The sequence below is a fragment of the Pinus tabuliformis genome, chromosome J, assembly GCF_031772625.1.
Source record: "Pinus tabuliformis cultivar Carrire ecotype Pingquan chromosome J, CPIR1, whole genome shotgun sequence".
Lineage (NCBI taxonomy): Eukaryota > Viridiplantae > Streptophyta > Pinopsida > Pinales > Pinaceae > Pinus > Pinus tabuliformis.
In genome coordinates this window covers 1,053,697,701-1,053,769,789 of record NC_142295.1, presented here as the reverse complement: position 1 = coordinate 1,053,769,789, position 72,089 = coordinate 1,053,697,701, and the positions used below count along the sequence as shown (strand labels likewise).

The window sequence follows — 72,089 nt, the reverse complement described above, 5'->3', positions numbered from 1 at the left end:
CTATTATATTCCATGGCAACATCGTACACAGAGACATCTCTTGCTCATATCTCCATTGGCACTGCCCAACAAAACAGAGGAGAATGAGAATATTAAAACAGAAGATATAGCTTTTAGACAATGATTTTGAAGCTCTTCCAACTTTGGAACCAAATGAACGCAGATTTCCTTTGGACCTCATGTGGAAGAGCAATATTAGTAGTTGAAGATATGGAGCTCGAATGTAAGGACACAGTTACTTATCATAAAATTATGCAGTTGAAGGAGCTCTGTATTGGCGTGCTAGTTTTTCTAAGGTTATGGTGTTCATGCATGTGCTGTTATACTAATTGTGAAATTGGGGAATTTAGTTGTTTCATACATTGTTTTTATGATCTTTGCAAAACCAAATCCAGTGGAGAAATCAAACAATGTGCGAAGATACAATTTGTTGTATTTATCATAAGCCTCAATGTTCAATTCAAACTCTGGTGTGATATGAAAACCTTAAACCATATCACATTGTTATCTGAAACTCTATTTTCAGCTAGTATGGTAATATTGACTAACCCTGCCTATGTCACAAATCATATAAAAATGGATTTCAGTTAGCTCCGTGGTCCTTGGAAAATAATAATATATACAACTTTCATCCATCATGGCCTCTCAACAGTCCAATTACTTAGCTAATTGCAGACCTATCTTGAAGCATTATATATGATGCCACTTTTGTTACAAGGATGCAAAAATTAGATTTTAGAATGGGAATTGTGCTTCAGCGTTATTTTCATTCAAGCAGCATTTGTGCCAGTTATGTCTTTTGGAAAATTATGGTTACTCTAAATGGTAATGCTCTGTGAAGTAGCATGTGCTAGCATTTTTATTTTTATGATGAAAGCTGCATATTATGTTAGTTTAAACAAGCATAATCTGATTTTCATGCTACACTACAATTTTTTTTATAGGCATTGAATTGTTTTTCTGCAGAGTATCCAGAACTCTGAATGCCCTAAAGAATTGGAGCCAGCAGATAGGAGGGTTCCAGTATGTCAATCTAATCAGGAGGGATGAAGACTGTCCTTGATGTTTTCATTCCATTGCCCAATTCATGGCGTGCTAATTTTCTAATGTTATGGTGTTCATGCATGTGCTGTTATACTAATTGTGAAATGGGGGAATTTAGTTGTTTCATACATTGTTTTTATGACATTTAAACTTAATAAAGATCAAATCACTATCCTATATATATTGTCTGTGTGTCAAATGTTAGTGGCTTTGCAGCGGTTGAATTTTTTTTCTATTTGCTTAGGTGGTCCAATGCATGTTCTGAATGTAGGGAAGTCTGAAATTCTGTTCACTATCATTCAATCCGCTTAGGAAGTTCCGCTGTTGGAGAGTTTGATTGGGCTGCATTGAATTAAGCAATGCTGAAACATTATTGTTGATGTTGTAGCTGTAGTTGTTCTGCATGTTGTTGAATCTCTTTGCAAGTTTTGTTTCATCATGCCCATATGCTAAGGAGAGGGTCCTCTTGAGAGAATTGAATTTGTTGTCATTCTCCACTGCTAATTCTTCTTGTTTTGGGACAAATTCATATCGGTAATCGCTATTGTTGTCATTGTTATTGCTGAAATTGTTGTGAGAGAGGTTGGAGCACTGGACTTGAGGTAGTCTGCTACTGTTTCCATTGCCATCCATGGCTTCATCGTTTAAAAAACCATCTATGAAAAGATCGTCACTCTCCAACAACCAACTGAAAGAGGCAATTTTGGGCAGTTGCAGTTTGTTTTGCTGATCAATATCAAGCAAAGAAGCCATCACTTCATCTGCACTTGGTGATTCATCTCGTTCTACCCCTTGTACTCTCTGAGAATGACCATTTTTCTTGTAAATTCGGCACAACACCCAATCATCACGCTGGAGAACAGAAGTACCATCAAAATCAACAATACCAATTTTGGTTGAATGAATCAATTCCTATTCATAAAAAATCAAAACACAAGAACTGTGAAAGGAAAATCATTCATATTGATCAATATTCAAGAAGACATCACTTTGTAGGGTGTGTTATTTGTATTTACACATTTGATTTTTTTATTCAATCAACTATGCTATTCTCTGTGCTTTCACTAGGTTCCTTCATCACCACCATCATTGGGAAATTTGTTTCCCTCTTGAAGTATGAAACGAGTGGCAATTCCCAATTGATCTCAGACTACCACCACAAAAAAGCTAGCAATCCTGATATACAAATCGAGCTAGCGATCCTATCAAGCAATCCATGTAGTTCTCAATCTATAGCTTTGGTAACCCAAAACTCAAATCCTTTATATTTAATATTTTAGAGAAATTTTCACATTAATATGTCTGGATCTCATTCTAAGATCTTTACATATCTGATACAGAGGTAATCCAGATTTTTCATACTACGACAAGTAATATTAGCAAGTCTTGGAGTCTGTTATGTAATGTCTCCTCCTTATTTGATAGAGTTGAAGCTATATGAGCATCGACTGCACTGAAGTGATCATCCAATAGATAAATGTCAGCATCGTTATATACTGCTCTACGCAACTGAATCCTCTGTTTTTGTCCTCCACTCATATTCAATCTCTCTCCCCAATCTCCGTCATATCTCCATGAGCAAAACCCTCTATATCCTTGTCTAATACACAAGCTTTTATCGCCTTCTTGTATTGAATTTTGTCTATTGGTTTCCCATAGAGTATGTTATCTCTGACAGTACCACTCTGAATCCAAGCTGTTTGTGCCACGTAGGAAACATTGCCATATACTTCAACCTGCACGTAGTCCAATCAAAAAGTTTATGGAAGAATTTATGTACATAGAAAGCAAAAAAAGCTGCATCTACAATCTTGTTGAACTATGAAATGGTTACTTTTGCTCAAGAAGAGTAGTTAATGTTCAACTTACATCTCCTGAAATTTTTGGGATTTCTCCAAGAATTGTATATAGTGGAGCAAATTTCCTTGATCCCAGCTGAGTATGGCTTGATGAATTTCAATGGTATACTGGGATCTGGCAAGTGCTTTCCTCACAACAGAATCTGGTATCAATGCATCATATTGTAAGAACTTCTCCAAACAATCTAAGGAGACTTTAACCTGAATTAATATAGCTAAAACTTCAGGTAGCATTCTCACTGGATCTTGTATCACACAGAATGTTGCAAGCACTGTAAATATGGTTGTGGAAGTTAACGGTGGATCCCCTATGATAGCACACCCGGCAAAAAATATAGATGCAATAATGATGGGTGACATCGAGGAGATTATGGTACCATATGTTCTATTAAACTGTGTTGAAGACAACCATTTGAACTCCACAGCACAGAGATTTTCTATCAGCGCTTTAAATTTTTCTTCCCATGCTTGTAGTTTGATTATTTTCATACTATTAAGAATTTCAGATGTTTTTCTTCCCATACTTGTAGTTTGATTATTTTCATACTATTAAGAATTTCAGATGTTATTCTGAGTCTTTCATCCGGTGCAGTCATGAACACAGCTTGGCACTTCTGGAGGGTTTTGGCCTTGGAAATTTGAGTTGTAACTTAAATTTGTAACATTATTCAATCATCATTCTACATCATTTTACAATTTAATTAATTTAAATTTGATATTTCAACTAGTACTTAATGTGTAATTAATTAAGACCTTTGATTCTTGCAAAAACTTTTACATATGTGTTGATACGATGTCTAAAGATATCTGCTTTTAATGATAGTTATTGGTGCTATATGAGAATCACTAGAAATTTATGTGGATCATTCAAAATTTGGAGTCATTTATAAATTCCTGTGAGTTAACAGACTTCATGTTGAGATAAATTTTAGGTTACATGGTTACACATTTTCTGTTAGTTAATGAAGCTTTCTATAAAGCCTAGTTATCTGACATGAAGATTACTGATGCTAAAGTGGGATAATCAACTATAAAAGGGGTTCTTAGGCATTAGTGTAGAGGGCTTTTCAGAGCCATATTATTGCAGGTATGTCAACAAAAAAAAATTGAAGCATCAACCATACTTCCCTTGGAGTTGACCTGAGTTGGCATCCCTATGTTCTCATGAAGCTTTCAGTTTTGTGTGCTGTGTATTTTGAGTATCCAGTTGCTGTTGCCAGTAACTACTGCAGACTTGATTATGCAATTAGTCCTCTAGAATCAGTTATCAAATGTATTGCTGAATATTGCTGGAATTTCTACTGTTATTACTGCATTGTTGGTGTTGGTGCTGAGTTTATTTCTCATGTTTTTTCTGTTGTTTACTATTGTTAGCACCCTATTAGCTTCAGATTATAGATAATAGTATCCAGGTAATAGTTTTAAAATGCGAGTCTCTTATGGTTTTTGAAATAAAAACATATCTCGATTTAGGTTCATAACAGGGATGAATACCAACTATGACTTCATTCTAAGTTACTCATGGGAGGATAATTGGAGGACATAAATTACACTATCAAGGGCTCACTTGAATACGACAAGGGACACCATGGAACAAATGAACGAAGCCCTGTGTATAATGATTATAGCAATTGACAGAAGGATACAGGCAAGCGAGAGTAGTGGTGAAGGTCAGCAAAGATCCCAAGACTACAAAAGGGGGGTCAGCAAAGACCCCAAGACTACAAAAAGGGGGTTGAATCCCAAGACTACAAAAGGGCGCGGGGAAGGGGGCAATCCCCTTTGCAGGGAACATTAATGGGAGAATGGAAAATCATGGGAATCATGACAATCAAGTTAAAACAGAAAGAAACCGTATCAATTAGTGGCATCTTAAGTGTTCCCAATCCCAAGTTTGATAGGGTCAAAAGAGAGACTAAATCAAGGGGCTTCAATAGGAAAATTGTAAAGTTTCTTTCATTTAATCATACGAAGGATTACCAGGAAATCCAATTTTCCACCCCACACCTCGAAGGATCTGCATTTGAAGAAATGCAGATGGAATGAAAGGGTGACTACTAGGGCTAAATTTGTGACTGCTTTTTATCACAACTTTGATGCTTACACCCTAGATGATTGCTTCTTAACCCTCAAAATAAGAATAAGAGAGGCCGCATGAAAGAGTTCCGCCAAGGCACCCCACTTGTAGAGATTATTTCTCCTCTGCAAGTAGTTTCCATGTATATGGATGGGCTGAATAGTCCATCTAGGGATATGCCAAAGCAGTCAAAGCCCTTGAAGCCTACTTGAAGACATGTATATTTAGAGATTGCCAGAAGCTGCTTTACAACAAAAGATTATTTATTATAAAAAAACAGCGAGGGCTAATACTATGGGAATTGAAAATCCCCTGTAATAACCATTGTCAGACAACCTAATTAAAATTATTTTTCCTGTTTACTGAAGCCTTAGCCTACAAACTATGTGCTTCCACCTGCAACTTCGAAAAATTATATCAGTATCAAAAAATAATAGCACTGAATGATATCCAATAAAAAGAGTTACAATCCATATTAGAAACCATAAATCCATGCTTAATGCTGTGATTGCATTGATAGCAACACAAGCAATTTGATAAATACAAGCACTGCACTTTGATTTTGGCAGTCGATAATAATATTACATCTTTACATTAATTTTGGTTTGAACCTGTGAAGCTCAAGGCCCAAATATAACTCCATGCTTATTGGGTTTTCATTTTCTTGACATGGCTTAGAACCTCCGCCCTGGCCACTTACAAGAATGTTTATTTGCTACAGATTTGAGTAATAGACAAAACTGACCCACCAATGGTGAAGACAATGTCGAATACGATGAGTAAGACATCAGCAAGGATCGATAGCAGAGATAATTCATGCCAACAAGCATGCAAATGAAACAGAGCAGGAAATAGAAACCCTAAAATACAACCAACACTGCTCCCAATCAGAGATAAAAAAATCTGCAAATGAAGGGACCAGAATTGACACTATTGTTATTGAGAAAATTGCAAGAGATCTGATCATGAAGGAAAACTCCCCTCTGCTAAACCTCCCTTCTAGGACTTCATAAACAGGATTCATCATCAGTGGAAATGTGAAGAAAAGGTTCAGACATAGGGAAATCTGAACAAAATCTTTGATCCAGCTTTTCCCCAAGTTCAGAGTCACCATATCTCTGGTTGCACTTCCAAAAGCAATATACCCGAATGCTCCGAAACCCCCATAAATGAGAGCAATGAAGAGAAATCCAACGGCCAAAACTCCACCAAATCTATGTTTTTTCTCCATAGCTAATTCCAGGGGCAAAATCACGCTTACCCTTCAAATGCATAGATTGCTCCACCCACTCCATAAGGAATAGCACAGAAACCAGTGAAAGCCTGAAAATCTGGACCCACAGTACTCAATATGGACAACACATCTTGCACCACAACAGTTAGCATTGCAGAAATGTCAACGATATCTGCAAAAATACTAAAAGGGGCCAGATGGGTAAGGGTTCGAATCCCACTCATGATGAGCCCAGTGGAAAAATGGCCCATATGAAGCCTACCTTCCTGGTAACATCAAACGAGGTAGACAAATAGACTCCATGAGGATTCAACGAGGATTCTTGGGATTTGGGATTGGGTTGTGGTTTGGATCCTGCAAACATGTAAGACAGAGTATTCCATATGAATATGAGATAACCCACACAAACTCCTGCCATACAAAGGACCACCATAAAATCCACCATGGCTTTCCCTGTACTTCCATAAACAGCAAAGCCCAGATCTCCTAGCTATCTATTTTCTGAAATCCTTGCCTTTTGAGGGCCCTCTTAGACCACACCAACAGTATCATGCCATAATAGGCAATGCATGCCACCAGCGCCAATATAATAAGGCCTGAGAGCCATCCAGTCTTCATGAAAGTGTAGGGCAATCCAAGCACTCCTCCTATAATCGATACCATTTTCGACTGTAAATATGTTGGGATTAATGGAGGCTACGAGGAATCAGAGTATCTTCCATGAATTCAAGAAACGGTGTTAACCCCGCACCCACCCTTACCTGAACGATTCTTTCCTTCCAGCGAGGGAAACACAGAGCATCACAAGGACCAGAGCTTCACCTACAACAGATGAGAAAATAACTAAGAGAAAAGGGCATTCCCCTGAAATTTCCTTTAATTTGAGTAACATTTAGAAACTTTTCGAGAGTAGTTTAGCAATGCTAACTCTCGTGTGCTGGGGGGCACTAGAAGCCCAGTAATCTTCAGATATGCAACACCCAAATATGCGCCTCAATTTCAACACAAACACGGGAAAAACAGGCACTACCTGCAATGGCAAAATCTCATAGAACTTACGCGTGAGAACCGGAGGAGAGAGACTAAATCAAGGGGCTTCAACAGGAAAATTGTCAAGTTTCTTTCATTTAATCATACGAAGGATTATCAGAAAATCCAATTTTCCACCCCACACCTGGAAGGATCTGCATTTGAAGAAACACAAATGGAATGAAAGGGTGACTACTAGGGCTGAATTTGTGACTGCTTTTTATCACAACTTTGATGCTTACACCCTAGATCACTGCTTCTTAACCCTCAAAATAAGAATCAGAGAGGCCGCATGAAAGAGTTCCGCCAAGGCACCCCACTTGTAGAGATTATTTCTCCTCTGCAAGTAGTTTCCATGTATATGGATGGGCTGAATAGTCCATCCAGGGATATGTCAAAGCAGTCAAAGCCTTAAAGCCTACTTGAAGACATGTATATTTAGAGATTGCCAGATGATGCTTTACAACAAAAGATTATTTATTAAAAAAAACAGCGAGGGCTAATACTATGGGAATTGAAAATCCCCTGTAATAACCACTGTCGGACAACCTAATTAAAATTATTTTTCTTGTTTACTGAAGCCTTAGCCTACAAACTATGTGCTTCTACCTGCAACTTCAAAAATATCAATATCAGAAAATGATAGCACTGAATGATATCCAATAAAAAGAGTTACAATCCATATTAGAAACCATAAATCCATGCTTAATGCTATGATTGCATTGATAGCAACACAACCAATTTGATAAATACAAGCACTGCACTTTGATTTTGGCAGTCTATAATAATATTACATATTTACATTAATTTTGGTTTGAACCTGTGAAGCTCAAGGCCCAAATAACCCTTATAGGATAACTAGCTCCAAGAAAACAGAGAAATGAAGGAATTAGAAAACCTTGGAAAACAACGAAGAGCGGACAGTCACCAGAGGGAGTACTGATAAATCAAACAACAAAGAACTATGCAATGCGCAGACAAACTCAAATATGGGGGAGAGCCCAACAAATTAGTTAAAAATCAGTAGAAGTCTCTACGCATTGAATCTTGGAACTAGAAAGGAAGGAACGGAAATCAGTAAAAGTCTCTTGGCATTGAATCTTGGAACTAGAAAGGAAGGAACGGGGACCGTTACAGTCTTGGTATACGCAGAAAGGATAGTTAGACTATCGTGGGGCAAACACGTTACCAGGTCTAACTGACCTGTGAACTTTTCTGAAACAATGAGGCATGCACAAGAGCCGGAATGCCAGACAGTTCCTTGGAATCATTTTCTTTAAACAAGTAATAAGGTTCTGCTGAACTCATGGATACAGAAACCAAGCATAAGAAATAATCTGATTTGGAGTAGATAACAAGGCAATCAAGAAAGGGGTGGCTCGGACCTAGGGTAAGGGTTCGAGCTATTTTCGAAGCCAGTAGTCCCTGCGGGCAGAGGGCTCAACAGCAGAACCCTGCAGCCATAACCAACCATGTAAAAGAAGAAAACCCTCCTGGCGGTGGAACCCTGGAGGTTGGGAGTGGATCATAAGCTCCCGAAAGAAACTTGGAAATTGAGGAGGCCAGGCTATAATGACACTGGGTAGCAGACCCCGCAATTACAAAGGAAAAGAACATACATTAGGTAATGTTAAACGTATGTAACTGGTAAACAAGCTGCAATTATTAAACGGAGATCAGGTTGGCCGAGACCACATATCCAAATCGAAGACTTATAACTCTTTATAATGCAAACAACTTCTGGAAAATTTGTAAACGATATAACATACGGCGAAAACATGAGTAAGCAAGGAATTGAGTATACATCACATTATTTTCTGAAGATATAATCGAAGACGCAAACCTCGAACTGGGTATACATATTTAGCAAAGATTCAAAAACAAATTTAAGCAAATGGTGCCGTCGACTGTTGGCCATGGTAGCCATATCAAACCGCAGAATAATTAACCGGCACAGCTCTATAAACCCTCATCGTCACCAAAGAGAATAACATGAAACTACATAATCTCAGAGCAGAATAAGCTCTGGGTAATATCTGAAATGATAATCACATCGTCATAGCAAAATTTATTTACATTTGGGAAAAAACCCATTAAAAGCTCTAACCCTCTTCTAAATTGAGCTTTTTGGCTACGAAACAGGCATCCCATAGATGCATAGAGCCATAGACATGCTTTAAGTTTCCCCTCCAACCAGGGCAAGTTCTTACCCATAACTGGAAACTCCGCCACTGTAGACACGTCGCGCTACCAAGCAGGTTGAGCCAGCTCCGGGTCCCAACATCCTGCGATGCATTTCAAATACAGGAAAACTGATTAGGGTATCTGATAGGGCTTGAACACCTACAGTCACGAAGAAATAAGAGCAGAGAACCAGCTGAAAGATAAAACCAAATCTTTTTACCTGTAAACATTTCTGATCCACCGCCAGACCATCAAACAAGACCCAAACAGAGTTACCGACCACTGAAACAACACTGCGGAAAATGGACGCATCAGAGCAACCTTCGCGGGTGGAATGCAAAACAAATGAAGTCATTCTCTCCATAGTTGGAGATGAGGAAACTCTGGCAAAAGCTCCACCGTTGGGTTGCATTGGAGCCACACTTTAAGTTTCCCCTCAAACCAGGGCAAGTTCTTACCCGTAAGGAAACTCCGCCACTGTAGACACGTCGCCCTACCAAGTAGGTTGAGCCAACTCCGGGTCCCAATGTCCTGCGTTGCATTTCAAATACAAGAAAACTGATTAGGGTATCTGATAGGGCTTGAACGCCTACAGTCACGAAGAACAAGGAAATAAGAGCGGAGAACCAGCTGAAAGATAAGACCAAAGCTTTTTACCTGTAAACATTTCTGATCCACCGCCAGACCATCAAACATAGTTACCGACCACCGAAACAGCACTGCGGAAAATGGCCGCATCAGAGCAACCTTCGCGGGTGGAATGCAAAACAAATGAAGTCATTCTCTCCACAGTTGGAGATGAGGAAACTCTGGCAAAAGCTCCACCGTTGGATCGCATTGGAGCCACGCTTTAAGTTTCCCCTCAAACCAGGGCAAGTTCTTACTTGTAAGGAAACACTGCCACTGTAGACACGTCGCCCTACCAAGCAGGTTGAGCCAGCTCCGGGTCCCAACGTCCTGCGTTGCATTTCAAATACAGGAAAACTGATTAGGGCTCTGGAATCTGAACCACCTTCTCAGGTTAGATAACAACTACAACTCTGATTTATGTGACCAGCATAAACAAAAATTCCTGAAAAACTTGCAATAATCAGAATATTTGACGGTCTACAGAAGATCTGGATAAAATGATTATCAAAGTAAAGTAATGACCTTGACAGTGGAGGATCTGAATCTGGCATCTTCGTTTGTCCTCTGTCTGTAAGGGGATTTTCCTTCATAAAACGCGGGAAATTTCTTCTGATCGATGCAGGATTTCTCTTCCAATGGAGGAAATCTGAAGCCCGAAAGATCCATTGAAAACTTTGCCTGCAAAACCCTCACTTGAGATAAAAGCTCATCAAGCTCCAAGCTCCTCGAATCGGATGCCCAGAGACGCTGCATGCTCAGGGAGATTTGAGGAAGCGAGAAAAACTGTGCGGCGATTTGAAGTAGCGAGAAAAACTATGCGGAAAGAATATAAGAAACTAACCTAAACTACATCCAACGCTCTGGAACGTTTCAATCGTCTAACATCTGATCGGATGGCTCAAACAAGTACACGGTGGCAATTGGGGGAGTTGATTTTAGAGGGAAATGCCTTACGGCGTAATTAATGAATTTGATTAAAAGGACAAAAAATGCATAACTACTTTGGAAATAAATCTCAACTTTTGAATTGTGTATACTACTAAGAATATTCTGGAATATTCTATGGAAGCTAAATCCATACCATCTACCTAATAATTATTGATAATTAAATTAATATTGTGAAATCCCTACTCCAAAATAGACATGCCTATAGGAATAATTATCAATAATTATTAAGTGGATGGTGTGTATGTATATATATATATATATATATATATATATATATATATTGTAAACTTGGTAGGACTCTTCTTTTCGTGTTTTACATGTCCATTATTCACCGTGCTATGGGGGGAGAGTAGCACAAGATTTGAATCCAAGACTTCTTGTTCGGTGAGACTTCATTTCCATGGCCACTACCATGCCACTTGAGCTACCGAAAGCGGACTAGTGGACAATATATATTTAACCTCAATTGAATATTTTAGAATTTTCATGGTAGTATAGACAAATCTAAGGTTGATATTTATTAAATTGATTAATTTAAAAACAATGACATCTGAACAAGTGTCGTATGAAGTGAGTTATAGTTTTTTTGGAATTTAGTATTGATAACCCATAGTGTTGGAACAAAGTCTATTTACATATTAGGAATCTCCTTCGCAAAGTAGAGGTAAATATCCATGATTAAGAATCTTCTTCCAAGTTTTTTTTAATGTATATATGTTTAACTTATATATTAATTATTTTCATAATTAATGATAATAATAATAATTTAAAATAGAGTTATAATTTAATCAGTTTTTATGGTTTTTTAAAATTTTAGTAAACCCATTGATTTGCTTGTTGACCACGACTATTTTAGCATTGTTTAACCTTCAAAAATAAATATATATTTTTCAATATTACTAAAAAAAAAATTTACAAACATTTTGATTGGACCATATCTTGGTGGTCTTATTGCATCCTTTGCATAAGATAATTCCATGTGGACCATATATTTTATGCCATAATTGATGGATATGGCCGTTGCAATATTCATGCAATTTTTTTAGCTATTTGTGTAGTGGTTCATTATTATTAATCCTTAAAATAAGTAAATAATATATTTAACATCAATTACTTCCCACCATAGTTTAAACAAGTTATTGTATAAAAAATTGGATAGGAATAAGATGCAAATATAATTATTTACTAGGGGTTACTTCTCTCTATTATTTTTGTTTTCTTCAACACTTATGTAGGAGTAAAACTATACATGTGTAGACTTACTAGTGGTTACTACCCACCAAAATTTATGCATCTACATGTGTTTGAGCATGTAATCAATATATTCACTTCAAATCTCAATTTAATAGTTCCTCCCAAAGACTATAGGATTCCATTTGGGTATTAACCACTATAAGTTTAGCTAACATTGACCAATGTAAGTTATAATTTTTTTATATAATTTCCGGATAAGATAATTTTTAACTTTAGTGACAAGGACTAAGTTGCCTACGACACTTGTTATAGATTGATGCTTATTAACATTTACTAGTCATTTAATCTATATAGATAAAGATAGTATATAACAATATCATTGAAATTTATACACATTTAAACTAAAATATTTTAAATGAAATTAAAATTAAAATCAAATTATTAAATAATAACAATGTAGATATTCCATAATACTCCAAGTTGAGTAGTTAAATTCTTTGGAAATTAAGTACACATGAATAATTTTTCTTTACAAATTTAAATAAACATTATCACAACATCTACAAAAGGAATGGAGTAACACAAGTTTTGAATTACCATAACTCATTGAAGCATATTCTACTCAATAAAGATAAACCCAGTCTTAATACTATAATTACACGGAATTTAAAACAATCAAAACCAAGGCTTTTCATTAGAAAATTCAACTATAAAAAAATAAGTTATCATAAAACTATAAGAGGAGAGAGAAAAATAAAACCCACAAAAGACGACGGTAAGCTCCATACAACTATGGGCTTGATCCCTCACAAAAAGCGACGCTAAGCTCCATACAACTATGGGCTTGATCCCTTACTTGTCAAGGACACAAATCCCTTTCATGCTTTCCAAACCCTAAGGGGTCATATTATCAACTCCAACTCACAACGCCATCCTAAACCCCAAATCCAAAGCAACAATTTGTAAAGGCTCCAGAAAAAACTTAGGCTTTAACATGGATAGAATCAATGACTACCCATATTGCACACGATAAGAAAATAGATGGTGATGTAAACATACCAATCCAAAGCAACAATTTGTAAAGGCTCCACAAAAACTTAGTCTTTAACATTGATAGAATCAAAAGCTACCCATATTATACATGATAAAGCAAATAGATGGTGATGTAAACCAACCAAATGATGTAAAAAAACCCCAAAGACAAAATTCTAAATGAAAATGCATACCTTGTTAGGTGTCTAAAGAAATGCGTACCTTGTTATGTGTCTAAGGTGTGTTTAAATCTAATAATAAAAACCAACCAACATATGAGAACCTCACATAATCATTTAAAAAGTTAAACCGCGCAAATCTCCAGTATACTAAGAATGTCGAATGAAATCTAACATCATAAAAAAGATGACAACATCACTTTCAGGAACAACCAACTTATCGCAAACTACAGCTACACCACTGGGAAGTTTTGTAAGTTATCAGACACCACAGTGGCAAAGTCTGCTTCTCAATCTGTTCGTGCCCACCCCTATATACGGCAGGCCACCACCGGAAAGAAGAACAGGTGGGTCACCCACGGAAAGTATGGAATCTCAGCCTCCAGAAGTGTAACAGAGACTCACCTTGAAGACGAGGGAGTCGAGCAGCGTCTTAAAGTGGAGCACGCACGTCATCTTTATCATCAATTGTGACTTGGATGTACAGGGTACTACGTAAGGAGAAGAATGTGAACAGTGGGCTCAACGTCTGATTTTTTTCGGTGCGACTTACGTCCTGCCAAAATTAAGTATTATTGGAGTGGGACATCCGAAAGGTTGTATTTTAACTCTTTTTACATTTTGAAATTTTTTGAGAATATATTATCCACTGGATAATTTTGTCCGAAATTTGATAAAAATCCGTTTGAATCACACATCACTAACGCATTTCATACGTCACAATTATAGGTTAGAATCGCCAGCATCTTTCCTGATCATTAGGCCTTGAGTTTATTTTGGATAAACTGTTTTGCATTTTTCTAAAGATATGGAATCTTCAGTGTATGACGGTTTATAATTATGTTCTTTAAAGAAAAAAATATTAAGATGGTGAGGAATATTGGATTACGAAGAGTGAATCAAACAAGGCTCCATGATGAGTTACAAAGAGGACACAACTGATGTTCTACCCTATAGAATATGCGGATATGTGAGATGAAGTGTTTAATGACTTATTCATTGAATGTTTCTCTCCACATACACGATAGACTATTGGGTGCGAGCCAAATTTTGGCATTCAGAGGCTTTCCCTAAACTTTTGGTGTTCATTATACCTATGATGTGATGGCCCAAATTTTGATGTTCGGTTGTGAAAATCAAAATTTGGTGTTTAGGAGAAAGTTCAGAATTTTATTTGATAGGAAATTTGAGGTTTATATAGAACCAAATTTGGGGCTTCTTCCACATGTCTAAATTTTACTATCTAGCAATTTGGAACTATTATGAAATTTTTGGTTTAGGTGAGTCAAATTTTGGAGTTTAGGGAGGTAGAGTTTTTGAGTTTATTGTAGCGAAAATTTTAGAGTTTAGGAAGGATTAATATTTGGATTTCAACAAAAAAAATGGAGTTCTATTGTAAATTTTGGTTTCAACACAAATTTGTTATTTTAGCTAGGAATGGTCTTTGTTGTATGGTTCGTCATAGATTGTCATTAATTTAGGCCAGTGGACTATGATTGTAATATTTTTCATTATTATACATCTTTTTGGTATTAGTCTAATGAGACACAAACATAATATTGTGTTTTATTTTAATGTATTTAGATGATCTAAGATGATTGCAATTGTATATGTGATGTTTTGGTTAAGTAATAAAGTAATTGTTTACAAGAATTTGACTAAAAGAAGAGTAGTTGTAGTCAAAGTGTAAGTAACCCAATTTTAGTAAGTCTGTAGGAATTTACAGGGTAAGTTCCTCAGACAGAACACCAAAGGACACCGCTCACAACCAGATCGCAGATCAATACACCAGTATTTTTGACGTGGTTAAAACCCTCAAAGAGGGAAACAGTCCACGGCCTAAGCCAACGCAAGTTTTCATTGTTTTTCCCACTTGGATCCAACCCAAGTTTTCTTATGAATCTAATTTGTCGTCATTATTTTCAAGTGATCTCTACTAACAAGGTCATTCTTTTGACCCAGTGAGGGCTCCTCCACATCAACCTGATATATCCAAGAGGAGATTTTTCAAATTTGTTTTTTGGAGAAACACACTCAAGCGTATTGGACTTTGAGGCAAAATAATAAATGTCCAATAATGAATGTTAAGCCCCAAAAGAATTTTTTTAAGGAAGAATTCTCTAAAGTAGCACAAGAGTTACCATCTTTCACTGAGATGTCAGAAACCTCCACACTATTACCCATATGCACTTTATTACTATATTTATTTGATCTTTAAGAGTATTAACCTTGTGCTTTGAGAAAATTTTATCCTTTTGAAGATTGGCTTCGTTCCCAAGAACTCGAGGAGGAACCTCCTTAGAAATTGTATAATGATATGAATTGGTGCCCTCACACCATCTTGGTCTTCGATTGGTTTTCTTTGATTTAGTTTTCCTGGAGCTGGGACAATTTTTGAGGGAGTGTCTAGTATCATAACAAGCTCTACGGTGGAAAGAAAAAAAATTTCATAGTCTAATTTTTGCAAACATAAAAAGTTTGGACCTATTAACTTAGTTTCAACAAGGAAGCCTTTGGAAAAATCCATTTCCACACATATGTGGGCATATGTGGGTTTCAAGTAGAATTTTGTGTCATTTTATTGGGAATAGAATTTGCCTAGAGCATTACCAATTACTATCAAAGAAGGAATATTCCACAAATACAAAGGGAGGTTAGGGAGCCTTACCCAAACTAGAGCAATAGAGATTGAAGTCGTTAGTGGGTCAAAGGAGGGGAGCCATGGTTATAGAGAAATCCCAACACTGCCCCAAAACCACATACTAGAATAAAAGATCAATGCTCTATCATTAACATTGTCAAATAAAACAATACAAAAACCTCTTTCCAGAGGGTAGATATTCAAATGATCGGATATTAAGGGCTTACATTGCTCATAAATCCAAGAGTGGAGATCAACAAGCCTCATCCACAAGCCATTAAACCTGCAAACTAAACTAGCTTCCTTAAGACCACAGGGGCTCCACTAAGAGAGCAATACCATACCATGTGGGTTCATATTAGGGGATATATATTGAGGAAAATATGAAACAATATATTGAGCATATAATAGGGGGTAAAGGGTTTAAATATTGGTGAGTATAAAAAATGCAGCTCTAAGTTAATGAAAAGATATAAAGGGGTATAAAAAATGCTAATGAAAAATGGAAACCTACAATATCTAGTGAAACTAGGGGTTTTTTAAATTGGGTAGATGTATTAGGTCACAGGCATCTTCCTCGGGTACGCGGGACCCTCTACATGATCATATGACAGCACTTCGTTTGGGAAAAGTTAAAAGATATAAGTGTGTTAAAGCCTCCTGAAAGGATCTGGCTCTTTGTTTCAGTGAAGGCGTGCAAATGGGTGATGTTGTGGACATAGCGAACAAAGTTTTGGTGGGAAGTGTCAGAGGGAGGTTGTACTTGGCTACCCGACTTTGTCTCTGGGTCACATATATTTGCAAGAACATACTCAGGGAACTCCCTTCCGTCACCACTTTGGCTTACGGATGGTTTTCTCTTAGCTTTCAAAGCGAATATTACACTTCATGGGTTCTCTCATGATACTGGCACATAAAATTGGCCCCTATCTTGCTTAAGAGATGGAGTTCGTTATTTGACCCCTAGTGGGAACAATTGGACATTGGTCCGCTTTGGGTTAATCTCTCGGGACTTCCCCTGCACTTCTGGTCTATAGACATTTTTAATTGCATTGGGAATGCATTGGGTAATTTCCTTTATTATCATAAATCCTACATTAGGACTGGAAACAATATTCACTAGAATCTAGATTCTGGATTATGAAGGGGTGTCATTCAGATGTAGAAGGTGTGACAAGGTAGGCCATCTATACAAGGAATGCCCTTTGGTCACTGCTGCCTCCTCTCCCACCAAAGACTCAAACAGTGCCACCCCTATTGCTCAAGCACCTGCATAGGAGAAACCTACTCATTTCTCTCATTCAAAGCCACCAAATCGTAGTTCTACTCACATGACTACTTTGGCTTCCCCCAAGCATCATTCACCTACCATAACGAGATCACAGGTTGCTACTGCGACCGCTCTCTGTGCTAGTATTTCTCCTCTTCATTGCTCTTCAATTTCATTATCTTTATCTACTTTTGCACAACAATTTCATGTTGCATTTGCATCCATTGCAAGCATTTCCTCCATTTCACTCTCATCCCCTCTGAATCCCCCCCGCCAATCCTATTCCACCACCTTGGCTTCTATACCTCAGTTGTCTATTAATCCTCCCTCTCCTGGTGCATCGGTCTCCTTTGGTCACTCTCATCCCTACAATCTTCCGTCTCAGTGGAAACACCCTCTTGAGCAATCTGGCATTGGCCTGATCTCGCTTCCTAAATTCACCAAGCTTAGAAGGGGTTGGCACTCCTATATTTCTAAATCCATTATCTAAGTAGGGGCGGATGTGGCCTAGGGCAAGAAATATAAACTTGATAGGGTTATTAGAGCACCGGACGCCCTCCACCGATCTCATCCATGAAGTGGGTCTCTTTTAACTGTACAGGGTTGGCTAGCCCTGCTAAAAAATTAGCCCTCACAAGACTACTGGATTCTTAGCAGATCGATATTAACTATTTACTGGAAACCCTTGGGTTGGTCGAGTATCTCATCTCTGTTTTAGATTCCCTGAAGCTGAGATGGACCTTCCATGCACTGGATGTCAGTGGACGATCTGGGGGAATCTCACTTGGCATTAGCCCCTGCATGATTAAGCTACTTACATCCTCAGGAGGGGATGGGTTTTTGGGTATGGATATATACTCCTAGGAGCTATATGAGGAATTGATAATCATCAATGTGTCTACTCCCTATCATAACAAGGTTGAATTCTGGAATCATTTACTCAACCTATCTCTCACTAACACAGGCAACCTCATTCTAGGAGGAGACCTAAATTTCTCAATTAGACACACAAAATCTTGGGGACACAATGCCTAGTTGGACCCCCTCTCGGATATTTGGAACATCTTCTCGAGTAGTACCATCTTGTTGATATCCCTATGAATAAGCTACAACCAACTTGGCGTAACAAAAAAATAGGAGAAGCATCACTATCCAGAAAATTGGATCGCTTCTTAATCAAGGAGAGTTTGGTAAGAGCCTTGACAAAATTTTGTTAATGGGTGGGTTGTGATGGCATACCTGACCATTCCCCTCTATATTTGGAGTTGTGAGGTCCCTTTCTGAAACCAAGGGCCCCATTTAAATTCAATTCCATCTGGCCGATGGATCTTGATAACATCAAATTTGTTAATGATTATTGGCATTCACATCCACCTACTCAAGGGAGATCTATATCATAAGTATCTTGTCACAATCTAAATGAACTAATGAATCTATCTATTCAATGGGCTACGAAATCGATCAATTTCAGAGTATCTCATCTAGTGGAAGAACTTATCCGCTGAAGATTCCACATGGGAGGATGAGAATTTTATATAGAAGCATCCAGAACTACTCAAGCATTGAGGACAACACTTTTTTGAAGGAGAGAGGCATGCTAGGTCCCTATAATACTAGTGATTACCCCATTACTATTGTAGTTATATGCCTTATTAATATTGTTGTGCCCCTATTGTCCCCATATTGTTATTATTGTGCCCCATAGAATCCCTCTATTGTTATTTTTGTGCCTTTATATTATTATTGTTAGGTCGGCTGGGTTATCTTGTGACTCCTTAGACTCCTATATATAGAAAGGAGGTTTTGTCGTTTGAATCATTGAAGAATCATTCATTTGTGTAATGTAAAGGAGGTTGCCCCCTCGAAGAGGCTGAATTCTAAGGCGTGGATATATCTTTTCTATCTTTTTGTGAGCTGGTTTCATAACAAATACCAAAATAATTTTCTTTTCTATTATGTCATTTCAAATACCAATATGTCACTACTAAAATAACAATTGGTATGACATATTGCAAATGCACAAGTTTCTTTATGATGCAAATAAGCGATTTTTTAAAAAATAAGCTAAGGATTGGTAATATTATTACATATATTGGCATAACCCAACAATAACAAAAAATGGCCATCCCCAACTACCACAACACAAGTTTTAGATATATATATATATATATATATATATATATATATATATATATATTTGTTGACAAAAGAAGAGCCAGATGTAATTAGATGTATAAATATTTTGATTGGAAGCACTAACTCATGGTGTTTAGAGAAAGCATTATACCTTCTAATCTAAATAACTGGATTCATCCAAACGGCCTGGCGAACTGGAATACGACGTGTCGGATACGATTCGGCCAAAAAACGTGTCCCAAAATAGGATTCGTCGAATCCTATGAGGATTCTTTGAACCCCAAACATGTCCCGAAATTTGCTAGCGTGTCCCGATTTTTGCCTGCGTGTCCCGATTTCCCAGATTCGTTTAGCCGAAAAGGGACTCCCGCAAGTTAAAAAAGGCCGCATTTCCTCATTTCAGTCACACTGTTTATCATGTGGCTTGCATTGTTTGAGCTGTTTACAAGTGGAAAAGGGTTTGGAGCAAGAAGCTAAGGGAGTAAAGCGTTCGGCAAGGAGATTCAAGCACCAGGTAAGTGCATTTCAGCTCCATTTTTTTGCATTTCTTATTCTATTACAGCAGTTTGTATATGAAATGCCCCTCCTCCCCCAATATCATCAGAGTCTGCTGCAAGTAATGTTGATGGAAGAGGAGGACCTAAAGACAACATTGATAAATATCCATTGTGGAAATATGTCAGAAGAGAGGATGGGACAAGCACCAAGGGAAAGGGAGGAGGCAATGGTGCTATGGAGATGAAACTTTTGTCACATTTCTTTCAAAAGCACATATTACCGTGTGAAAGCACATTTGTTGGCTTTACCGAGTTGTGGGATTGGAGCTTGTAAAGCTTTTTCTTTACAAAAGAGAAAAGAATTGGAAAATGAGTCCACTGTTGGTATGGAAAATGTGGCTTCAAAATCAAGAAAACCGAAGAATGAAGACCCCCTTCCATTTTTGAGGAAAGACACCGCCAAATTTCCATTTGAGAGTTCTACTTCTACTGGGGGACAAGCAGCAAAAAGAAGAGCACTTCGTCCAATGGACAAGATTTTCCAAAAAGAGAGACGGGAAGAGCTTGATCTCACTATTGCCTTCTTATTCTATCTAAACTTCATATCATTTAATGTTGCACGCTCACCTCTATTTATTGAGATGTGCCGAGCTCTAACTCAAGGGGCTCCAGCAGGGTATGTTCCTCCTGGGTCAGAGAAGCTGAGAACCACATTGTTGACGAAGGCAAAAAAGGAGGTGCAAAAAATGCGTAAGCCTATTGTAGCATCATGGCCAACATCTGGGGTTAGCATTGTTTCTGATGGATGGACAGATCCAGCACGACACCCAATCATCAACTTCATGGTGTCTTCCTTGAGTGGTCCAGCTTTCATGAAAGTAGTGGATACACTTGGAGAATACAAGGATGCACAATTTATTGGTGAGTTATTTATTAAAGTTATTGAAGATGTAGGTGTTTATTCTTGTGTGCAAATCATTACAGATAATGCACCTGTTTGCAAGGCTGCTAGCATGATTGTGGAAGCTAAATATCCATAAGTGTTTTGGACACCTTGCATTGTCCATTCATTGAACTTAGCACTGAAATCCATTGCTTCTGATGTGCTTTGAATTGGAAGCATTATTGAGGATGCAAGACATATCCGTCACTTTGTGCAAAAGCATACAAATTCCCTCACTATCTACAAGGAGTACACCATTCTATCATTGTTGAAGATTGCTGATACACGGTTTGCCTCTTCATTCATGATGTTGAAGAGGTTTAGGGAGGTCAAGACCGCTCTTAGGTCCATGGTTATTTTTGAGTTTTGGTCTTTTGGAGAAAGAGAGATCAGGTAACCTCTAAAAGAGTGAAGGACACAGTGCTAGATGATGCTTGGTGGGAGAGGGTAGATCTAATTATTCGGATCATGGACCCTATCATTTCTTTGCTTCGATTTGCAAATACAGACAAACCCATCCTAGGAGAGGTTTATGAGGGATGGGATTCCATGATTGAGTCTGTGAGGAGCATTATTCTATAGAGTGACTGCCCCGAGTATGAGACATCACTAGAGGCCTTCTGTGATACTATATAGAATATTCTTGTCAGCAGATGGGACAAGAATTGTACACCTTTACATTGTTTGGCTCACTCATTGAACCCCAAATACTAAAGCCATGAGTGGCTGAATGGTGGACCTTCCCGTAGATTCCCTCCTCACATGGATGGTGAAATCTCACAGGGGAGGAAAGAGGCATTCAGGCGGATTTTTCAGGATACTGCATTGCTTGATGAGGTGGAGGATGCCTTTGCAGAGTTTTCCACTGGTAGTGGTCGATTTGGAGGTTATGATGTGATTAGAGACAGGGGGGCTACGGAGCCCTATTCTTGGTGGGAAAATCATGGGGCAAAAATCCCTCCTCTTCAGCAGTTAGCCATGAGGCTCCTCTCTCAGGTGACTTCATCCTCTTGTTGCAAGAGGAATTGGAGCACATATGGGAATTTTTATAGTGTGAAGAAGAGCAAGCTTGAGCAGTCCAGGCAGAGACAATGGTGTATGTGCACACCAACCTTCATCTTATTTACGGGCAGAGGGAAGAGTGGTTGAGCGGAAAGACAAAGATGTGGGATGTCTGTCGTGATGATATGGGTTTGGACACCAGTGTTGAGTTGGCATTGGTCAACATGGATCTCAATGATCCAGTGCTAGAGCCTGTAGATTTGATGACTTAGAGGGGTCATCCTCCACAACAGCAGATGTAGAGGCGACTATGGATACAGGGGAGGAGGAGGATGCAGAGGAGAGCAGTGGGGACCATGATGATGAGGACACTGATGCTGATTTTGATGATGATGATGAGGATTGATGCCTTGAGGCATGTATACCTGTAGTTTTTTTATATTTTCTATTTCTATTTGCCATTGGCATTGCACCAACACTACCTATGTAACACATTTTGATTTGATGACTTAATGAGAAAACTACAGTTGTCAGTGTGTTTATCTTACTATCTTGTAGTTGTAAGTTGTCTTTCAGTTATGAATTATGAATCATGATTTATGTGACCATTGACATGTATTTGAATTTTGTATGTACTATGCATGCTATAGATGAAGATCTATGTTTGAAATCAATAAATTTGTATCATTAATTAAAATTTGTGTAAGAAATATCTAATTTTTAATATATATATATATATATATATATATATATATATATATATATATATATATATATATATATATATATATATATATATTTAATAAAATAATATATAACAAATCCTATGTGTCCTGTTCCGGGGGGCAACATGTCCGAATCCGATACTATGAATCTCGAATCCCCATGTCAGGTGACTTAGCTTCTAATTATTATTTTTTAATATTTAACTACACTATTTCTATATGAAGTGAACCACAACATTACAACAAAACAAAAATTATATTTACAATTAAAAACTCTTCCAAAAGGAATTTCTATAGCAATCTCTCCTCCATAATCATAGCCTCTTTAATCACACTCTCAAGCATATTTAATTGTGAACAGTACATAGTAACACGAGTATTGGGTGCAAATATTGTAGTGCAAAAGTACTTTATGGCCATATCTAAGATTATTTTCAATTGGTGAAAGTTACTTCCACATGTCTCTTGACATTAAAATACTTTGGTCATGATAATAGAAACTCGAGAGAGAGAGAGAGATTTGGATAAAATAATTAAAAGCATTACATTGAATTTTATATTTCAAAGTAAAGCCCAATATCTGTAATTGCAATAGACATCCAAGATAAGTACTTTATGGCCATATCTAAGATATTTCCAATTGGTGAAAGTTACTTCCACATGTCTTTTGACTTTAAAATACTTGGTCATAATAGAAACTCGAGAGAGAGAGATTTGGATAAAATAATTGAAAGAATTACATGGGATTTTATATTTCAAAGTAAAGCCCAATATCTATAATTGCAATTGACATCCAAGATCCGAGTAAGGATTACCATAGTGCAAGTGTTTAGGAACTCATTTTCAACTAGAGATTTTGGTCATATTTTATATGACATTTTTAATATGGTTCATGGAATTCCTTTAACAAGGGATAACCTTCCTAGCATCAAAGGAAAGATCCATAAAAGCCAAAAAGAAGATCCATAAAAATAAAAAAGATATGTAAATATGAAGATATGTAGACAAACAACAAATAAAAAAATATTTAGAATTGTAGAAACATCTTTACCAACAATTTATTCATAATTTGTTTTTCAAATTTATATTTATAATTAGTCCATTTTTTTTTTTTTTAATATCAAGACTATGAGAAATATTAAGAAATATATATATAACGTGCTTATTTTCATTAAAAACTAAATACCAAGAAATTGATTAACATGGGACTATTTTCCACTTAATCATAAATAGTGCTCTAAAATTATCACCCCTAAGAAGACTATGATAAAAAAATGGTGAATACACATACAGGAGAAGGTTATTTTTCTTTCTCTACTCACCATTCAATCATGAGTAAAGTTCCTTTAGTTATGTTCAATGTGTACATAAAAAGATCCAAGTTATTGCCCATTAAGTACAATATTTTTTGTTTATAGTTCTTAGATCTTCTCAAGATTCTTATGGCTTCCTTTGATGGTTGTTCCATAAGAACTTAGTATGGAAGCCTTCCTTTTTAAGGCAAGAAATCCCTTTTCCTCTCATTTAGTAGATTTTACTTCTTTTTTCTATTCAAATTTCTCATTCTTTTCATGAGTGAAATATGGGTAACAAGAACCCAATCTCAAATTCTTTTTAGTTTCAAGAATGTAAAGGGAGCAAGATACAACAATATAAAACATGATTGCATAGATCTAAGAAAATGTTACATTCATTTCTGATAATTTTTATTATCTATAGACTAAAGTCACATCAACACCATAAAATAGTAAAAATTAAATTAATGATAAAGCGATAAGAAACATAGATAAGGGGTTATTCAAGGTGGCGTGGTTTTCCTCGATAACAATGATGCGTCAATCAACATTCGGGGATAACAGCCGGAGATGACTGTCCTCACTATTGGTTTGACAACAAAGTTTAATAGATTTTTCCACCTTTAAAAATAAAATAAAAACGAACCCAATCTTCATTTATATATTAAATAAATTAAAGTTATAACCATATTTTTACTTCAAAATTCTCAGCCTTGCCTCTTGATTTCCGAGTATTGACTGAATATATCAAATTTGTCGGATCATAAATGGCGTTGCATCTCTAACACCCAAACCAGCTTTGCATATATCGAACTTTTACCTTTAAAATACATTTGCATATATCGAACTTTTACCTTTATATCTATGTATTATAACAATGAACATAATACTCAAGTCCAAGTGCTTTAAGATTAAGATGGGGAAAAAATTATAAATAAAATAAATTCAAAAGATTTGACTCACTTTGCAACGAAGGTGCTTTCAACCTGCTTGAAAGATCAATGATATTATTTTCATGTTTAAGATCCGAATTTAAAAATGGGCTCCTAATTATTATTGTCATCGTTTGTAAAGCTTCGTTCTGTGTGTTACAAAAAGAGACGAATCATCAAACCCAATCAACGGATATGGTTACTATAACATTTTATACACAAATCATAACCACTTTGCTGTTTGAATAAAAATATCAAGAGAAAAACCATATCCTGTTATATGTAAAGTCCTATCTAGTAATCAAACACATGAAATCAAAGAAATTTAAGATGCAGAGCACAACATAACAATTAAGATGCAATGAACAATACAAGGCATACTGAAAATCCAAAGTCTATTTAAATTCAAGCGTTTATGTAGGACTACAGGTACAGTAGCCTCTATGGCCCTCCAAAACCATCCATTGGGTTTGATGAAACAAACATATGCTATGATATACTGGACTTATCAGACACCATTTGGAGAGACTACGACTATTAAAGAGACAATATATTGACTTAGGTGTGGCAGCTGCAAGTGCCACACTGTCAGTTTGGGCCGCACTTGCAAGTCGTTCTCCAGAGATACATCGCCACCGTGCCTGTTAACATCAAATCCAAAATATATTCAGTGATCATATCATCTTGAAACCATAAAACCGAAATTTATAGCAATTTATGCAGACAACGCGGTACCCCATCTCATAGCTGGTTTCCACAATACCGTCCATCTGGAATCCCTTCTTCTTGCTGTGCAACAAAACAATCCAAACAGGGAACGAGGTTAGTCCCTACCAAGATTCGAACTCATGACGAGCGGCATGAAATTTGAAAAGGAAGAAAGAGAAATTGACAGGAATTGGGATGAAAAGACTAGAGAAAAACAAAGTGGACAACATACGGGCACTGGGTTTTGTCAGCGCAGTCACAATTTGCGCAATCGCTCGACATGCTGGCTGCAAAAATGACGAATTAACAACAACAAACTACTTCACTGGGAACTTCCAAGTTATCAGATACCACCCTCGCTTCTCAATATAGGCGCAGACACCCCTATATATATAGGGCAGCCCAGCACCGGAAAGAAGTGCAGGTGAGTCACCGACGAGAAATCTGAATGCTTGTTCCAGGAAGAGTTCCAACTTCCGGGAACCCACCTCGAATGTGACGAAGTCGATCAGTGTCTTTTGAAGGAAACACAGTGGAGCACGCATCTCATCCTTAGCACGAACGTGTAGAGTACCTCGTAAAGGGACGAGTCTAACGCTATTATTTGGCTTAAAATAACTGGCCTGCGAATGGGCAGTAATACGCCGGGGTTGTATATGCCCTATTATATAATTGGGCGGGATTAAAGTTTCAACATTTGAGTTTATGGCGCGCTTCTACGAATCAAACATCATTGCGATGGGACATCACCGACGAGTTTCCTTTGACTCCAGTCTCCAGATAACAGTTCAGTGATTTCAGTAAAAAGAATAATGATGGACTCCATTTTTCTAAAGCGATCGATGGACGAATCAAACTCTGACAGGATCACGCAGCATGACGATGCGTAGATTTAATGGTTTATAGTCGATATGGATCATGATAATAATTATTTAATTCAGGAAGTCATGCTTTTTAGTTTTGAATGGAGTCGTTTACTGAGGCAGAGGAATTGTCGGACAGTCAAAAGAGGTTGGAATCTGCGTCAAAAAAAAATAAAATTTTTTGTAGAGGTAATGTTTGAATTGTGTTTTTGATGGTGGAAATGGATTCAGCACCATCAAAAATGTCTAAGACACCTAAAATTTTGAAGTGTAACAACTATAACTTGAATTTACAAAAATCCTTGCTAAATTTTCTCTAAATATAACTAGAATTTCTATAACTCCTCCGCTTGGTTAGACTACGCGATTTCGAATCACATTCAGAGTCTGTCACAAGTCCTAACTTCAAATAATCATGTGTAGCGTCTTTCTTGATCATTGAGCTTTTGAGGATAAAACATCAGAACTTGAGGTCAGGATGTTTTTTGTTTTTTGGGGCCATGAGTAGGTTTCCGATACAGTTATTTATTTAGAGCGAGGTGATTACATTTGGTCTTTAATGGAATTAATAAAATAGATAAAAACGAAATAGTATCACTTTAAGTTTTTGAGTTCATATAATTAAAATGTTTAGCGGTCTGGGGTATGCCGTAAAAGTGCTTCTACTTGGCTAAGAGCTCGTCTTCTTTGAACGTAAGGAAACAGGGTAACGGCCCATGACCCAAGGCATCTGGCAGGAGTGAGAGCCTGCGCCCGTGGAGACCACCTAAGGGGTTATTAAAAAGGTGGCATGGTTTTCCTTGATAACAGTGATGAGTCAGCGAACAATCGCGGATAGCAGCCAGAGATAGCTGTCCTCATTGTTGGTTTGACTCACTGAGTTTGATAGGCTTTTCCACGGCAATAAAAATAAAATAAAATATTTCTAAATGCTGAATTCATTTCACTTCAAAAAAATATTGAAAAGCTTGTCAAAGTTATCTGATCAAAGACAAAAAAAAAAAGAAAAGAAAAGAAAGAAAAAAGAAAAAGAAAGAAGCTATACCTTATTTATATAGATATAAAGAAAGTTTTGTTACTGTTTTGAGATAGCAGTTATAAATATGTAATGATACAGAGGCATTTCAATAGTGAAGAGGGCGTATTTTTCGGAGTGAATATGTTGTTCTTTTATTCTTAAATAAGTTAGAAATAAAATTTCATTCTTATAAAGAAGTTGAAAAAGTGTTCATAAGTGCGTTATGAAAAAAATTCTTAGTATAAAATTGGTTATGTGAATAAAGTGTAACTCACAAATATGACACGCAGTTTATTATTCCCTAATAACCTAGCTTATTTATATCAATAACGTTCTCTTCTCTTCATAAAAATCCCATCTCACAATAACTTTCTCTTCTCTTCATACAAATCCCATCTCACAAAAACATTATGTTCATAAAATTCCCATCTCACAAAAACAAAGAAAGGCAATTTAAGCGTGTGAGGGTTGAGATAAGTTAAGTTTACCCAAAAAAAAATGGAGTTCTTCGAATAGAGTGTAATTCACAGGTATGAAAATTAGTTTTCATATCTTATTTTCTAATAATATATATTATTTATATAAATAATTCTCTCTTCCCTTCCTAAATATCTAATATCACAAAATATAGATCGCATAAACTAATAATGATGAGAATAAGCTAAACTTAGAGCAAAATATTTTATTTTCCTAAATAAATATAAATATTTTTTTTAATTATAATTATAATTTTAATAAAAAATAAATAAAATTTAATAATTTTTTAATTATAATTATAATTTTAATCAAATTATTTTTTATAAGGGAAACTTTAATATTAATTATTTTGTTTTTTTCTAAATTAGATTTGTATAACCTTTGGAAATCAAGTATATTACTAGTATATTATTTGTTAAAAAATACATGGACCTTACTCAACCACAAAAGAAAATGGATCTATTAGCCATTATAAAAAGACATTGAGATTCAATTAAAACAAAAGAAACAACAATTAATCATGGCAAAGCAATGTGAAAATGAGACAACATGCTACAATAGAAGAACAACATAACATCCAAGTTAGGTATTGACAGATGTCTCTAGAGTAAGGTCATTCACACTAGAACCAGATGGTGCAGAGTGCAGAGTGCATGAATTTGATTGGATGTATGTCTCTATGTGTGCCAAGCAGGCATCCATCCTCTCGAGACATGAATTTTCTTGCCCATGGGCCCTTTGGATATCATTAAGAAAGGAAATTATGTTATTCATCTCCTCATGTTGCTCCTTTAATACTTGTCCTAACAGGGTGTCCAACTGCTAGTGTAGCATGATTGAGTGCATATATTGGTTACTTCTTCACCTAATATGAGTAGGGTCAAGAAGCCAATGATAAACCTCCTCCATTAATTCTGAATTTGAGTAGGCTTGATGATCACGAGTAACGTTATTCCAAATTTGATGTATATCCTCTTGAATGCTAGGAGAGGTCATTGAATGATATATGGCAACCACTTCTTGGGCCTAGGTCTGGACATGTGACTACCCTCACTGGCCATGGAAGTCAAACCCTTTGCAGTTGCGCATTTGCTAATGTGACATTAAAAACACATAACAAAGTAATCTAACGCAAGGCCAAGATTGTATAACCCACCAACACCAATACAACCTACAAATCAGACCCTCACCCCCTCCTTCGTTGCCCCTGCCCACCCTCCCCTGTGCCTTCGTTAGGATCAAGCCATGCATAGAAGAAAAATCTGAGAGCATTGATCAACATCTGCGAAGACAACCAAGGACAATATATGAACCAACACCTAGGATTTGCACCCAACATATCCAACCAGTGCCGAAGAATATGCCCAAAGGGAGGAGCATAGGGATAAGCCAAGAAAAATAATGCATCGAGCCAAGGATAAGATATTACCTAAAAAAGCAGCGAAAGAATGTCAAGACCAATCGACACCTTGTTCTTTTAAATTGAGAGCAAGAGCCAAAAACCTCGTCTATGCAATGCATCTAGAGACCCAGTGTCCCAACATATTTAGCATAGTTTGATTCAAACTCAGGAGAAACGTCATTTCCCTCGCCCCTAGTTTGATATCCATCGTCCTTAGTCACCGAGAGTAAAAGGAAAAGGAGGCCTTTGTGAGTTGTAGTCACAAAAACATTTTCAACGTGTGACTTTGAAAGCAACCAAATCTCACCCATTTAACTAGCTTACTATAATAACAACTCGATATGACCATACAACATAGATAGAAATAAAATCCCACAATCACAATCAACAATGTGACCCTGACATAAAAACATATTTTTCTAAAAAAAAAAGAAAAATTAATGAAATGATAAATCTAGAATAAATTCGCCACAACACCAAAAATTATAAAACTGCACATGCTTCGTACATATGAGTGTTGGCACACCAACCCTCCTAAATACCTTAAAAAAGTTGATGGAATACATCTCTACTTCCTTTACCAAATGGCTATACACCTCAATCAAAAATACAAAATTAAATTAAAATTAATTAATTAATATAATATTTCTTTCCGGTATTATATTTATTCTCTAACAATATCCCTGTGTGATGTTTTGAATATGTGTAGCTGTCATGTCAGATCTATTGACAAAGTTTCAGATAATCTTTCATTTTCAGCTATAATCATCTTTAAAAAATAAAATAAAATATGCCGGCTTCTTCTTTTGTCTCCAAGTAAAACGATTTACTTATCCTAGTCTTTCGTATTACATGGTAAAGCGATAACGATATCAGAAAAATGGTACTCTCATATCATTCAGAAGTTCTGATATATGAGGGCTTTTCCTCGTTATGAAAAAAATGTGATGTTATCACGAATATTTTATGCACCATAGGTTTGGTTTAAACTTCTAATCTAGTTTTTTTAATATAATATCAAATTATAATTACGTTTTATATTTAAATGACGTGGGCAAAATTAAGTGTTTTTAAATATCATATCACTTCATTTTAATAAATTCATTAGTGATAATCAAATAGAATATTAAATAGGTATTAGATCATGGATATTGCATTTAAATCAATAACTAACTTAATAAATAATTTTCTAAATATTTATAATAATAAAATAATATTAATTACATAAAATTTATATAATATTAAAAAAAAAAAAATTACATTATATAAATTTTTTTTTGTAAAATTCAATTGATATATAACATTTATATTATTAACAGATTTAAAATTTTATAATAACCATGTTCAAACATTTAAATATATATATAATTTAGTTTAATTATATAAATTATTTATAAAATAAATAAAATTATTTTTATTGGTATGATTATTTTAGAACAAAGCTTTAACAATTTTAATTAAGTAATTTTGGAATAGGATTTTTAGAATTATGATTTAATTATTGATAATTATTAGGTTAATGGTAGAGATTTAATTTTAATTGAAAATTTTAAAATATTCATAGTAGTATACATATAAAAAATTGAGATTTATTTCCAAAATAGTTTTTTTTTAAGGAAAAAATCGTAATTTTATTAATGAAAACAAAATTTGATGTTGTAGATGCTTGCAAGCAATCTATCATTTAATGATCATAAGTTCATACATAACAATCAATTAACAGATGGAGAGGAAAAGTTAAACTTTTCTCCATTTCTTCTTTTCAACCTTCTACAATTCTCCTTGAGATGGCGTGGATGAAACAACAGCTAGCTGATTTCCTTCTATTCTTGAAGTTTCCTTGTCTGAGTCTGAATTATTAGATGCATGATGACGTTTGTTTCCTCCAATGTCCTTTGCTTCAGGTTTCCTCAAATGTTGTGCCATAGTGATCTATAATTCTGATGGTTCTTGAGATATTTCCCGCTTCCCTTCCTTTTCTTGTATATTTTGTTCTTCCACATTTGGGATGGGATCTCTTTCTTCTTCTTCCTCGTCCTCCTTTGGCTCATTTGGGGGAAATTGCCATCCTTTGGGTTGCTTCCTTGGTTTCTTCTTCCTTTGCTGCTCTTTCTTCGCACCAGGACACGTATTTTGTAGATGTCTTGTTTGCCAGCATATTCGACATCTGAATGTTGTGTTCTCAAAATCTAGGAATTGAGTCCAGCTTTGCTTGTTGTGTGAGAGTTGAATGCAGCCTGGTAGGTCCTTGCTGAGGTCCACCTCCACACATATTCGTGCGAAGTATAGATTCGTTCTTCCATCCTTTGTATGTTTGTATTTATGAATCATCCTAAGATATTCCCAATGCCTTCTAGCACTTGATTATGCCAGAAATAAAGGGGAAGGTTATGTAGCCTAAACTAAACCGGCATTCTTGATATAATCATGGTATTAGCATCGAAATATGCGAACCATGGAGTAACGAAAAGTTTAGTCGATCCCCAAACCCATGGGCCTTCCTGAAGGATAACTTTTTGTTCCTTTGATGATGTAAACTTTATAATGAAGAAAACTTCGGAGCAGAGGAGTATTTCAAAATTTGTTGTCCAATTGGTGAACATCCATTGGTTTTGGCCAGAAGATGTTGAATCTGTAGATAATGGCTTGTGCTTCATAGGTAGTGTGAAGATCATTTGTTTCTGGAATATCTATGATCAATTCTGGGACATAATTTGCTTGCTCCACTATGTAGGCGCTAGGAATATTATGTGTTTGTTCTGGTTTCGTTGTAGCTTCTGGTTTCCCTTGGAGGATATTTTTTAAGGAGATACCAGCATTTATGTGTTCCTGATTCTGTTCATTATATTTGCGTAACCTAGATCCAGCAACACCTCCTGCTCCTTTTGATTTACTTGATCCTACTACTCCTCCTCTCAATCTCAGATTGAGGATGATGGTGGTCTCAGGTAAAATGTTGTATTCATGTAGATTGTGATCATCCTGTAGTGATCTGCCACCACAGATCAAGTTTTGCAAGTGTGATGGATAACCCAGATTTTGCATAATATTTTGCTTCAATTGAAAGATCTTGTCAGAATCTTGTACACATAGTAATGATGAGTTACCAACAGGGGATTTTAAGAAAATTTGGAAGCAGTTCTTTTCTTTCTTCTCTCACATATCAGATGTTTTAGGATCCGGACCTGTGTTGTATGATGTTTCTATTCCCTGTAGTAGGGATTGCATTGTGGGTACATTCGTTGACTGCAAGATCCTTGTTGATATGTGATTTATTAAGTTTTAGGCCAAATCCAATGAGAAGCGTTCAAGAGACCTTGGATTAGGGCCCGATCCGCCTTGTTTAGAAATTTATACGCCCAGGATGAGTGTATATCCTAGATCTAATATGGTAGCTCTAAGGTTTGTATACCTTACATTGCAGGTGTCTGTGGTTGGGTCTGTAACCAAGGTATTAGTGTCTTTGCATCCCATATACATTGCTGAGAAGTGTGTCTCGATGATATCCATAAGACTGCATCGAGCTCCAATCCCCTCTTCATATGAGTACGAATCAAACGTGTAGATACAACAATTTTAATTTTTTTTGGGCATATATAAATCACATTCAAGGATAGCTATGTCCTCTGTAGAAAAGGCGAATATCGTCGTGTTGCATTTTATCCCTTGTTTATGTTCTTGTAATGGATCTTCTAAGATAGGAGATAGAGGAGAAACGATCTTTGGATCTATGTCATACAGTTGTTGTAAGGATAGATCTAGCATGCGTCGACTTATCAATGTATAGTGTTTCTACTTTTCCGGTAATGTCTAGGCCAATTGAGCATCCGTGATGACAAAAGGAAAAACCCCAATGATTTGATGGGAGCTCCCATTGGGTGTGGTTATGGATGCATATATCCACCCATTAACATTGTAGAAGATAGATCCATGTGATCTATGTTGCGGCTCAGCAAGTGGAGATCTAGCTTGAATAAAAAAATCAATAAAAAGAAAAATATTCACCTCTTTGTCACATACCTTAGAAATTTTAGACCTGGTAAGCGAAAGAGGTTGGGGAGAGAACCCAAGGTGCCATCCGGCATAGTACAAAGGCTCTAGATTTGTCCTTTGACATACTAGGCGTGAGACGCAGCCCCATTGTCAACTATCCCTTAAGTTGTGGAGCGCAGCAAAACCTTAGCATTCTCCATTGTAGTGTTGCCAAAAAATGTATTGTTATTATTCACATTTATCTCCAAAGTAGTTATGCCATTCTTTGTTTTTAATTAAATTGATTAATTAAAAAAATTATCCTATGAATATGTATGATATAAAATGAGTTAAGGTTTTTTTGGTACATGATATTGATAAGCCATAGTATTGACACATGATATTGTAAGAATCTCCAAGGTAAAAGTCTTCTTCCATGTTTTTTTAAATCTACATATGTTTTATCATATATATTATTTTCTTTTATTGTTTAATAATAATAATTTAAATAAAGTTATAATTTAGTTAATTGGATGATTTTTTTAATTTTAACAAACTGAGATGTATCTTGTAATAAGAGTTTTGATGTTTAGGATGGATTGAAACCTATCCTTGTTTATGAATGATTTAATTTATATGGCTGAGCTAGTTTTACTAGAACATGTTAGGCCCCCATAATACTAGAGATTCGCCCATTACTATTGTCATTCTGACCCTTACTGTTATTATTGTGCCCTTATTGTCCCCATATTGTTATTAATATGCCCCATAGAAACCCACTATTGTTATTTTTGTGCCCTTATATTATTACTGTTATGTCGGCTTGACTATATTGTGACCCCTTAGAGTCCTATATATAGAAGGGAGGTTTAGTCATTTGTATCATCCAAGAATTGTTCATTTGTGTAATGTAAATGAGGTTGCCCCCTCGAAGAGGATAAATTCTAAGTCATTGATTTATCTTTTCTATATTTTTGTGAGCTGGTTTCCTAACATTTGGTATCAAAGCTTTGGATTCTAGGGTTTCACTACTCCAAACAAGTCATCGCGACAATTTCACTATAATTTTTTTCTGCGATGTTTCAGAAGCTACAAAAAACCCATTTGAGCCGAAATCGTTCTGAACTTCGGATCCAAATTTCAAAGCTTGTCTCGCTATATTTGTGGATAGATGATCTGAGGAATTTAGGGTTTTGCAGACTCCCGAATTACATTCCAAACAAGTGACCTAGGAAAAATTGTCATGACTTTTGTTTCAAGCATCAGATTGAAATTTCGTAAGAAGTTTCAGACTGAGGACGGCTTGTAGTTTTTTGTGTACCAGTTTCAAGTACTAAGGTCGTAACAATGACACATGGAACGTTGTACAAGTTCGCTCTACTGAACTAGTCTATAATTAGGTCGCCGTGGGAGATTTGGCATAACTCTTCCTTGGAGAATCCAATATTGATAAGAATTGCACGGTTAGAAAGAGGACTCAAAGGGATACCGCAAGATGAGATTTCAGATATTCAAGATCCGTAGTTATAGAGATACAACAAATTCAATATCGAGCTCTTACAAAGTGAAAAAAAGGGGTGTAGTTTTTTTTTTTAATTTTGCATAAGATTTGTTTGAAAAATAAGTTTGAAGGAATTCAAAGAGAATAGTGAATAATTATTAGCATTAATTAATTCACCGAAGAAAGAAAATGGAAACGCCTAGTAAGAAACCTGAAAGCTCTAACATGACTAGTGAAGAAGAGGAAGAAATGCAACATGATATATCAAAATTATAGGACCAAGTACAACACATTTCACTCTCACTAAAGGTAAATGAAGCTAAGATGAATAGCATGGAAGCTAATATGAATGGCATGCAAGTGGCGTGGAAGCTAAGATGAATGACATGGACGCTAAGATGAATGGCATGGACGATAAGATGGAAGGATTGAAGATAAATTTGAATAAGTTGCTACAAGAAATGGTCACTAATGGTGAAAGGGTAGTAAAGGAAACTCATGATGAGAACAAAAGAAATGTTAATCATGATTTCATAGACTCTAATGTTGGATTAAAGACCCACCATGTTCCAAAAATCGATATGAGGAAGTTTGATGGCAAGGATCCCGGAACATGGATACTACAGATGGAGCAATTATTCGATCTCCATAATGTGCAAAACAAACAAAAGGTATGTATTGAAACTTTATATTTGTAACCAAGTCAGTTTGTATGGTATCGGTGGCTTTGCTCTCGTAAAAAAATTGTCACTTGGGCAATTTTTATGGAAGAATGATAGCACATTATGAGGATACAAAAAGCAACACCATTTTTAGCCAATTGATAAATCTCAAACAAAAGGGTTCAATGAGGGAGCACATTGAGGACTTCCAAAAATTGAACATAAGGGTAAAAGATATTCGAGAGGAGCATAGGGTTGATGTGTTCATAGGGACTTTAAAGGATAATATCCAACATGGGGTTTGCCTTTGGGAACCTGATTCATTGGAGAAGGCATTCAGGTTAGCAAGGAAAATGGAAAGAAAATTTATGGCAACCAGGAAGCCTACCACAAACAACTACAAAGATGGAAGTGTTGTTTCCCATAGCCTTCCACAACCTACAAGGTTGAGACCACAATAATTGGAAGAAAAAAGATCAAAAGGGCTTTGTTACAGTTGTGATAGCGAATACATTAAAGGTCATAAGTGTGCCGAGAAGAAATTATTCTACATAGATTGTGAAGAGGAGGAAGAAAATGAACAAAAAATGTCAAAAGAAGAGGATATACTCCAGGAACAAACCTTAGATAAAGAAGAAATGAATCCAACCATATCTTGTAATGCATTGGCTGGAATTACCACTCCTCAAACTATCAAGATAGAAGGACATATCAAGAAGAAAAAGGCAATAGTGTTGATTGATTCGGGAAGTACCCATAATTTTATTCATTGTAAGATAACAAAGGAATTGAATTTCTTCCCATATCTAGCACCAGAGTGTCAAGTGATGCTTGCAAGTGGAGGAACCATAAATTGCTCTGGAAAGTGCCATAATATCAAGCTATCCATGGGAGAATATTTATTGAATAGTCCGATTCTTTCCATTCCAATGGGTGGTGCTGATGTTGTATTAGGAGTCCAATGGCTACAATCCTTGGGTACAATAGATTTTAATTTTCAAGAACTTTTCATGAAATTTGTGTGGAAGGAAAGGAAGTTGAATTAAGGGGTATTGCAGGGAAACCGAGAAAGATAATCATCTTGAACAGTATGACAAAGCTTCTAAATAAGGAACAACGAGGTTTCATTGCACAATTATGTTCGCTAGAGGTTCCCACATCGAAATCATCTATTTATCTAGATCTCCAAGAAGTCTTGGACAATCATTCCAAGGTATTTAAGACTCCCTAAGGTCTCCCACCTATTCGTGATCATGATCATGCTATTCATTTGATTCTAGGAAGTGCTCCTCCAAACATCAGGCCATACAGCTATCCATATGCCCGCAAGAGTGAAATCGAACGTATGGTTGTAGAAATGCTAGAGACTGGTATAATTCAACCTAGTCAAAGTTCTTTCTCTACTCTAGTAGTATTGGTGCACAAGAAGGATGGATCATGGTGCATGTGTCCAGATTATAGGGAGCTCAACAAGCTCACTATTAAAGATAAATTTCCCATTCCTGTCATTGATGAATTATTGGATGAATTGCATGGATCGATTTACTTCACCAATTTGGATCTTCGTTCAGGATATCATAAAATCAGAATGAAGCCTGAAGACATTCTGAAAACAACATTTAAAACTCATGAGGATCATTATGAATTTTCGGTCATGCCTTTTGGCCTTACCAATGCACCTTCTACATTTCAAGGTTTGATGAATTCCATTTTCAAACACTTCCTTAGAAAATTTGTGTTAGTATTTTTTGATGATATACTAATCTACAACAAGTCTTGGAAGGATCATGTTGAACATGTTGACAGGGTGCTCAAACTATTGGAGGAGAAACAATTATATGCAAAAAGCTCCAAAAGTTTCTTTGGAGTAAAAGAGGTGGAATATCTGGGTCATATTGTATCTCATGAAGGTGTTAAGGTAGACCCTAGCAAAATTAAAGCCATTAAGGAATGGAAAATCCCCACATCCATAAAGCATCTGCGAGGATTTCTCGGGTTGACATGGTATTATCGCAAGTTTGTTAAGAATTATGGGAGAATAAAAGCACCTCTAACAACATGATTGAAAAAAGATGCATTTTCATGGACTCTAGAAGCAACAAATGCCTTCGAACACCTTAAAGAGGCAATGTGCCAAGCATCGCCCTTAGCTATGTTGTACTTCACAAAAACCTTTATTGTGGAATGTGATGCTTCAGGAAATGGAATTGGTGTTATTTTAATGCAAGATGAAAGACTCATTACTTTCAAAATTCATCCAATCAGGGGAAAGTATTTACACAAAGCTATTTATGAGAAGGAAATGTTGGAAATACTACATGCACTTAAGAAATGACGACCCTACCTAATGGGAAGATACTTCAAGGTAAAAATGGATCATGATAGTCTTAAATACTTTTTAGAACAAAGATTATCCTCTAAAGAGCAACAAAAATGGGTCACAAAGATGTTGGGTTATGACTTTGAAATCATCTATAAAAAAGGGAAGGAAAATGTTGTGGTAGATGCAATCTCAAGAAAGGATGAGGATGTGGAAGCATTGTTGTGCACCATTTCTATTATCCAACTAGATTGGATAAACAAAGCAAGGGAGGAGTGGAAGATTGACGAAGAAGTGTGGGCACTCATTCGAAAGATACAACAAGATCCCAGTACATTTGATATATTTAGCTGGAAAAATGATTCGTTATGGTACAAAGATTGCTTATACCTATGTAAGAATTCCCAAATCAAACAAAAGATTCTTATGGAATTGCACACTTCTCCCTTAGGAGGGCCCTCACGATTTTTAAAAACTTACCACAAGGTTAAGAAGGAATTTTTTTGGGATGGCCTTAAATCGGATATTCAAAAGTTTGTGTCAGAATGTTTCGTTTTCCATCAAAATAAAGTTGAAACAATTAAGACCCCAGGTCTATTACAACCTTTATCCATTCCAAGCCAACTTTGGGAGGAGGTTTCAATGGATTTTATCACAGGTTTACCCAAGTCCAAAAGAAAGAGTGTCATCATGGTGGTAGTTGACAGACTTACCAAGTATGCACACTTTTGTGCATTATCACATCCATTTAAATCCAGTATAGTTTCTACTGCATTTATGGAAACAATTCAAAAGCTACATGGAAACCCAAAGATTATTGTAAGCGACAGAGATCCCATTTTCACTGGAAATTTTTGGACATAATTATTTTCTTATCTCAGTACTCAGTTAGCTCATAGCTCATCTTATCATCCTCAATTTGATGGGCAAATTGAGATAGTAAACAAATGTTTGTAATGATATCTTCGTTGCTTTGTATCTGATAAACAAACACAATGGGTCAAATGGTTGCCTCTCGCTGAATGGTGGTATAACACCTCCTTCCATACTGTAGCAAAAATGACCCCATTTAAGGCACTTTATGGATATCATCCATCATCCATCACATCATATTTAAGAGAAAATTCTAAGGTTCAAGCAGTGGAACATCACATCAAGCATCAACAACAAGTTCTCCAACTCTTAAAGGATAAACTCACGTTGGCGCATAATAGAATGAAACAATAGGCAGATCAACTTCGTAGCGAAAGAATTTTTGATGTAGGTGACTGGGTATTCCTACGGCTACAACCATATAAACAAATGTCCCTCAAGCAAGCTAAGAAAAATAATAAATTATCACCAAAGTATTATGGTCCATACAAGGTGTTGTAAAAGATTGGTACTATGGCATACAAATTGGAGCTTCCTGCAACTTCCCGAGTGCACCTAGTTTTCCATGTTTCATGTTTAAAGAAGTTTATAGTTTACAAGCTCCTAGTTCAAACAATATTTCCAGAACTTGATGAGGAAGGAAAAATCATATTGGAACCGGAGGCAGTAACAGAAACAAGAACTCAAGAGCTATGAAATCGATCAATTTCGGAGTATCTCATCAAGTGGAAGAACTTATCCGCTGAAGATTTCATATGGGAGGATGAGAATTTTATACAAAAGCATCCAGAACTACTCAAGCGTTGAGGACAATGCTTTTCGGAAGGAGAGGGGCATGTTAGGCCCCTATAATACTAGTGATTCCCCCATTACTATTGTCATTGTATCCCTTATTTTTATTATTGTGCACTTATGTCCCCATATTGTTATTAGTATGCCCCATAGAAACCCACTATTGTTATTTTTGTGCCCTTATGTTATTATTGTTATGTCGGCTTGATTATATTGTGACCCCTTAGACTCCTATATATAGAAGGTAGGTTTAGCCATTTGTATCATCCAAGAATTGTTCATTTGTGTAATGTAAAGGAGGTTGCCCCCTCGAACAGGATGAATTCTAAGGCGTTGATCTATCTTTTCTATCTTTTTGTGAGTTGGTTTCCTAACAGAAAAACCATATAAATTAAATCGATTCTTAATCACGAATATTCATGACCACTTTATCATGGATATTGTTACTATGTAAATAGACTTTCTTATAATACTATAGACCAATAGCATATGTCAAAAAAACCATAATTCATTTCATTTGACACTTGTTCATATAAGTTTATAACATTTATTTTAATTAATGAATTTGATTAAAAGGACAAAAAATGCATAACTACTTTGGAAATAAATCTCAACTTTTGAATTGTGTATACTACTAAGAATATTCTGGAATATTCTATGGAAGTTAAATCCATACCATCCACCTAATAATTATTGATAATTAAATTAATATTGTGAAATCCCTACTCCAAAATAGACATGCCTATACGAATAATTATCAATAATTATTAAGTGGATGGTGTATATATATATATATATTGTAAACTTGGTAGGACTCTTCTTTTCGTGTTTTACATGTCCATTATTCACAGTGCTATGGGGGGAGAGTAGCACAAGATTTGAATCCAAGACTTCGAGTTCGGTGAGACTTCATTTCCATGGCCACTACCATGCCACTTGAGCTACCCAAGGCGGACTAGTGGACAGTATATATTTAACCTCAATTGAATATTTTAGAATTTCATGGTAGTATAGACAAATCTAAGGTTGATATTTATTAAATTGATTGATTTAAAAACAATGACATCTGAACAAGTGTCGTATGAAGTGAGTTATAGTTTTTTTGGAATTTAGTATTGATAAGCCATAGTGTTGGAACAAAGTCTATTTACATATTAGGAATCTCCTTCTCAAAGTAGAGGTAAATATCCATGATTAAGAATCTTCTTCCATGTTTTTTTTAATGTATATATGTTTAACTTATATATTAATTATTTTCATAATTAATGATAATAATAATAATTTAAAATAGAGTTATAATTTAATTAGTTTTATGGTTTTTTAAAATTTTAGTAAACCCATTGATTTTCTTGTTGACCACGACTATTTTAGCATTGTTTAACCTTCAAAAATAAATATATATTTTTCAATATTACTAAAAACAAAATTTACAAACATTTTGATTGGACCATATCTTGGTGGTCTTATTGCATCCTTTGCATAAAATAATTCCATGTGGACCATATATTTTATGCCACAATTTATGGATATGGCCGTTGCAATATTCATGCAATTTTTTTAGCTATTTGTGTAGTGGTTCATTATTATTAATCCTTAAAATAAGTAAATAATATATTTAACATCAATTACTTCCCACCATAGTTTAAACAAGTTATTGTATAAAAAATTGGATAGGAATAAGATGCAAATATAATTATTTACTAGGAGTTACTTCTTTCTATTATTTTTGTTTTCCTCAACACTTATGTAGGAGTAAAACTATACATGTGTAGACTTACTAGTGGTTACTACCCACCAAAATTTATGCATCTACATGTGTTTGAGCATGTAATCAATATATTCACTTCAAATCTCAATTTAATATTTCCTCCCAAAGACTATAGGATTCCATTTGGGTATTAACCACTATAAGTTTAGCTAACATTGACCAATATAAGTTATAATTTTTTTATATAATTTCCGGATAAGATAATTTTTAACTTTAGTGACAAGGACTAAGTTGCCTACAACACTTGTTATAGATTGATGCTTATTAACATTTACTAGTCATTTAATCTATATAGATAAAGATAGTATATAACAATATCATTGAAATTTATACACATTTAAACTAAAATATTATAAATGAAATTAAAATTAAAATCAAATTATTAAAAAATAACAATGTAGATATTCCATAATACTCCAAGTTGAGTAGTTAAATTCTTTGGAAATTAAGTACACATGAATAATTTTTCTTTACAAATTTAAATAAACATTATCACAACATCTACAAAAGGAATGGAGTAACACAAGTTTTGAATTACCATAACTCATTGAAGCATCTTCTACTCAATAAAGATAAACCTAGTCTCAATACTATAATTATACGGAATTTAAAACAATCAAAACCAAGGCTTTTCATTAGAAAAATCAACTATAAAAAAATAAGTTATCATAAAACTATAAGAGGAGAGAGAGAAATAAAACCCACAAAAGACGACGGTAAGATCCATACAACTATGGGCTTGATCCCTCACAAAAGGCGACGCTAAGCTCCATACAACTATGGGCTTGATCCCTTACTTGTCAAAGGACACAAATCCCTTTCATGCTTTCCAAACCCTAAAGGGTCATATTATCAACTCCAACTCACAATGCCATCCTAAACCCCAAATCCAAAACAACAATTTGTAAAGGCTTCAGAAAAAACTTAGGCTTTAATATGGATAGAATCAATGACTACCCATATTGCACACGATAAGAAAATAGATGGTGATGTAAACAAACCAATCCAAAGCAACAATTTGTAAAGGCTCCACAAAAACTTAGTCTTTAACATTGATAGAATCAAAAGCTACCCATATTATACATGATAAAGCAAATAGATGGTGATGTAAACCAACCAAATGATGTAAAAAAACCCCAAAGACAAAATTCTAAATGAAAATGCATACCTTGCTAGGTGTCTAAAGAAATGCGTACCTTGTTATGTGTCTTAAGGTGTGTTTAAATCTAATACTAAAAACCAACCAACATATGAGAACCTCACATAATCATTTAAAAAGTTAAACCGCGCAAATCTCTAGTATACTAAGAATGTCAAATGAAATCTAACATCATAAAAAGATGACGACATCACTTTCAGGAACAACCAACTTATCGCAAACTACAGCTACAGCACTGGGAAGTTTTGTAAGTTATCAGACACCACAGTGGCAAAGTCTGCTTCTCAATCTGTTGGTGCCCACCCCTATATACGGCAGGCCACCACCGGAAAGAAGAACACGTGGGTCACCCACGTAAAGTATGGAATCTCAGCCTCCAGAAGTGTAACAGAGACTCACCTTGAAGACGAGGGAGTCGGGCAGCGTCTTAAAGTCCAGCACGAACGTCTTCTTTATCACCAATAGGCAATGAGGAAGTCCGCCAGCGTCTTAAAGTGGAGCACGCAACTCATCTTTATCAGTAATCGTGACTTGGATGTACACGGTACTACGTAAGGAGAAGAATGTGAACACTATTTTGGTTGGCTCAACATCTGATTTTTTTCGGTGCGACTTACGTGCTGTCAAAATTAAGTATTATTGGAGTGGGACATCCGAAAGGTTGTATTTTAACTCTTACATTTTGAAATTTCTCCAGAGAATATATTTTCCACTGGATAATTTTGTCCGAAATTTGATATAAATCCGTTTGAATCACACATCACTGACGCATTTCATACGTCACAATTATAGGTTAGAATCGCCAGCATCTTTCCTGATCATTAGGCCTTGAGTTTATTTTGGATAAACTTTTTTGCATTTTTCTAAAGATATGGAATCTTCAGCGTATGACGGTTTATAATTATGTTCTTTAAAGAAAAAAATATTAAGACGGTGAGGAATATTGGATTACGAATCTAATTTTTAAAATATAAATGTTATGTGAAGTTAAATAATATGTATATATAGTTTAAGGAATGTTATGAAGAATTATATTAAAAATGATGGGATCTGGTTTATAATTGTTATATTTTTTCTGAAAACAAGAGTTACCTAAAATTTATGAGGATTTGGGATTGAGTACATAGGATCAATTTAAATTTTTACAAGAGAACTCTTCAATATAAAAGAAATTGATTTTGTTTCAACTGAAGACTTTTTAAAAGACCCCTAAAATCCATATGTATTTGCGTCTTATTCTCAACTTAGTATCAATTTAACTTTACATGACTTCTTGTTATCATTCGAGAGACGCTTGTCATCGTTTTTCCCACTTGGATCCAACCCAAGTTTTCTTATGAATCTAATTTGTCGTCATTATTTTCAAGTGATCTCTACTAACAAGGTCATTCTTTTGACCCAGTGAGGGCTCCTCCACATCAACCTGATATATCCAAGAGGAGATTTTTCAAATTTGTTTTTTGGAGAAACACACTCAAGCGTATTGGACTTTGAGGCAAAATAATAAATGTCCAATAATGAATGTTAAGCCCCAAAAGAATTTTTTAGTGGAAGAATTCTCTGAAGTAGCAAAAGAGTTACCATCTTTCACTGAGATGTCAGAAACCTCCACACTATTACCCATATGCACTTTATTGCTATATTTATTTTATCTTTAAGAGTATTAACCTTGTGCTCTGAGAAAATTTTATCCTTTTGAAGATTGGCTTCGTTCCCAAGAACTCGAGGAGGAACCTCCTTAGAAATTGTATAATGATATGAATTGGTGCCCTCCCACCATCTTGGTCTTTGATTGGTTTTCTTTGATTTAGTTTTCCTGGTGTTGGGACAATTTTTGAGGGAGTGTCTAGTATCATAGCAAGCTCTACAGTGGAAAGAAAAAAAATTTCATAGTCTAATTTTTGCAAACATAAAATGTTTGGACCTATTAAATTAATTTCAACAAGGAAACCTTTGGAAAAATCCATTTCCACACATATGTGGGCATATGTGGGTTTCAAGTAGAATTTTGTGTCATTTTATTGGGAATAGAATTTGCCTAGAGCATTACCAATTACTATCAAAGAAGGAATATTCCACAAATACAAAGGGAGGTTAGGGAGCCTTACCTAAACTAGAGCAATAGAGATTGAAGTCGTTAATGGGTCAAAGGAGGGGAGCCATGGTTATAGAGAAATCCCAACACTGCCCCAAAACCACATACTAGAATAAAAGATCAATGCTCTATCATTAACTTTGTCAAATAAAACAATACAAAAACCTCTTTTCGGAGGGTAGATATTCAAATGATCGGATATTAAGGGCTTACATTGCTCATAAATCCAAGAGTGGAGATCAACAAGCCTCATCCACAAGCCATTAAACCTGCAAACGAAACTAGCTTCCTTAAGACCACAGGGGCTCCACTAAGAGAGCAATACCATACCATGTGGGTTCATATTAGGGGATATATATTGAGGAAAATATGAAACAATATGTTGAGCATATAATAGGGGGTAAAGGGTTTAAATATTGGTGAGTATAAAAAATGCAGCTCTAAGTTAATGAAAAGATATAAAGGGGTATAAAAAATGCTAATGAAAAATGGAAACCTACAATATCTAGTGAAACTAGGGGTTTTTTAAATTGGGTAGATGTATTAGGTCACAGGTAGCTTCCTCGGGTACGCGGGACCCTCTACAGGATCATATGACAGCACTTCGTTTGGGAAAAGTTAAAAGATATAAGTGTGTTAAAGCCTCCTGAAAGGATCTGGCTCTTTGTTTCAGTGAAGGAGTGCAAATGGGTGATGTTGTGGACATAGCGAACAAAGTTTTGGTGGGAAGTGTCAGAGGGAGATTGTACTTGGCTACCCGACTTCGTATCTGGGTCACATATATTTGCAAGAACATACTCAGGGAACTCCCTTCCGTCACCACTTTGGCTTACGGATGGTTTTCTCTTAGCTTTCAAAGCGAATATTACACTTCATGGGTTCTCTCATGATACTGGCACATAAAACTGGCCCCTATCCTGCTTAAGAGATGGAGTTCGTTATTTGACCCCCAGTGGGAACAATTGGACATTGGTCCGCTTTGGGTTCATCTCTCGGGACTTCCCCTGCACTTCTGGTCTGAGGACATTTTTAATTGCATTGGGAATGCATTGGGTAATTTCCTTTATTATCATAAATCCTACCTTAGCTCTGGAAACAAATCGATGGCATGCATCTTGGTGCACCTGGACACCACAAAAGCACTAGAGGAGTAGATTACACTTCAGTGGAAAATATTCACTAGAATCTAGATTCTGGATTATGAAGGGGTGTCATTCAGATGTAGAAGGTGTGACAAGGTAGGCCATCTCTACAAGGAATGCCCTTTGGTCACGCATGCCTCCTCTCCCACCAAAGACTCAAACGGTGCCACCCCTATTGCTCAAGCACCTGCATAGGAGAAACCTACTCATTCCTCTCATTTGAAGCCACCAGATCGTAGTTCTACTCACATGACTACTTTGGCTTCCCCCAAGCATCATTCACCTACCATAACGAGATCACAGGTTGCTACTGCGACCGCTCTCTGTGCTAGTATTTCTCCTCTTCATTGCTCTTCAATTTCATTATCTCTATCTACTTCTGCACAACAATTTCATGTTGCATTTGCATCCATTGCAAGCATTTCCTCCATTTCACTCTCATCCCCTCTGAATCCCCCCCCCCAATCCTATTCCACCACCTTGCCTTCTATACCTCAGTTGTCTATTAATCCTCCCTCTCCTGGTGCATCGGTCTCCTTTGGTCACTCTCATCCCTACAATCTTTTGTCTCGGTGGAAACACCCTCTTGAGCCTTCTGGCATTGGCCTGATCTCGCCTCCTAAATTCACCAAGCTTAGAAGGGGTCGACACTCCTATATTTCTAAATACATTATCCAAGTAGGGGCGGATGTGGCCTAGGGCAAGAAATATAAACTTGATAGGGTTCTTAGAGCATCGGACGCCCTCCACCGATCTCATCCATGAAGTGGGTCTCTTTTAACTGTACAGGGTTGGCTAGCCCTGCTAAAAAATTAGCCCTCACAAGACTACTGGATTCTTAGCAGATCGATATTAACTATTCACTGGAAACCCTTGGGTTGGTCGAGTATCTCATCTCTGTTTTAGATTCCTTGAAGCTGAGATGGACCTTCCATGCACTGGATGTCAGTGGACGATCTCGGGGAATCTCACTTGGCATTAGCCCCTGCATGATTAAGCTACTTACATCCTCGGGAGGGGATGGGTTTTTGGGTATGGATATATAATCCTAGGAGCTATATGAGGAATTGATAATCATCAATGTGTCTACTCCCTATCATAACAAGGTTGAATTCTGGAATCATTTACTCAACCTATCTCTCACTAACACAGGCAACCTCATTCTGGGAGGGAACCTAAATTTCTCAATTAGACACACAAAATCTTGGGGACACAATGCCTAGTTGGACCCCCTCTTGGATATTTGGAACATCTTCTCGAGTAGTACCATCTTGTTGATATCCCTATGAATAAGCTACAACCAACTTGGCGTAACAAAAAAATATGAGAAGCATCACTATCCAGAAAATTGGATCGCTTCTTAATCAAGGAGAGTTTGGTAAGAGCCTTGACAAACTTTTGTCAATGGGTGGGTTGTGATGGCATACCTGACCATTCCCCTCTATATTTGGAGTTGTGAGGTCCCTCTCTGAAACCAAGGGCCCCATTTAAATTCAATTCCATCTGGCCGATGGATCATGATAACATCAAATTTGTTAATGATTATTGGCATTCACATCCACCTACTCAGGGGAGATCTATATCATAAGTATCTTGTCACAATCTAAATGAACTAATGAATCTATCTATTCAATGGGCTACGAAATCGATCAATTTCAGAGTATCTCATCTAGTGGAAGAACTTATCCGCTGAAGATTCCACATAGGAGGATGAGAATTTTATATAGAAGCATCCAGAACTACTCAAGTGTTGATGACAACACTTTTTTGAAGGATAGAGGCATGTTAGGTCCCTATAATACTAGTGATTACCCCATTACTATTGTAGTTATATGCCTTATTAATATTGTTGTGCCTCTATTGTCCCCATATTGTTATTATTGTGCCCCATAGAATCCCTCTATTGTTATTTTTGTGTCTTTATATTATTATTGTTAGGTCGGCTGGGTTATCTTATGACTCCTTAGACTCCTATATATAGAAAGGAGGTTTTGTCGTTTGAATCATCGAAGAATCATTCATTTGTGTAATGTAAAGGAGGTTGCCCCCTCGAAGAGGCTGAATTCTAAGGCGTGGATATATCTTTTCTATCTTTTTGTGAGCTGGTTTCATAACAAATACCAAAATAATTTTCTTTTGAATTATGTTATTTCAAATACCAATATGTCACTACTAAAATAACAATTGGTATGACATATTGCAAATGCACAAGTTTCTTTATGATGCAAATAAGCGATTTTTTCAAAAATAAGTTAAGGATTGGTAATATTATTACATATATTGGCATAACCCAAAAATAACAAAAAATGGTCATCCCCAACTAGCACAACACAAATTTTAGATATATATATATATATTTGTTGACAAAAGAAGAGCCAGATGTAATTAGATGTATAAATATTTTGATTGGAAGCACTAACTCATGGTGTTTAGAGAAAGCATTATACCTTCTAATCTAAGTAACTGGATTCGTCCAAATGGCCTGGCGAACCGGAATCCGGCGTGTCGGATACGATTCGGCCAAAAAACGTGTCCCAAAATAGGATTCGTCGAATCCTATCAGGATTCTTCGAATCCCAAACGTGTCCCGAAATTTGCCAGCGTGTCCCGATTTTTGCCTGCGTGTCCCGATTTCCAGGATTCGTTTAGCCGAAAAGGGACTCCCGCGGGTTAAAAAAGGCCGCATTTCCTCATTTCAGTCACGCTGTTTATCATTTGGCTTGCATTGTTTGAGCTGTTTGCAAGTGGAGAAGGGTTTGGAGCAAGGAGCTAAGGGAGTAGAGCGTTCGGCAAGGAGATTCAAGCACCAGGTAAGTGCATTTCAGCTCCATTTTTTTGCATTTCTTATTCTATTACAACAGTTTGTATATGATATTTTGTTTACAAATCTGTGCATGTTTTGTTCATTTCTTTTACAGTACTCATGGCTCAATCAAAGGCAGCAGTTAGGGGGCAAAGGAAGGGAAAGAATGTCTCCATTGGAGATGCCCCTCCTCCCCCAATATCATCAGAGTCTGCTGCAAGTAATGTTGATGGAAGAGGAGGACCTAAAGACAACATTGATAAATATCCATTGTGGAAATATGTCAGAAGAGAGGATGGGACAAGCACCAAGAGAAAGGGAGGAGGCAATGGTGCTATGGAGATGAAACTTTTGTCACATTTCTTTCAAAAGCACATATTACCGTGTGAAAGCACATTTGTTGGCTTTACCGAGTTGTGGGATTGGAGCTTGTAAAGCTTTTTCTTTACAAAAGAGAAAAGAATTGGAAAAGGAGTCCATTGTTGGTATGGAAAATGTGGCTTCAAAATCAAGAAAACCCAAGAATGAAGACCCCCTTCCATTTTTGAGGAAAGACACCGCCAAATTTCCATTTGAGAGTTCTACTTCTACTGGGGGACAAGCAGCGAAAAGAAGAGCACTTGGTCCAATGGACAAGATTTTCCAAAAAGAGAGATGGGAAGAGCTTGATCTCACTATTGCCTTCTTATTCTATCTAAACTTCATATCATTTAATGTTGCACGCTCACCTCTATTTATTGAGATGTGCCGAGCTCTAACTCAAGGGGCTCCAGCAGGGTATGTTCCTCCTGGGTCAGAGAAGCTGAGAACCACATTGTTGACGAAGGCAAAAAAAGAGGTGAAAAAAATGCTTAAGCCTATTGTAGCATCATGGCCAACATCTGGGGTTAACATTGTTTCTGATGGATGGACAAATCCAGCACGACACCCAATCATCAACTTCATGGTGTCTTCCTTGAGTGGTCCAGCTTTCATGAAAGACTTGGAGAATACAAGGATGCACATTTTATTGGTGAGTTATTTATTAAAGTTATTGAAGATGTAGGTGTTTATTCTTGTGTGCAAATCATTACAGATAATGCACCTGTTTGCAAGGCTGCTAGCATGATTGTGGAAGCTAAATATCCATAAGTGTTTTGGACACCTTGCATTGTCCATTCATTGAACTTAGTACTGGAATCCATTGCTTCTGATGTGCTTTGGATTGGAAGCATTATTGAGGATGCAAGACATATCCGTCACTTTGTGCAAAAGCATACAAATGCCCTCACTATCTACAAGGAGTACACCATTCTATCATTGTTGAATATTGCTGATACACGGTTTGCCTCTTCATTCATGATGTTGAAGAGGTTTAGGGAGGTTAAGACCGCTCTTAGGTCCATGGTTATTTTTGAGTTTTGGTCTTTTGGAGAAAGAGAGATCAGGTAACCTCTAAAAGAGTAAAGGACACAGTGCTAGATGATGCTTGGTGGGAGAGGGTAGATATAATTATTCGGATCATGGACCCTATCGTTTCTTTGCTTCGATTTGCAAATACAGACAAACCCATCCTAGGAGAGGTTTATGAGGGATGGGATTCCATGATTGAGTCTGTGAGGAGCATTATTCTATAGAGTGACTGCCCCGAGTATGAGACATCACTAGAGGCCTTCTGTGATACTATATAGAATATTCTTGTCAGCAGATGGGACAAGAACTGTACACCTTTACATTGTTTGGCTCACTCATTGAACCCCAAATACTAAAGCCATGAGTGGCTGAATGGTGGACCTTCCCGTAGATTCCCTCCTCACATGGATGGTGAAATCTCACAGGGGAGGAAAGAGGCATTCAGGCGGATTTTTCAGGATACTGCATTGCTTGATGAGGTGGAGGATGCCTTTGCAGAGTTTTCCACTGGCAGTGGTCAATTTGGAGGTTATGATGTGATTAGAGACCGTGGGGCTACGAAGCCCTATTCTTGGTGGGAAAATCATGGGGCAAAAAGCCCTCCTCTTCAGTAGTTAGCCATGAGGCTCCTCTCTCAGGTGACTTCATCCTCTTGTTGCAAGAGGAATTGGAGCACATATGGGAATTTGTATAGTGTGAAGAAGAGCAAGCTTGAGCAGTCCAGGGCAGAGACAATGGTGTATGTGCACACCAACCTTCGTCTTATTTACGGGCAGAGGGAAGAGTGGTTGAGCGGAAAGACAAAGATGTGGGATGTCTTTCGTGATGATATGGGTCTGGACACCAGTGTTGAGTTGGCATTGGTCAACATGGATCTCAATTATCCAGTGCTAGAGCCTGTTAGATTTGATGACTTAGAGGGGTCATCCTCCACAGCAGAAGATGTAGAGGCGACTATGGATACAGGGGAGGAGGAGGATGCAGAGGAGAGCAGTGGGGACCGTGACAATGAGGACACTGATGCTGATTTTGATGATGATGATGAGGATTGATGCCTTGAGGCATGTATACCTGTAGTTGTTTTATATTTTCTATTTCTATTTGCCATTGGCATTGCACCAACACTACCTATGTAACACATTTTGATTTGATGACTTAATGAGAAAACTACAGTTGTCAGTGTGTTTATCTTACTATCTTGTAGTTGTAAGTTGTCTTTCAATTATGAATTATGAATCATGATTTATGCGACCACTGACATGTATTTGAATTTTGTATGTACTATGCATGCTATAGATGAAGATCTATGTTTGAAATCAATAAATTTGCATCATTAATTAAAATTTGTGTAAGAAATATCTAATTTTTAATATATATATATATATATATATATATATATATTTTAATAAAATAATATATAACAAATCCTATGTGTCCTGTTCCGGGGGGCAACATGTCCGAATCCGATACTACGAATCTCGAATCCCCATGTCAGGTGACTTAGCTTCTAATTAATATTTTTTAATATTTAACTACACTATTTCTATATGAAGTGAACCACAACATTACAACAAAACAAAAATTATATTTACAATTAAAAACTCTTCCAAAAGGAATTTCTATAGCAATCTCTCCTCCATAATCATAGCCTCTTTAATCACACTCTCAAGCATATTTAATTGTGAACAGTACATAGTAACACGAGTATTGGGTGCAAATATTGTAGTGCAAAAGTACTTTATGGCCATATCTAAGATTATTTTCAATTGGTGAAAGTTACTTCCACATGTCTCTTGACATTAAAATACTTGGTTATGATAATAGAAACTCGAGAGAGAGAGAGAGATTTGGATAAAATAATTAAAAGCATTACATTGAATTTTATATTTCAAAGTAAAGCCCAATATTTGTAATTGCAATGGACATCCAAGATAAGTACTTTATGACCATATCTAAGATATTTCCAATTGGTGAAAGTTACTTCCACATGTCTTTTGACTTTAAAATACTTGGTCATAATAGAAACTCGAGAGAGAGAGATTTGGATAAAATAATTGAAAGAATTACATGGGATTTTATATTTCAAAGTAAAGCCCAATATCTATAATTGCAATTGACATCCAAGATCCAAGTAAGGATTACCCTAGTGCAAGTGTTTAGGAACTCATTTTCAACTAGAGATTTTGGTCATATTTTATATGACATTTTTAATATGGTTCATGGAATTCCTTTAACAAGGGATAACCTTCCTAGCATCAAAGGAAAGATCCATAAAAACCAAAAAGAAGATCCATAAAAATCAAAAAGATATGTAAATATGAAGATATGTAGACAAACAACAAATAAAAAAATATTTAGAATTGTAGAAACATCTTTACCAACAATTTATTCATAATCTGTTTTTCAAATTTATATTTATAATTAGTCCATTTTTTTTTTTTTAATATTAAGACTGAGAAATATTAAGAAATATATATATAACGTGCTTATTTTCATTAAAAACTAAATACCAAGCAATTGATTAACATGGGACTATTTTCCACTTAATCATAAATAGTACTCTAAAATTATCACCCCTAAGAAGACTATGATAAAAAAATGGTGAATACACATACAGGAGAAGGTTATTTTTCTTTCTCTAGGTTATTTTTCTTTCTCTACTCACCATTCAATCATGAGTAAAGTTCCTTTAGTTATGTTCAATGTGTACATAAAAAGATCCAAGTTATTGCCCATTAAGTACAATATTTTTTGTTTATATTTCTTAGATCTTCTCAAGATTCTTATGGCTTCCTTTGATGGTTGTTCCATAAGAACTTAGTATGGAAGCCTTCCTTTTTAAGGCAAAAAATCCCTTTTCCTCTCATTTAGTAGATTTTACTTCTTTTTTCTATTCAAATTTCTCATTCTTTTCATGAGTGAAATATGGGTAACAAGAACCCAATCCCAAATTCTTTTTAGTTTCAAGAATGTAAAGGGAGCAAGATACAACAATATAAAACATGATTGCATAGATCTAAGAAAATGTTACATTCATTTCTCATAATTACTATTATCTATAGACTAAAGTCACATCAACACCATAAAATAGTAAAAATTAAATTAATGATAAAGCGATAAGAAACATAGATAATTAGAAATAGTGAAATAGTGAAAGATCGAGAGGCATCTGGCAGGAGTGAGAGCCTGCTCCCTTGGAGACCACCTGAGGGGTTATTCAAAGTGGCGTGGTTTTCCTTGATAACAATGATGCGTCAACCAACATTCGGGGATAGCACCCAGAGATGGCTGCCCTCACTATTGGTTTGACAACAAAGTTTAATAGATTTTTCCACCTTTAAAAATAAAATAAAAACGAACCCAATCTTCATTTATATATTAAATAAATTAATGTTATAACCATATTTTTACTTCAAAATTCTCAGCCTTGCCTCTTGATTTCCGAGTATTGACTGAATATATCAAATTTGTCGGATCATAAATGGCCTTGCATCTCTAACACCCAAACCAGCTTTGCATATATCGAACTTTTACCTTTATAATACATTTGCATATATCGAACTTTTACCTTTATATCTATGTATTATAGCAATGAACATAATACTCAAGTCCAAGTGCTTTAAGATTAAGAGGGGAAAAAATTATAAATAAAATAAATTCAAAAGATTTGACCCACTTTGCAGCGAAGGTGCTTTCAACCTGCTTGAAAGATCAATGATATTATTTTCATGTTTAAAATCCGAATTTAAAAATGGGCTCCTAATTATTATTGTCATCGTTTGTAAAGCTTCGTTCATATGTTCTGTGTGTTACAAGAAGAGACGAATCATCAAACCCAATCAACGGATATGGTTACTATAACATTTTATACACAAATCATAACCACTTTGCTGTTTGAATAAAAATATCAAGAGAAAAACCATATCCTGTTATATGTAAAGTCCTATCTAGTAATCAAACACATGAAATCAAAGAAATTTAAGATGCAGAGCACAACATAACAATTAAGATGCAATGAACAATACAAGGCATACTGAAAATCCAAAGTCTATTTAAATTCAAGCGTTTATTTAGGACTACAGGTACAGTAGCCTCTATGGCCCTCCAAAACCATCCATTGGGTTTGATGAAACAACCCTATGCTATGATATACTGGACTTATCAGACACCATTTGGAGAGACTACGACTATTAAAGAGACAATATATTGACTTAGGTGTGGCAGCTGCAAGTGCCACACTGGCAGTTTGGCCCGCACTTGCAGTCGTTCTCCAGATATACATCTCCACCGTGCCTGTTAACATCAAATCCAAAATATATTCAGTTATCATATCATCTTGAAACCATAAAACCGAAATTTATAGCAACTTATGCAGACAACGCGGTACCCCATCTCATAGCTGGTTTCCACAATACCGTCCATCTGGAATCCCTTCTTCTTGCTGTGCAACAAAACAATCCAAACATGGAACGAGCTTAGTCCTACCTAGATTCGAACTCATGACGAGCGGCATGAAATTTGAAAAGGAAGAAAGAGAAATTGACAGGAATTGGGATGAAAACACTAGAGAAAAACAAAGTGGACAACATACGGGCACTGGGTTTTGTCAGCGCAGTCACAATTTGCGCAATCGCTCGACATGCTGGCTGCAAAAATGACGAATTAACAACAACAAACTACTTCACTGGGAACTTCCAAGTTATCAGATACCACCCGCGCTTCTCAATATAGGCGCAGACACCCCTATATATATAGGGCAGCCCAGCACCGGAAAGAAGTGCAGGTGAGTCACCGACGAGAAATCTGAATCCTTGTTCCAGGAAGAGTTCCAACTTCCGGGGACCCACCTCGAATATGACGAAGTCGGTCAGTGTCTTTTGAAGGAAACACAGTGGAGCACGCATCTCATCCTTAGCACGAACGTGCAGAGTACCTCGTAAAGGGACGAGTCTAACGCTATTATTTGGCTTAAAATAACCGGCCTGCGAATGGGCAGTAATACGCCGGGATTAAAGTTTCAACATTTGAGTTTATGGCGCGCTTCTACGAATCAAACATCATTGCGATGGGACATCACCGACGAGTTTCCTTTGACTCCAGTCTCCAGATAAGAGTTCAGTGATTTCAGTAAAAAGAATAATGATGGACTCCATTTTTCTAAAGCGATCGATGGACGAATCAAACTCTGACAGGATCACGCAGCATGACGATGCGTAGATTTAATGGTTTATAGTCGATATGGATCATGATAATAATTATTTAATTCAGGAAGTCATGCTTTTTAGTTTCAAATGGAGTCGGCAGAGGAATTGTTGGACAGTTAAAAGAGGTAGGAATCTGCCCTAAAAAAATTTAAATTTTTTGTAGAGGTAATGTTTGAATTGTGTTTTTATGGTGGAAATGGATTCAGCACCATCAAAAATGTCTAAAACACCTAAAATTTTGAAGTGTAACAACTATAACTTGGATTTACAAAAATCCTTGCTAAATTTTCTCTAAATATAACTAGAATTTCTATAACTCCTTCGCTTGATTAGACTCGATTTCAAATCACATTCAGAATCTGTAACAAGTCCTAACTTCAGATAATCATGTGTAGCGTCTTTCTTGATCATTGAGCTTTTGAGGATAAAACGTCAGAACTTGAGGTCAGGATGTTTTTTGTTTTTTGGGGCCATGAGAAGGTTTCCGATACAATTATTTATTTAGAGCGAGGTGATTACATTTGGTCTTTAATGGAATTAATAAAATAAATAAAAACGAAATAGTATCACTTTAAGTTTTTGAGTTCATATAATTAAAATGTTTAGCGGTCTGGGGTATGCCGTAAAACTTCTGCTTGGCTAAGAGCTCGTCTTCTTCGGACGTAAGGAAACAGGTTAACGGCCCATGACCCAAGGCATGTGGCAGGCGTGAGAGCTTGCGCCCTCATGGTTTTCCTTGATAACAGTGATGAGTCAGCGAACAATCGTGGATAGCAGCCAGAGATGGCTGTCCTCATTGTTGGTTTGACTCACTGAGTTTGATAGGCTTTTCCACGGCAATTAAAAAACAATTTAAAATATTTCTAAATGCTGAATTCATTTCACTTCAAAAAAATATTCAAAAGCTTGTCAAACTTATCTAATCAAAAGGAAAAAAGAAAAAAGAAAAAGAAAGAAAGATAAAAAAGAAGAAAGAAGTTATACCTTATTTATATAGATAAAAGCAAAACAAAAGAAAAAAAAAAAAAGAAAGAAGCTATACCTTATTTATATAGATATAAAGAAAGTTTTGTTACTGTTTTGAGATAGCAGTTATAAATATGTAGTGATACAGAGGCATTTCAATAGTGAAGAGGGCGTATTTTTCGTAGTGAATATGTTGTTCTTTTATTCTTAACTAAGTTAGAAATAAAATTTCATTCTTTTAAAGAAGCTGAAAAAGTGTTCATAAGTGCGTTATGAAAAAAATTCTTAGTATAAAATTGGTTATGTGAATAAAGTGTAACTCACAAATATGACACGCAGTTTATTATTCCCTAATAACCTAGCTTATTTATATCAATAACGTTCTCTTCTCTTCATAAAAATCCCATCTCACAATAACTTTCTCTTCTCTTCATACAAATCCCATCTCACAAAAACATTATGTTCATAAAATTCCCATCTCACAAAAACAAAGAAAGGCAATTTAAGCGTGTGAGGGTTGAGATAAGTTAAGTTTACCCAAAAAACAAATGGAGTTCTTCGAATAGAGTGTAATTCACAGGTATGAAAATTAGTTTTCATATCTTATTTTCTAATAATATATATTATTTATATAAATAATTCTCTCTTCCCTTCCTAAATATCTAATATCACAAAATATAGATCGCATAAACTAATAATGATGAGAATAAGCTAAACTTAGAGCAAAATATTTTATTTTCCTAAATAAATATAAATATATATTTTTTTTAATTATAATTATAATTTTAATAAAAAATAAATAAAATTTAATAATTTTTTTAATTATAATTATAATTTTAATCAAATTATTTTTTATAGGGAAACTTTAATATTAATAATTTTGTTTTTCTCTAAATTAGATTTGTATAATTTTTGGAAATCAAGTATATTACTAGTAGATTATTTGTTAAAAAATACATGGACTTTATTCAGCCACAAAAGAAAATGGATCTATTAGCCAGTATAAAAAGACATTAAGATTCAATTAAAACAAAAGAAACAACAACTAATCATGGCAAAGCAATGTGAAAATGAGCCAACATGCTACAATAGAAGAACAACATAACATCCAAGTTAGGTATTGACAGATGTCACTAGAGTAAGGTCATTCACACTAGAACCAGATGGTGCAGAGTGCATGAATTTGATTGGATGTATGTCTCTATGTGTGCCAAGCAGGCATCCATCCTCTCGAGACATGAATTTTCTTGCCCATGGGCCCTTTGGATATCATTAAGAAAGGAGATTATGTTATTCATCTCCTCATGTTTCTCCTTTAATACTTGTCCTAACAGGGTGTCCAACTGCTAGTGTAGCATGATTGAGTGCATATATTGGTTCCTTCTTCACCTAATATGAGTAGGGTCAAGAAGCCAATGAGAAACCTCCTCCATTAATTCTGAATTTGAGTAGGCTTGATGATCACGAGTAACGTTATTCCAAATTTGATGTATATCCTCTCGAATGCTAGGAGAGGTCATTGAATGATATATGGCAACCACTTCTTGGGCCTAGGTCTGGACATGTGACTACCCTCGCTGTCCATGGAAGTCAAACCCTTTGCAGTTGCGCATTTGCTAATGCGACATTAAAAACACATAACAAAGTAATCTAATGCAAGGCCAAGATTGTATAACCCACCAACACCAATACAACCTACAAATCAGACCCTCACCCCCTCCCTCGTTGCCCCCGCCCACCCTCCCCTGTGCCTTCGTTAGGATCAAGCCATGCATAGAAGAAAAATCTGAGAGCGTTGATCACCATCTGCGAAGACAACCAAGGACAATATATGAACCAACACCTAGGATTTGCACCCAACATATCCAACCAGTGCCGAAGAATATGCCCAAAGGGAGGAGCATAGGGATAAGCCGAGAAAATAGTGCATCGAGCTAAGGATAAGATATTACCCAAAAAAGCAACCGAGGAATGTCAAGACCAACCGACACCTCGTCTTTTAAAAATGAGAACAAGAGCCAGAAACCTACTCTATGCAATGCATCCAAACACCCAGTGTCCCAACCTATTTAACATAGTTTGATTCAAACTCAGGAGAAACGTCATTTCCCTCGCCCCTAGTCTGATATCCATCGTACTTAGTCACCGAGAGTAAAAGGAAAAAGAGGCCTTTGTGACTTGCAGTCGCAAAAACATTTTCGACATGTGACTTTGAAAGCAACCAAATCTCACCCCATTTAACTAGCTTACTATAACAACAACTCGATGTTTTGAATATGTGTAGCTGTCATGTCAAATGTATTGACAAAGTTTCATTGTAGATAATATTCGTCGGTTTATCATCATCTTTCATTTTCAGCTATAATCATCTTTAAAAAATAAAATAAAATATGCCGGCTTCTTCTTTTGTCTCCAAGTAAAACGATTTACTTATCCTTGTCTTTCGTATTACATAGTAAAGCGATAACGATATCAGAAAAATGGTACTCTCATATCATTCAGAAGTTCTGATATATGAGGGCTTTTCCTCGTTATGAAAAAAATGTGATGTTATCACGAATATTTTATGCACCATAGGTTTGGTTTAAACTTCTAATCTAGTTTTTTTAATATAATATCAAATTATAATTACGTTTTATTATTTAAATGACGTGGGCAAAATTAAGTGTTTTTAAATATCATATAACTTCATTTTAATAAATTCATTAGTGATAATCAAATAGAATCTTAAATAGGTATTAGATCATGGATATTGCATTTAAATCAATAACTAACTTAATAAATAATTCTCTAAATATTTATAATAATAAAATAATATTAAATACATAAAATTTATATAATATTAAAAAATTTAAATTTAAATTATATAAAAAAATATGTAAAATTCAAATGATATATAACATTTATATTATTAACAGATTTAAAATTTTATAATAGCCATGTTCAAACAATTAAAATATATATATAATTTAGTTTAATTATATAAATTATTTATAAAATAAATAAAATTATTTTTATTGGTATGATTATTTTAGAAAAAAGCATTAACAATTTTAATTAAGTAATTTTGGAATAGGATTTTCGAATTATGATTTAATTATTGATAATTATTAGATTAATGGTAGAGATTTAATTTATTTTAAAATATTCATAGTAGTATATATATAAAAAATTGGGATTTATCTCCAAAATAGGTTTTTTTTTTTTTTTTTTTTTTTTTTTAAGGAAAAAATCGTAATTTTATTAATGAAAACAAAATTTGATATTCTAGATGCTTGCAAGCAATCTATCATTTAATGATCATAAGTTCATACATAACAATCAATTAACAGATGAAGAGGAAAAGTTAAACTTTTCTCCATTTCTTCTTTTCAACCTTCTGAAATTCTCCTTGAGATGGCGTGGATGAAACAACAACTAGCTGATTTCCTTCTATTCTTGAAGTTTCCTTGTCTGAGTCTGAATTATTAGATGCATGATGACGTTTGTTTCCTCCAATGTCCTTTGCTTCAAGTTTCCTCAAATGTTGTGCCATAGTGATCTATAATTCTGATGGTTCTTGAGATATTTCCCCCTTCCCTTCCTTTTCTTGTATATTCTGTTCTTCCACATTTGGGATGGGATCTCTTTCTTCTTCTTCCTCGTCCTCCTTTGGCTCATTTGGGGGAAATTGCCATCCTTTGGGTTACTTCCCTGGTTTCTTCTTCCTTTGCTGCTCTTTCTTCGCACTAGGACACATATTTTGTAGATGTCTTGTTTGCCAGCATATTCGACATTTGAATGTTGTGTTCTCAAAATCTAGGAATTGAGTTCAGCTTTGCTTGTCATGTGAGAGTTGAATGCAGTATAGTAGGCCTTTACTGAGGTCCACCTCCACACATATCCGTGCGAAGTATAGATTCGTTCTTCCATCCTTTGTGTGTTTGTCTTTATGAATCATCCTAAGATATTCCCAACGCCTTCTAGCACTTGATTATGCCATAAATAAAGGGGAAGGTTATGTAGCCTAAACTAAACCGGCATTCTTGATACAATCATGGTATTAGCATCAAAATATGGGAACCATGGAGTAATGAAAAGTCTAGTCGATCCCCAAAACCATGGACCTTCCTGAAGGATAACTTCTCGTTCCTCTGATGATGTAAACTTTATAATGAAGAAAACTTCGGAGCAGAGGTGTATTTCAAAAATTTTTGTCCAATTGGTGAACAACCATTGGTTTTGGCCAGAAGCTGTTGAATCTGTAGATAATGGCTTGTGCTTCATAGGTAGTGTGAAGATCGTTTGTTTCTGGAATATCTATGATCAATTCTGGGACATAATTTGCTTGCTCCACTATGTAGGCGTTAGGAATATTATGTGTTTGATATGGTTTCGTTGTAGCTTCTGGTTTCCCTTGGAGGATATATTTTAAGGAGATACCAGCATTTATGTGTTCCTGATTCTGTTCAGTATATTTGTGTAACCTAGATCTAGCAACACCTCCTGCTCCCTTTGATTTACTTGATCCCACTACTCCTCCTCTCAATCTCAGATTGAGGATGATGGTGGTCTCAGGTAAAAGGTTGTATTCATGTAGATTGTGATCATCTTGTAGTGATTTGCCACCACAGATCAAGTTTTGCAAGTGTGATGGATAACCCAGATTTTGCATAATATTTTGCTTCAATTGAAAGATCTTGTCTGAATCTTGTACACATAGTAATGATGAGTTACCAACAGGGGATTTTAAGAAAATTTGGAAGCAGTTCTTTTCTTTCTTCTCTCGGATATCAGATGTTTTAGGATCCGGATCTGTGCCGTATGATGTTTCTATTCCCTGTAGTAGGGATTGCATTGTGGGTACATTCGTTAACTGCAAGATCCTTGTTGATCTGTGATTTATTAAGTTTGAAGCCAAATCCAATGAGAAGCATTCAAGAGAACTCGGATTAGGGCCCGATCCGCCTTGTTTAGAAATTTATAAGCCTAGTATGAGTGTATATCCTAGATCTGATATGGTAGCTCTAAGGTTTGTATACCTTACATTGCAAGTGTCTGTGGTTGGGTCTGTAACCAAGGTGTTAGTGTCTTTGCATCCCATATACATTGCTGAGAAGTGTGTCTCGATGATATCCATAAGGCTGCATCGAGCTCCAATCCCCTCTTCATATGAGTACGAATCAAATGTGTAGATACAACAACTTTAATTTTTTTTGGGCATATATAAATCACATTCAAGGATAGCTATGTCCTCTGTAGAAAAGGCGAATATCATCGTGTTGCATTTTATCCGTTGTTTATGTTCTTGTAATGGATCTGCTAAGATAGGAGATAGAGGAGAAATGATCTTCGGATCTATGCCATACAGTTGTCGTAAGGATAGATCTAGCATGCGTCGACTTATCAATGTATAGTGTTTCTACTTTTCCGGTAATGTCTAGGCCAATTGAGCATCTGTGATGACAAAAGGAAAAACCCCAATGATTTGATGGGAGCTCCCATTGGGTGTGGTTATGGATGCATATATCCACCCATTAACATTGTAGAAGATAGATCCATGTGATCTATGTTGCGGCTCAGCAAGGGCTCAGCAAGTGGAGATCTAGCTTGAATAAAAAAATCAATAAAAATAAAAATATTCACCTCTTTGTCACAGACCTTAGAAATTTTAGACCTGGTAAGCGAAAGAGGTTGGGGATCGAACCCAAGGTGCCCTAACCCATCCGGCATAGTACAGAGGCTCCAAATCTGTCCTTTGACATACTAGGCGTGAGACGCAACCCCATTGTCAACTATCCCTTAAGTTGTGGAGCGCAACAAAACCTTAGCATTCTCCATTGTAGTGTTGGCAAAAAATGTATTGTTATTATTCACATTGATCTCCAAAGTAGTTATGCCATTCTTTGTTTTTAATTAAATTGATTAATTAAAAAAATTATCCTATGAATATGTATGATATAAAATGAGTTAAGGTTTTTTTGGTACATGATATTGATAAGCCATAGTATTGGCACATGATATTGTAAGAATCTCCAAGGTAAAAGTCTTCTTCCATGTTTTTTTAAATCTACATATGTTTTATCATATATATATTAATTTTCTTTTATTGTTTAATAGTAATAATTTAAATAAAGTTATAATTTAGTTAATTGGATGATTTTTTTAATTTTAACAAACTGAGATGTATCTTGTAATAAGAGTTTTGATGTTTAGGATGGATTGAAACCTATCCTTGTTTATGAATGATTTAATTTATATGGTTGAGCTAGTTTAACTAGAACATGTTAGGCCCCCATAATACTAGTGATTCGCCCATTACTATTGTCATTCTGACCCTTACTGTTATTATTGTGCCCCTATTGTCCCCATATTGTTATTAATATGCCTCATAGAAACCCACTATTGTTATTTTTGTGCCCTTATATTATTACTGTTATGTCGGCTTGACTATATTGTGACCCCTTAGAGTCCTATATATAGAAGGGAGGTTTAGTCATTTGTATCATCCAAGAATTGTTCATTTGTGTAATATAAATGTGGTTGCCCCCTCGAAGAGGCTGAATTCTAAGTCATTGATCTATCTTTTCTATATTTTTGTGAGCTGGTTTCCTAACATTTGGTATCAAAGCTTTGGGTTCTAGGGATCGCGGCAATTTCACTATAACTTTTTTTTTGCGATGTTTCAGAAGCTACAAAAAAACCCATTTGAGCCAAAATCGTTCTGAACTTCGAATCCAAATTTCAAAGCTTGTCTCGCTATATTTGTGGATAGATGATCTGAGGAATTTAGGGTTTTGCAGACTCCCGAATTACATTCCAAACAAGTGACCTGGGAAAAATTGTCATGACTTTTGTTTTAAGCATCAGATTGAAATTTCGTAAGAAGTTTCAGAAAGAGGACGGCTTGTAGTTTTCTGTGTACCAGTTTCAAGTACTAAGGTCGAAACAATGACACATGGAACGTTGTACAAATTCGCTCTACTGAACTAGTCTATAATTAGGTCACCATGGGAGATTTGGCATAACTCTTCCTTGGAGAATCCAATATTGATCAGAATTGCACGGTTAGAAAGAGGACTCAAAGGGATACCGCAAGACGAGATTTCAGATATTCGAGATCCGTAGTTACAGAGATACAACAAATTCAATATCGAGCTCTTACAAAGTGAAAAAAAGGTGTGTAGTTTTTTTTATTTTTATTTTGCATAAGATTTGTTTGAAAAATAAGTTTGAAGGAATTCAAAGGGAATAGTGAATAATTATTAGCATTAATTAATTCCCCGAAGAAAGAAAATGGAAACACCTAGTAAGAAACCTGAAAGCTCTAACATGAATAGTGAAGAAGAGGAAGAAATGCAACATGATATATCAAAATTATAGGACCAAGTACAACAAATTTCACTCTCACTAAAGGTAAATGAAGCTAAGATGAATGGCATGGAAGCTAATATGAATGGCATGCAAGTTAAGATGGATGGCGTGGAAGCTAAAATGAATGACATGGACGCTAAGATGAATGGCATGGACGCTAATATGAATTGCATGCAAGTTAAGATGAATGACATGGACGCTAAGATGAATGGCATGGACGATAAGATGGAAGAATTGAAGATAAATTTGAATAAGTTGCTACAAGAAATGGTCACTAATGGTGAAAGGGTAGTAAAGGAAACTCATGATGAGAACAAAAGAAATGTTAATCATGATTTCATAGACTCCAATGTTGGATTGAAGACCCACCATGTTCCAAAAATCGATATGAGGAAGTTTGATGGCAAGGATCCCTGAACATGGATACTACAGATGGAGCAATTTTTCGATCTCCATAATGTGCAAAACAAACAAAAGGTATGTATTGAAACTTTATATTTGTAACCAAATCAGTTTGTATGGTATCGGTGGCTTTGCTCTCGTAAACAAATTGTCACTTGGGCAATTTTTATGGAAGAATGATAGCACATTATGAGGATACAAAAAGCAACACCATTTTTAGCCAATTGATAAATCTCAAACAAAAGGGTTCAATGAGGGAGCACATTGAGGACTTCCAAAAATTGAACATAAGGGTAAAAGATATTCCAGAGGAGCATAGGATTGATGTGTTCATAAGGACTTTAAAGGATAATATCCAACATGGGGTTTGCCTTTGGGAACCTGATTCATTGGAGAAGGCATTCAAGTTAGCAAGGAAAATTGATAGAAAAATTATGGCAACCAGGAAGCCTACCACAAACAACTACAAAGATGGAAGTGTTGTTTCCCATAGCCTTCCATAACCTACAAGGTTGAGACCACAAAAATTGGAAGTAAAAGAGCAAAAGGGCTTTGTTACAGTTGTGATAGCAAATACATTAAAGGTCATAAGTGTGCCAAGAAGAAATTATTCTACATAGATTGTGAAGAGGAGGAAGAAAAGGAACAAAAAATGTCAAAAGAAGAGGATACTCTAGGAACAAACCTTAGATAAAGAAGAAATGAATCCAACCATATCTTGTAATGCATTGGCTGGAATTACCACTCCTCAAACTATCAAGATAGAAGGACATATCAAGAAGAAAAAGGCAATAGTGTTGATTGATTCGGGAAGTACCCATAATTTTATTCATTGTAAGATAACAAAGGAATTGAATTTCTTCCCATATCTAGCACCAGAGTGTCAAGTGATGGTTTCAAGTGGAGGAACCATAAATTGCTCTGGAAAGTGCCACAATATCAAGCTATCCATGGGAGAATATTTATTGAATAGCCCAATGCTTTCCATTCCAATGGGTGGTGCTGATGTTGTACTAGGATTCCAATGGCTACAATCCTTGGGTACAATAGATTTTAATTTTCAAGAACTTTTCATGAAATTTTGTGTGGAAGGAAAGGAAGTTGAATTAAGGGGTATTGCAGGGAAACCGAGAAAGATGATCATCTTGAGCGGTATGACAAAGCTTCTAAATAAGGAAAAACGAGGTTTCATTGCACAATTATGTTCGCTAGAGGTTCCCACATCGAAATCATCTATTTATCTAGATCTCCAAGAAGTCTTGGACAATCATTCCAAGGTATTTGAGACTCCCAAAGGTCTCCCACCTATTCGTGATCATGATCATGCTATTCATTTGATTCTAGGAAGTGTTCCTCCAAACATCAGGCCATACAGATATCCATATGCCCGCAAGAGTGAAATCGAACGTATGGTTGCAGAAATGCTAGAGACTGGTATAATTCAACCTAGTCAAAGTTCTTTCTCTACTCTAGTAGTATTGGTGCACAAGAAGGATGGATCATGGTGCATGTGTCCAGATTATAGGGAGCTCAACAAGCTCACTATTAAAGATAAATTTCCCATTCCTGTCATTGATGAATTATTGGATGAATTGCATGGATCGATTTACTTCACCAAGTTGGATCTTCGTTCAAGATATCATAAAATCAGAATGAAGGCTGAAGACATTCTGAAAACAGCATTTAGAACTCATGAGGATCATTATGAATTTTCGGTCATGCCTTTTGGCCTTACCAATGCACCTTCTACATTTCAAGGTTTGATGAATTCCATTTTCAAACACTTCCTTAGAAAATTTGTGTTAGTATTTTTTGATGATATACTAATCTACAACAAGTCTTGGAAGGATCATGTTGAACATGTTGACAGGGTGCTCAAACTATTGGAGGAGAAACAATTATGCAAAAAGCTCCAAAAGTTTCTTTGGAGTACAAGAGGTGGAATATCTGGGTCATATTGTATCTCATGAAGGTGTTAAGGTAGACCCTAGCAAAATTAAAGCCATTAAGGAATGGAAAATCCCCACATCCATAAAGCATCGGCGATGATTTCTCGAGTTGACATGGTATTATCGCAAGTTTGTTAAGAATTATGGGAGAATAAAAGCACCTCTAACAACATGATTGAAAAAAGATGCATTTTCATGGTCTCTAGAAGCAACAAATGCCTTCGAACACCTCAAAGGGGCAATGTGCCAAGCACCGACCTTAGCTATGTTGTACTTCACAAAAACCTTTATTGTGGAATGTGATTCTTCAGGAAATGGAATTGGTGTTATTTTAATGCAAGATGAAAGACTCATTACTTTCGAAATTCATCTAATCAGGGGAAAGTATTTACACAAAGCTATTTATGAGAAGGAAATGTTGGAAATACTACATGCACTTAAGAAATGACGACCCTACCTAATGGGAAGATACTTCAAGGTAAAAACGGATCATGATAGTCTTAAATAATTTTTAGAACAAAGATTATCCTCTAAAGAGAAACAAAAATGGGTCACAAAGATGTTGGGTTATGACTTTGAAATCATCTACAAAAAAGGGAAGAAAAATGTTGTGGTAGATGCAATCTCAAGAAAGGATGAGGATGTGGAAGCATTGTTGTGTGCCATTTCTATTATCCAACTAGATTGGATAAACGAAGCAAGGGAGGAGTGGAAGAATGACGAAGAAGTGTGGGCAATCATTCGAAAGATACAACAAGATCCCAGTACATCTGATACATTTAGCTGAAAAATGATTCGTTATGGTACAAAGATTGCTTATACCTATGTAAGAATTCCCAAATCAAACAAAAGATTCTTATAGAATTGCACACTTCTCCCTTAGGAGGGCACTCATGATTTTTAAAAACTTACCACAGGGTTAAGAAGGAATTTTTTTGGGATGGCCTTAAATCGGATATTCAAAAGTTTGTGTCAGAATGTTTCGTTTTCCAACAAAATAAAGTTGAAACAATTAAGACCCCAGGTCTATTACAACCTTTATCCATTCCAAGCCAACTTTGGGAGGAGGTTTCAATGGATTTTATCACAGGTTTACCCAAGTCCAAAAGAAAGAGTGTCATCATGGTGGTAGTTGACAGACTTACCAAGTATGCACACTTTTGTGCATTATCACATCCATTTAAATCCAATATAGTTTCTACTAAATTTATGGAAACAATTCAAAAGCTACATGGAAACCCAAAGATTATTGTAAGAGACAGAGATCCCATTTTCACTAGAAATTTTTGGACATAATTATTTTCTTATCTCAGTACTCAGTTAGCTCATAGCTCATCTTATCATCCTCAATTTGATGGGCAAATTGATATAGTAAACAAATGTTTGTAATGATATCTTTGTTGCTTTGTATCTAATAAACAGACACAATGGGTCAAATGGTTGCCTCTCGCTGAATGGTGGTATAACACTTGCTTCCATACTGCAGCAAAAATGACCCCATTTATGACACTTTATGGATATCATCCATCATCCATCACATCCTATTTAAGAGAAAATTCTAAGGTTCAAGTAGTGGAACATCACATCAAGCATCAACAACAAGTTCTCCAACTCTTAAAGGATAAACTCATTTTGGCGTATAATAGAATGAAACAACAGGCAGATCAACATCGTAGCGAAAGAATTTTTGATGTAGGTGACTGGGTATTACTACGGCTACAACCATATAAACAAATGTCCCTCAAGCAAGCTAAGAAGGATAATAAATTATCACCAAAATATTATGGTCCATACAAGGTGTTGCAAAAGATTGGTACTATGGCATACAAATTGGAGCTTCCTACCACTTCCTGAGTGCACCTAGTTTTCCATGTTTCATGTTTAAAGAAGTTTATAGTTGACAAGCTCCTAGTTCAAACAATATTTTCAGAACTTGATGAGGAAGGAAAAATCATATTGGAACCGGAGGCAGTAACAGAAACAAGAACTCAACAGCTATGAAATCGATCAATTTCGGAGTATCTCATCAAGTGGAAGAACTTATCCGCTGAATATTTCACATGGGAGGATGAGAATTTTATACAAAAGCATCCAGAACTACTAAAGTGTTGAGGACAATGCTTTTCAGAAGGAGAGGGGCATGTTATCTGACATGAAGATTACTGATGCTAAAGTGGGATAATCAGCTATAAAAGGGGATCTTAGGCATTAGAGTAGAGGGCTTTTCAGAGCCATATTATTGCAGGTATGTCAACAAAAAAAAATTGAAGCAGCAACCATACTTCCCTTGGAGTTGACCTGAGTTGGCATCCCTATGTTCTCATGAAGCTTTCAGTTTTGTGTGCTGTTTATTTTGAGTATCCAGTTGCTGTTGCCAGTAACTACTGCAGACTTGATTCTGCAATTAGTCCTCTAGAATCAGTTATCAAATGTATTGCTGAATATTGCTGGAATTTCTACTGTTATTACTGCATTGTTGGTGTTGGTGTTGAGTTTATTTCTCATGTTTTTTCTGTTGTTTACTATTGTTAGCACCCTATTAGCTTTAGATTATAGATAATAGTATCCAGGTAATAGTTTTAAAATGTGAGTCTCTTATGGTTTTTGAAATAAAAACATATCTCGATTTAGGTTCATAACAGGGATGAATACCAACTATGACTTCATTCTAAGTTACTCATGGGAGGATAATTGGAGGACATAAATTACACTATCAAGGACTCACTTGAATACGACAAGGGACACCATGGAACAAATGAATGAAGCCCTGTGTATAATGATTATAGCAATTGACAGAAGGATACAGGCAAGCGAGAGTAGTGGTGAAGGTCAGCAAAGACCCCAAGACTACAAAAGGGGGGTCAGCAAAGACCCCAAGACTACAAAAGGGGGGTTGAATCCCAAGACTACAAAAGGGCGCGGGGAAGGGGGCAATCCCCTTTGTAGGGAACATTAATGGGAGAATGGAAAATCATGGGAATCATGACAATCAAGTTAAAACAGAAATAAACCGTATCAATTAGTGGCATCTTGAGTGTTCCCAATCCCAAGTTTGATAGGGTCAAAAGAGAGACTAAATCAAGGGGCTTCAATAGGAAAATTGTCAAGTTTCTTTCATTTAATCATACGAAGGATTATCAGGAAATCCAATTTTCCACCCCACACCTCGAAGGATCTGCATTTGAAGAAATGCAGATGGAATGAAAGGGTGACTACTAGGGCTGAATTTGTGACTGCTTTTTATCACAAATTTGATGCTTACACCCTAGATGATTACTTCTTAACCCTCAAAATAAGAATCAGAGAGGCCACATGAAAGAGTTCCGCCAAGGCACCCCACTTGTAGAGATTATTTCTCCTCTGCAAGTAGTTTCCATGTATATGGATGGGCTGAATAGTCCATTCAGGGATATGTCAAAGCAGTCAAAGCCCTTGAAGCCTACTTGAAGACATGTATATTTAGAGATTGCCAGAAGCTGCTTTACAACAAAAGATTATTTATTATAAAAAAACAATAAGGGCTAATACTATGGGAATTGAAAATCCCTTGTAATAACCACTGTTGGACAACCCAATTAAAAATATTTTTCCTATTTACTGAAGCCTTAGCCTACAAACTATGTGCTTCCACCTGCAACTTCGAAAAATTATATCAGTATCGGAAAATAATAGCACTGAATGATATCCAATAAAAAGAGTTACAATCCATATTAGAAACGATAAATCCATACTTAATGCTGTGATTGCATTGATAGAAACACAAGCAATTTGATAAATACAAGCACTGCACTTTGATTTTGGCAGTCGATAATAATATTACATCTTTACATTAATTTTGGTTTGAACCTGTGAAGCTCAAGGCCCAAATATAACTCCATGCTTATTGGGTTTTCATGTTCTTGACATGGCTTAGAACCTCCGCCCTGGCCACTTACAAGAATGTTTATTTGCTACAGATTTGAGTAATAGACAAAACTGACCCACCATTGGTGAAGACAATGCTGAATACGATGAGCAAGACATCAGCAAGGATCAATACCAGAGATAATTCATGCCGACAAGCATGCAAATGAAACAGAGCAGAAAATAGAAACCCTAAAATACAACCAACACTGCTCCCAATCAGAGATAAAAAAATCTGCAAATGAAGGGACCAGAATTGACACTATTGTTATCGAGAAAATTGCAAGAGATCTGATCATGAAGGAAAACTCCCCTCTGCTAAACCTCCCTTCTAGGACTTCATAAACAGGATTCATCATCAGTGGAAATGTGAAGAAAAGGTTCAGACATAGGGCAATCTGAACAAAATCTTTGATCCAGCTTTTCCCCAAGTTCAGAGTCACCATATCTCTGGTTGCACTTCCAAAAGCAATATACCCAAATGCTCCGAAACCCCCATAAATGAGAGCAATGAAGAGAAATGCAACAGCCAAAACTCCACCAAATCTATGTTTTTTCTCCATAGCTAATTCCAGGGGCAAAATCATGCTTACCCTTCAAATGCATAGATTGCTCCACCCACTCCATAAGGAATAGCACAGAAACCAGTGAAAGCCTGAAAATTTGGACCCACAGTACTCAATATGGACAACACATCTTGCACCACAACAGTTAGCATTGCAGAAATGTCAACGATATCTGCAAAAATACTAAAAGGGGCCAGATGGGTAAGGGTTTGAATCCCACTCATGATGAGCTCTAGTGGAAAAATGGCCCATATGAAGCCTACCTTCCTGGTAACATCAAACGAGGTAGACAAATAGACTCCATGAGGATTCAACGAGGATTATTGGGATTTGGGATTGGGTTGTGGTTTGGATCCTGCAAACATGTAAGACAGAGTATTCCCTATGAATATGAGATAACCCACACAAACTCCTGCCATACAGAGGACCACCATTAAATCCACCATGGCTTTCCCTGTACTTCCATAAACAGCAAAGCCTAGATCTCCTAGCTATCTATTTTTTGAAATCCTTGCCTTTTGAGGGCCCTCTTAGACCACACCAACAGTATCATGCCATAATAGGCAATGCATGCCACAAGTGCCAGTACAATAAGGCCTGAGAGCCATCCAGTCTTCATGAAAGTGTAGGGCAATCCCAACACTCCTCCTACAATCGATACCATTTTCGACTGTAAATATGTCGGGATTAATGGAGGCTACGAGGAATCAGAGTATCTTCCATGAATTCAAGAAACGGTGTTAACCCCACACCCACCCTTACCTGAACGATTCTTTCCTTCCAGCGAGGGAAACACAGAGCATCACAAGGACCAGAGCTTCACCTACAACAGATGAGAAAATAACTAAGAGAAAAGGCATTCCCCTGAAATTTCCTTTAATTTGAGTAACATTTAGAAACTTTTCGAGAGTAGTTTAGCAATGCTAACTCTCATGTGCTGGGGGGCACTAGAAGCCCAATAATCTTCAGATATGCAACACCCACATATACGCCTCAATTTCAACACAAACACGGGAAAAACATGCACTACTTGCAATGGCAAAATCTCATAGAACTTACGCGTGAGAATCGGAGGAGAGAGACTAAATCAAGGGGCTTCAACAGGAAAATTGTCAAGTTTCTTTCTTTTAATCATACGAAGGATTATCAGAAAATCCAATTTTCCACCCCACACTTGGAAGGATCTGCATTTGAAGAAACACAAATGGAATGAAAGGGTGACTACTAGGGCTGAATTTGTGATTGCTTTTTATCACAACTTTGATGCTTACACCCTAGATCATTGCTTCTTAACCCTCAAAATAAGAATCAGAGAGGCCGCATGAAAGAGTTCCGCTAAGGCACCCCACTTGTAGAGATTATTTCTCCTCTGCAAGTAGTTTCCATGTATATGGATGGGCTGAATAGTCCATCCAGGGATATGTCAAAGCAGTCAAAGCCTTAAAGCCTACTTGAAGACATGTATATTTAGAGATTGCCAGATGATGCTTTACAACAAAAGATTATTTATTAAAAAAAACAGCGAGGGCTAATACTATGGGAATTGAAAATCCCCTGTAATAACCACTGTCGGACAACCTAATTAAAATTATTTTCCCTGTTTACTGAAGCCTTAGCCTACAAACTATGTGCTTCTACCTGCAACTTCAAAAATATCAATATCAGAAAATGATAGCACTGAATGATATCCAATAAAAAGAGTTACAATCCATATTAGAAACCATAAATCCATGCTTAATGCTGTGATTGCATTGATAGCAACACAACCAATTTGATAAATACAAGCACTGCACTTTGATTTTGGCAGTCTATAATAATATTACATCTTTACATTAATTTTGGTTTGAACCTGTGAAGCTCAAGGCCCAAATAACCCTTATAGGATAACTAGCTCCAAGAAAACATAGAAATGAAGGAATTAGAAAACCTTGGAAAACAATAGAGAGCG

The 72,089-nt window shown here is 36.1% G+C and overlaps 3 protein-coding genes and 1 pseudogene across 3 annotated transcripts; all 4 read right to left on the bottom strand.

The window, feature by feature from the left end:
• Positions 1–6,237: 6,237 nt before the first annotated feature.
• On the bottom strand, positions 6,238–6,877 carry LOC149230549 (amino acid transporter AVT3A-like). The gene is made up of 3 exons (XM_089381343.1): positions 6,759–6,877; positions 6,577–6,667; positions 6,238–6,480 (listed from the first exon to the last, which is right to left on the bottom strand). Exons 1-3 carry the CDS (start codon positions 6,875–6,877, stop codon positions 6,238–6,240), a joined length of 453 nt encoding a protein of 150 aa, XP_089237469.1.
• Positions 6,878–25,229: 18,352 nt separating this feature from the next.
• Positions 25,230–25,948, bottom strand: LOC149230548 (metallothionein-like protein EMB30). The gene is made up of 3 exons (XM_089376068.1): positions 25,792–25,948; positions 25,587–25,640; positions 25,230–25,492 (listed from the first exon to the last, which is right to left on the bottom strand). Exons 1-3 carry the CDS (start codon positions 25,839–25,841, stop codon positions 25,360–25,362), a joined length of 237 nt encoding a protein of 78 aa, XP_089232194.1. The 5' UTR covers positions 25,842–25,948; the 3' UTR covers positions 25,230–25,359.
• LOC149230547 (metallothionein-like protein EMB30) lies at positions 25,230–54,544 on the bottom strand. Its single transcript, XM_089376069.1, has 4 exons — positions 54,390–54,544; positions 54,186–54,239; positions 53,978–54,091; positions 25,230–25,386 (listed from the first exon to the last, which is right to left on the bottom strand). Exons 1-3 carry the CDS (start codon positions 54,437–54,439, stop codon positions 54,010–54,012), a joined length of 186 nt encoding a protein of 61 aa, XP_089232195.1. The 5' UTR covers positions 54,440–54,544; the 3' UTR covers positions 25,230–25,386; positions 53,978–54,009.
• A 15,620-nt stretch (positions 54,545–70,164) lies between these two features.
• On the bottom strand, positions 70,165–70,805 carry LOC149230546 (amino acid transporter AVT3A pseudogene; annotated as a pseudogene).
• Positions 70,806–72,089: the final 1,284 nt, after the last annotated feature.

Excerpts from the sequence above, each read along its gene's own strand:
- LOC149230549 (XM_089381343.1), bottom strand. The coding sequence starts at position 6,877 with ATGGTATCGATTATAGGAGGAGTGCTTGGATTGCCCTACACTTTCATG. Across the intron at positions 6,668-6,758 it reads GCCTATTATGGCATGATACT|GGAAAGCCATGGTGGATTTT; the intron begins GTTGGTGTGGTC and ends ATGGAAGTACAG. Across the intron at positions 6,481-6,576 it reads TGGAATACTCTGTCTTACAT|GAAGGTAGGCTTCATATGGG; the intron begins GTTTGCAGGATC and ends TGATGTTACCAG.
- LOC149230548 (XM_089376068.1), bottom strand. The coding sequence starts at position 25,841 with ATGTCGAGCGATTGCGCAAATTGTGACTGCGCTGACAAAACCCAGTGC. Across the intron at positions 25,641-25,791 it reads GCTGACAAAACCCAGTGCCC|CAAGAAGAAGGGATTCCAGA; the intron begins GTATGTTGTCCA and ends TTTGTTGCACAG. Across the intron at positions 25,493-25,586 it reads GAAACCAGCTATGAGATGGG|GCACGGTGGCGATGTATCTC; the intron begins GTACCGCGTTGT and ends TGATGTTAACAG.
- LOC149230547 (XM_089376069.1), bottom strand. The coding sequence starts at position 54,439 with ATGTCGAGCGATTGCGCAAATTGTGACTGCGCTGACAAAACCCAGTGC. Across the intron at positions 54,240-54,389 it reads GCTGACAAAACCCAGTGCCC|CAAGAAGAAGGGATTCCAGA; the intron begins GTATGTTGTCCA and ends TTTGTTGCACAG. Across the intron at positions 54,092-54,185 it reads GAAACCAGCTATGAGATGGG|GCACGGTGGAGATGTATATC; the intron begins GTACCGCGTTGT and ends TGATGTTAACAG.